Here is a 72089-nt window from a genome sequence, read left to right on the forward strand (position 1 = left end):
CCACTTCTTGCTCATGTAGAATCATTTGTTATATCAAATTTTTACTCTCAAAGGGTTCAGTTGAATTGTCCATGTAACTCTCTAATAAAATTATATCTGAAACAAAATTATTTACTGACCCCGTTAGGTCCTGAAGCGTCTTCCAGATGGTATTCAATGTAACCTCCACGGGAGCCAAAAACTCCAAGTTGATTTCTCATTGGTGTTTAGGAGTGGTTCCGCCGTAAACGTCCTCCATTTCAGCATATACCTCTAACTCACTCCTCCACTCCTTTGGACATGGTGGTTGAATAATTCGGGAGTGATGGAGTTGTTTTTTCCAGGTCCAAGAGCGTTGACGCTCCTTCACCGGCGCTAATCAAAGGACTCGCCAACCCTTTCATCTGTGGGCAGTTTGTCGCGCAGCGGTCCCGCACTTGCTGCTCAGGGGATAAAACGCTGGCCATCGGTGTCTGACCGCCAGTTGTCCCCTTCCTCTCAGTTAACGTAACTGCAATTGCAGAGAGGAAATTTACGTAAAGAAGACGAAACTTCAGAGGTCAGCTGGGCCGTTGGGTATACGAACTTCAGGTCACCATCTTACCACTCTCCCATTTTGGGATACTTTGTCTGGTTTCTCCTCAGAGGCCTGTCTGATATGGGTAACTCTTCAGCATAGCCCTCTAAGTCATTGAAACACACAAGCCCCTCCACCTCTACAAGGTGGTGTCCCTTCGGAGGGGAAGGACTATCTTCTATACCTAAAAACTCATTCATGCTCTTACTAAGACTACAAGGGATCCTCATAAGAGGTAGATTGAGGATCAGATGGTGAGGGATCTGCGGGGGGGGGGGGGGGGGCTTAATGATGGGAGTGCTTGGAAGGGTCTCTTCTGCCAGTAGGGGACATGTGGGTGCATGGATGCGGGGAAGGGAGTAAAGTGGAGGCTTCAAGTCAGGGGATCAGGGTGGAGTGATGCCTGGGGTGTCAAGGGCTGAGGGGGACAATGCTGTTGAAAGCGGTGGGGAAATTTAGTAGGTTTTTATTTCTCCCAGGTACAGCTTTTAAAGTTGCTGTTCACATGGGATGCAGAGAGACATCGTTGTGTTGTCTTGCACATTCTTATACGTTTTTTTTTATAAGAGTATCTGCATTTGCCTTTGTAAAATATAGGTGGAATTTTCCACATCCCAACATGGACCTCTTACTTCCTCTCTCTACATCCTAAAACTGACCTTGAAGTGTCTTTAAAATAGAGGCTACAAATTGTTGCCATTTTGCCTTCTCAGTCTAAGTAGCCTGTCCTAAAATTACCCTCCATGAGTTACAGTTGCAATAGGTGCGGGTTGTGGCATCTATTTAAGCTATTCTGTAAAGAAAAGTAGGCACCTGCTTTTCATTATAGCAGGCTAGCACAAAGTATTAGGAAACAATGATACAACATTGGAAATCTTAATATAGGAAAAACTGTAAAAGATATAGCTGACGACAGACTATAGAATATGTGACAAGAAATATGCTAATACTGGCTTCAAGAACTCTCGTCATGAATTAACTGGTTCATTCACTTAACCTGAACAAAAATATTTATATTATTTTCTTCTAGCATTTTCTTCAGGTCTTACTTGAACATTCAATAGAAGGGGCCAAGCTATATTTTAAATACAATGATTGACTGATTTCATCATGTTGCTTTCTGCCTCTTCATATTAGTTCAACACCTGAGCCGCCCCCTACTTTCATAGCCATTTATGGCGCACCGAAAAGCCAAGCAAATCACAGTGGAGAGTGGAATGCAGCGGGAGTTAGACAGAAATAAAGTTAATTTAAATTCTGACTGGGACTAGATCTGCAGGTGGTGTTGTGGAGTGACATTTCATGCGGTCTAGATTGGGATGGTGGGAATAAGTGTTAGACAAGCAATTAGGGGAAGCAAAGTCATTTTGAGAATACACAATTTATATTTTCAGTTCTGAGGCCATGGCTTCTCTTTCTATTTTCCAGACCTTGTGCACATTCCCCACTGTTTTCAATATAAATTCCAGTATCAAGCGGAAAGACCATCTCTTATGATAAATTGATTAATTTGCATATTTGTATTCTGCAGATGTTTGTATTTGCAGTGGCGTACCAAGGAGGGGGGCGATGGGGGCGGTCCGCCCCGGGTGCACGCCCCTGGGGGGGGGGTGCTGCGTGCCGGTCAGCTTCCTTCATTTCCATGCTCCCTCTGCCCCAGAACAGGACCTGTTCTGGGGCAAAGGGAGCTAAGGAAGCTGACCGGCGCGCGGCACCCCCCCCCCCCCCAGCAGCGTGCACCCGGGGGGGGGATTCTTTTGCCGGGGTGGGGGTGTCCTTTCGCCGGAGAGGGGGGTCGCGCTGCACCGGGGGGGTGTGCTACACTAGGGGGGGCGCTGCACCCGGGGGGCGGGGCACATCAGCGATCTGCCCTGGGTGTCAGCCCCCCTAGGAACGCCACTGTGTATTTGTTTGCAATTTATTATATTTTCCATCACCAGGCACTAAGAGGGATTTTACCAAGGCACGCTCACGCTTTTGGCATACGCTAAAATTGTGGGTGCACTAAATGTTAGAGATGCCAATGCATTCCTATGGGTATCTCTAACGTTTAGCGTGCGCTAAAAACATGAGCGCGCCTTAGTAAAAGACGCCCTAAGGCAGCTTACCAAATAGCATCAACTAGAACAAAATTACTATCTAAACAGAAAACAAATAAGGAAACATTAAAACACAAAAGAAAGAAAATAAATCACTTACAGCACCCCATCTCAACCACCTCTCCAGAGCTGACAGTTGCCATCAGCTTTAAGGCCCCTCAAAGTAAAAGCTTCAAAGCTGTAAACAATCTCTTTGGGACATATGGAGGGGCATAATCGAAAGGGGCACCCAAGTTTTCCTGAGGATGTCCTCGCCCTTCGTCCCGACGAAGGGGGCGGAGAAACCCGTATTATCGAAACAAAATGGGTGTCCATCTTTTTTTTCGATAATACGGTCGGGGAAGCCCAAATCGCAAAATTTAGGGCGACCTTAGAGATGGTCGTCCCCAATTTTCGGCGATAATGGAAACCGAGGATGCCCATCTCATAAACGACCAAATCCAAGCCATTTGGTCGTGGGAGGAGCCAGCATTCGTAGTGCACTGGTTCCCCTGACATGCCAAGACACCAACCGGGCACCCTAGGGGGCACTGCAGTGGACTTCAGAAATTGCTCCCAGTTGCATAGCTCCTTTACCTTGTGTGCTGAGCCCCCCAACCCCCCCAAAACCCACTCCCCACAAATGTACACCACTTCCATAGCCCTAAGGTGTGAAGGGGGGCACCTAGATGTGGGTACAGTGGGTTTGTGGTGGGTTTTGAAGGGCTCACATTTACCACCACAAGTGTAACAGGTGGGGGGATAGGCCTGGGTCCGCCTGCCTGAAGTGCACTGCACCCACTAAAACGTCTCCAGGGACCTGCATACTGCTGTCATGGAGCTGGGTATGACATTTGAGGCTGGCAAAAAATATTTTAAAAAGTTTTTTTGAGGATGGGAGGGGGTTAGTGACCATTGGGGGAGTAAGGGGAGATTCCCTCCGCTGGTCATCTGGTCAGTTCAGGCACCTTTTTGAGGCTTGGTTGTAACAAGAAAAGGACCAAGTAAAGTCGCCCAAGTGCTTGTCAGGGATGCCCTTCTTTTTTTCATTATGGGTCAAGGACGCTCATGTGTTAGGCACGCCCTAGTCCCACATTTGCTGTGCTTCCAACACGCCCCCGTGAACTTTGGTCGTCCCCGCAACGGAAAGAAGTTGAGGATGCCCAAAATCGGCTTTCAATTATGATGATTTGGGCGACCCTGGGAGAAGGACGCCTATCTCCCGATTTGTGTCAAAAGATGGGCGACCTTCTCTTTCGAAAACAAGCCTGATAGTGATAACATATTTGACAACTAAACACGAAGTACAGAGTGAAGCATTTTAAAAGTTACAAAAAACAACCTTAAAAATTTCGCATGATAAGCCACCGGGAACCAATGAGCCTTCATCAACAGCGGTGTCACATGGTCAAAACATCTTCTAGCTGAGACAGAATCTTAATCGCTGTATCACTTCTCAGCAAACTCAAGTACAACACATATATCCTTACACAAAAGCTTAAAATTCACTAAAGGTGAGAAACCACTAGTCAATATTCAGCCTATGCCGGTCAGCAATTTTTTAAATGCTGACCACTGTGGACAGAATTAGCCCCAGATATTCAGTGCTGAGCGATGCCCATGTACCGGCACTGAATATGTGGAGCAAATTGAAACTGCACTGGCTTCCCAAGCTTGTGTTTATGTTTATTTTTATTAAAATTCTTATATACCGCTACACTATAAATAAATGATTGTCTATAAAGTTGCATTATTCACCTTTAAAGTTTTACGGACTGGGATCCCTGATTATTTGTCTAGCCATACGATATCTTACTGTCCTAATAGAGTTTTAAGATTTCTTAATGACGACCATCTTGTAGTGACAAATCCAAAAGCAGCTTATTACGATTCCACCCAATGTACAGCCTCTTATTTCCTGAATCCTTTTACTTGGAGCAATCTACCACTTTCCCTATGTGCAAATTCATCAATTAAAGGTTTTAAGACTGACCTCAAAACCTGACTAAAGAAGCTTTTGGTGTTCCCTGGTTGACTTCTAGGACTGTCTGACACTGACCCGTTAGACCCATTTATCCTGTTCTGTCTCTTTATTAACTTTTGTACTATACCCTGATTTATTCCCATGGTAGTGTTTGTGTTTCTTTCCTTGACTAAATTGGTAATCAATGTAACCCCCAGAAAAACAAAGTGGGGTTCACAGTCTCCACAGCAATCGAACACAGCGGAAAGAAGGGGGGTGGAGAGGGCCCAATGTCAAGAGATCAGTCACCACACTCAAGGGTAAGATGCTCCAGAAAAACCTTTTTTAGGACCCAACACGGTCCGTGTTTCGGCTGTATCAGCCTTCTTCAGGGGTCAATCAATAGATGTTCTATAATATATCGATTGATGGAGCATTTACTGATCAATTAATAAGTCACATGAAACCTTGACAGGCGCCTCGTATATCGCACTGCTAAAAAATTTTTAAAAAATGAAAGCAGTGCGATATACGAGGCGCCTGTCAAGGTTGACCCCTGAAGAAGGCTGATACAGCCGAAACACTGACCGTGTTGGGTCCTAATAAAGGTTTTTCTGGAGCATCTTACCCTTGAGCGTGGTGACTGATCTCTTGACAATCAATGCAACCCCACCAACATGGGGGAGATTCTGTCTCAATGTGTTTTGCCCAACAATAACCTAACGGCAGTATTGTGGACCAGATGTGGTTGAATATCGGCTGGGATATGCATTAGTATGTTCAGCTGTCTCTGCCTCTCCAAAACCCACCCCTTCTCATCCTGATCCCTTCCCTCCCCCTGAAGGTGACTCAAGTCCTTTCTTAACACATGAATACAAAACTGGGAGTAAATTTAACAAACCGTACCACAAGTTACGACAATCAATTTTTTGGCATGGAGTAATTTATACATATACAAATGTATATAATAAATCAATATTAATATTTAACCATTTTAATTAAACGTTGAAGAGTGTACAGTCCACACATTGCAGTCACCTTACACCGTGACTGTACATGAGAACCATCATCACACCACTTACGTTCTTATGCATAATCACAAATCGATGCCAGATTTGTCACACATTACTACACCTCCATCAGTAGCCCCAGAAGCCAAACAATACCCCCATGTGTGTGTGTGTGTATATATATATATATATATATATATATATATATATATATATAATGAAATCCCATAAATAGAGTGATATATCCAAACAGTAGTCCTTCATGTGAATTGTTCACTGGGACTGATTTCACCTGACATTGGTGACCCTGTGATATATATAGAATTTGACACATATTAAGATAAGTACAGTATACTTGAGAGGATGGTTTTTGGAGATCTAATCTGGGACACCTTTCAGCCTATTTCTATTAAAAGGGGTCCATTCATTACCGAAGAGTTCTCGCTGCCAATTTATACTTGATAGTTGTAGTGTCTCATTATTCTCTTCAATGCCTCAGGTAGTTCTACAATGATTTACTTTAGGTATCAATAATTTATTACTCTCTGGCTCTTGACCTACTGATATGGGGCAAATTATTCTGACCTCAATACCTAAAGCAACAGGGTTACATCTAACAGTTCCTTCTAGTTACCATCTGATTGTCAGCATTCCTTTGATTACTAAATTGATTGAACCTTTTGTGTGCCAACCATTTTTGGCTTATTTAGATGTTTTCTTGTTTACATCATACCCAATTCAGGTTTAAACCTGCTCACAGCACTGAAATCATTTTACTTGATCTAACTTCATATCTAAAGGAGTAGTTAATTGTGGGTAAACAGTTATTGCTGCTTCAATTTGACATCTCTGAGACTTTTGATAGAAATTGGCATTTCCGGCAATGTTCTTAAGTGGTTTCAGAAGTTTCTTGTTAACCGTAGTTATTGTGTAAGGCAAAATAAAATTTTATTTATTTATTTAACACATTTATATCCCGCATTTTTCCACTTAGTTGCAGGCTCAATGTGGCTTACACAATACCGTAGAGGTAATACAAGTACATAGTACAGTAGTAAGCATGTAAGAAACATAAGTATAAGGCAACAAATAAATAATGAGGGGGTGGTGATAGAAGTCTAGTACGGTCCATATTTTGCTGTGTCGCAGGAAGTAGGAAGTTAATTTGGGTCAGGGGGGTAGGCCTTCTTAAACAAGTTGGTTTTCAGTAGTTTCCTGAAGTTGGTTATGGATAGATCTCACGGTTTTGGGCAAAGCGCTCCACAGTTGTGTACTTATGTAAGAAAAGCTGGATGCATAAGTTGATTTGTATCTAAGTCCATTGCAGTCTGGATAATGCAGATTTAAATAAGTTCGGGATAGGCTGGTACTGTTTCTGGGTGGTAGTTTTAATGAGGTCCAACATGTATCCAGGAACTTCACTTTTCAGCACTTGATATACTGCAAGTGATCCCTGAAAGGACTATGCAGTTTACAATTTCTATTAAAGGTACTTTGTACTCTTCCTAATATGCTCACAATCTAAGTTATATATTGTACCTGGGGCAGTGAAGTGACTTTCCCAGGGTCACACAGAGCTGCAGAGGGAATTGAATCTGGTTCCCCATGATCTCAACCTGTTGCGCTAACCATACACTCCTCCACTCTAAACCATTTAACATTTTAGATCTTGCAAGTTACGTTCTATCTGGAATTAACAGAATCCAGAATTGAGCTATATGCAATAAGTTAAACTGAATCCTAACAAAACAAAAGATACTCTGGTTTAAGAACTCTGGAGATGTTGTACCATCATCAATTGCCTTACCTGTTGATCGAGTTCTATCTGTTGAAACGGAGTCGTGTTGGGAGTGATCCTCAACTCATCACTGTTGCATGGTCCTCAGGTTGATCATTTATGGCAGAAACCTCTTTTTAGATTAAGGTAATTGTGACTTATAAGATCATTTTTGATAATGATGTATTTGTCTGTTTAGTCTAAATGTTGATTCTTCCTTACTTGGACTATTGTAATATTCTCTACTGGGGCTTGCCTCCTAAACATCTAAGCTACAACTTATTCAAAATACAGTGGCTCAGCTGCATAGAAGGCATGGAACCAAATAAACTTAGCAACACCAGCAATTGGGAAGCAAAGCCAATGCTGGACAGACTTCTATGGTCTGAGCCCTCAGCATGGCTGGACAGTTTCAGCTTCAGTAACTGGAGAACAAGGCCAGTGCCGGGCAGACTTCCGTGCTCTGTACCCTGAAAATGGCAAGGACAAATCAAATTTATTTATTTATTTATTTGTTGCATTTGTATCCCACATTTTCCCACCTATTTACAGGCTCAATGTGGCTTACATTGTTCCGTCATGGCGATCGCCATTTCCAGAGTGAGAGATACAAGTGGTATTGCATTAAGGATCATGACTGATAGTAGATTAAGCAATTAGGTATAAAGAGTTCAGATTCGGAATGAGGAATAAAGTGGTATTGCGTTAGAGTTCATTTGTGGTAGAGTAGATCTTGGTAGTCAAGTATACAGAGTTAGGCCTTGTCCAGTTCTGGCTTGAGTTTCGTTGTCTGGTATTAAGATGGATCATTTTGGTATGTCTTGTTGAATAGGTTGGTCTTCAATGATCTCTGAAAGTTAGTTAGGTCGCGCATTTGTTTCACGGCGAGTAGTAATGCATTCCATAGCTGCATGCTTATGTAGGAGAAGCTGGATGCATATATTAATTTATATTTCAGCCCTTTGCAACTGGGGTAGTGGAGGTTTAGGAATGTGTGTGCTGATGTATGTAGTATCACATCATACCTAGGAGTTTCTCTTGTTGGGCAGACTGGATGGACCGTACAGGTTTTTATCTGCCATTATCTACTATGTTACTATTTATGTTACTATGATTTTTCCATTATCGGCCCAGGGCGTCCATCTGTTACCCACACCCCAGTCCCACCTTCGCTACACCTCCGACACGCCCCCTTAAAATTTGGCTGCTCCTGCGACGGACTGCAGTTGAGAGGGCCCAAAATCGGCTTTCGATTATACCAATTTGGGCAGCTTCAGGAGAAGGGCGGCCATCTCCTGATTTGTGTCGGAAGATGGGCGCCCTTCCCTTTCGAAAATAAGCAGGATAGCGTTTTTCTTTTCAAATAAACATAGAGAACCAAAGCCAAAGAAAATGAAAACATTCTTCCATAAGGAACAATACATCCTTGGCAAATGACAAAATGGGGAACAGCGAACAGGGGAGACCTCCACGTCAAGCAAAACAGAACAGGAGTAGAGGCTGACCAACAGACAATGCCAACTTGGGAGATGGTGCTTGAAAAACGTTTTATTAATTGCTTGCACAAAGGACTAGATGCAGTCCGTGTTTCGGCATGATACATTTACTTGTGGAAAAGTGTATACTTGCAACGCAGTCTTTTTACTGCCCCTCGAGTCTATGCTCGGTGGGAAAGTTTGTTGGTTTTAACTTTATAGAGTGTATGCTTGATGGTAACACTGTTAGTTGATATACTCTATGAGTACCGTTTGTGACCCCTGAAGCAGGCGTTTTATCACGCCGAAACACGGACCGTGTTGGGTCCTTTGTGCAAGCAATTAATAAAACGTTTTTCAAATGACAAAATGGGACAGAAAACTGGACAAACTGGATGGGCCAATTTTTGCCATCTTCTACTATTTTACCATGTTATATTAAAACTACTTTGTTTAATCTAACCTTGAATAGTCATGATGAATGCATTGATGGAAGAATTGCTTATACCTGCTGAAATTTAATGTATAATTCAATTAAAGCTCTAAAACAGAATTTATTAAAACAGTTCCGCTGTGTTATTTGCCTTTATTTTAATAAAGCAGACCTTTTACATTGCATTCTGCAATTATTGATGCCACTGATAATTAAAATAACTAATTGATTTTCCTCAAACAATATCAATCACCCCACGTTAATATCCAAGAATAGCTAGTTCATCATACATCACACATACTCTTAATAAATTGGACCATTCGTCATGCATTTTTAGCACTGACATGTATATTTCTGGATCTAATTGCTCTTTATTCTTCACTGTATATGTTAGTTTACTATATAGCATATTGTTATTTTATTTTACGCCTATATTCTGTAGGTATTACAGGCACCATCCTCATCTTGTTCACTTCTTTTGTTAGTGACTGTTCTTTTCAGGGTATCCAGGTTGTCATCACTCTCTGCTGTCTACCTTCTGGAGTCCCTCAGGGCTCCATTATTTCCCCTTTACTCTTTAATCTCTTCCTTAGTCCCTTATCTACTTTAGTTCAAACCCATGGGATCAGTATTTTCTATTACACAGATGATATTCTCTTCCTCCACTACATTTCACTTTCACTTGACCTCCATTCAATGCAAGTATGCTTGAAAGATATCTCTGCTTGGTTACATAGCAATCACTTTGCACTTAACTTTAGCAAAACTACAGCCTGTTGGCTCACTGGTGATTCATCAGTATTGAACTGTCAATTTACACGTTTTGATTTACCTATAACCCCTGTTGAGTCACTTCAGTTCTTGGGGGTAATCTTGGATTCTAAACTCTCTTTTGTACAAAAGATTTCTCAAGTGGTACGACACAGCTTCTTTGAACTGCACCATCTAAGATCAATCTGCACTTACCTAGATGAAACCACATTACATACTCTCTTTCATAATTTCATTGCCTCTCATTATGATTACTTTAATATGGTATATGCAGGAGTTTCAAAATATGACTTAAATAACTACCGACACAACAAAACTTAGAAATCATATTACCCTCTTTTCCATGTAACCCTACCTTCTCTTTTCTATCTTTTAAACAATTCTTAATCCACAATAGGATATTGTCTCCTTTCCCCATGACTTTTTCATTTGACAAAGTACCTCATGAATGACTCCTGAGGAAATGAAAAAGTCATGGGATAGGAGACAAAAGATAGAAAAGAGGGTTACATGGTCAATATTCTTTACCATATATGTATCATATGGTGTATATATATATATATATATATATATATATATATATATATATATATATATCACAATTTATTCCATATACACCACGACCCATATATATTACCATGCATGTATACACCATGAATGTTACCATATATGTATGCTCCTTAATGCAATACCAATTGTAACTCTGTTAACCGGAAATGGCAACCGCCATTACGGCAAATGTTCCCCAGAGATCTGTGCCAAGACTGCTGCTTTTTAACATATTTATACATGACTAATTTGTGAGGTGATCAGATTGCTGATGACATTGAGTTATTAAAGTTAATAAAATACCAGCGGATTGTGAGAAATTGCAAGATTACCTCTCAAGACTAGGAGACTGGGCATCCAAACGATAGATGAAATTTAGTGTGAGCAAGTGCAAAGTGTTGTACATTGGGAAGAATAACTTATAGCTACACAATGCTAGGTTCCACATTATAAATCACCACCCAGGAAATGGATCTAGGAGTCATCACTGATAATACATTGAAATCCTCCACTCAGTGTACAACAGCAGCTAAGAAAGCAAATAGAATGTTAAGAATCATTATGAAAGGAATGAAGAATAAAACAGAGACTATTACCATGTCTTTGTATCGCTCCATGGTGCAACCACTCTTGAATATTGTGTGCAATTCTGGTCACCACATCTCAAAAAAGACAGAGCTGAATTAGAAAACATACAGTGAAGGGTAACTAAAATGATAAAGAGGATGAAAAGACTCTCCTATAAGGAAAGACTAAAGAAGTTAGGGTTCTTCAGCTTGGAGAATAGACAGCTGAGGAGAGATGAAAGAGGTCTATAAAATAATGAGCGGAGTGGAATGGGTAGACATGAATCACGTCTTTATTCTCTCAAAAATTTCAAGAATTAGGGGCATGCAATGAAATTACTAAGTAGTACATTTAGACAAATTTGGAGAAAATAGTTCTTCACTTAACATATGATTAAGCTTTAGAATTCATTGCCAGATAATATGGTAAAAGCAGTTATTACGATGGGTTGGGGAAGACTTGTTGCTTATTTCTCTGATAAGCAGCATAAGTGAAGTCATTAAGCTATGTCAACTGACTTTTACTCATGCAATGGTCATGTTATGTTACCCTTCTAAAATTAGCTAATAGTATGAAAATAGAGGTAATACTTCATATACCACTGGCCAAATCACTATCCAACCAAGACCTCAATCCACACATCTATGCAGACGATGTCACAATCTACATCCCGTTCAAACATGATCTAACAGAAATCACTAATGAAATCAAACATAGCCTCCAAATAATGAACTCATGGGCGGATGTATTCCAACTCAAGCTCAACGCAGAAAAAAACACAATGCCTTATCCTCTCATCACAATATAACACGAACAAACAAACCACTATTAACACCCCAGACTATACCCTTCCTGTCTCAGATAGCCTGAAACTTCTGGGTTACAATTGACTGAAATCTCACATTAGAAAGCCACGCGAAAAATATAACAAAGAAAATGTTCCATGCAATGTGGAAACTCAAAAGAGTTAAACCTTTCTTCCCAAGGGAAATATTCCGCAACCTGGTACAATCAATTGTGTTAAGCCACTTGGATTATTGTAATGCCATTTACGCCGGATGCAAGGAACAAATCATTAAGAAACTTCAAACTGCCCAAAACACTGCAGCCAGACTCGTATTTGGAAAAGTGAAATACGAAAGCGCGAAACCCCTAAGAGAAAAACTACACTGGCTCCCACTGAAAGAACGAATTGTGTTCAAAATCTGTACCCTGGTTCATAAAACCATTCATGGTGAGGCCCTGACATATATGTATGACCTCATAGACTTACCAACCAGGAACACAAAAAGATCAGCATGTACATTCCTGAACCTCCACTACCCCAGTAGCAAAGGACTTAAATATAAATTAATATATGCGTCTAGTTTCTCCTACACCAGCACGCAACTGTGGAATGCACTACCAAAGGCCTTAAAAACAATGCACGACCTAGCAGTCTTCCAAAAGTTACTAAAGACTAACCTGCTCAAGAAGACATACCATAATGAGCCATCATTAATGACCTAACATCAAAACTCTATCAGAACCAGATAAAATTGAATTCTTTACACCTGGTTGCTTCAATCAACTTATCACCGATGAACATTAACGCATTACCCCCTTATCTCTTATGCCTGAAATAAACTGTTTATCCAACTTACTTTATAATTTACTGTAACATTTATGAACTTTAATGTAATACTACTTTGTATTTCTCATGCTGGAAATGGCGATCGTCATCACGGCATAATGTAAGCCTCATTGAGCATGCAAAAAGGTGGGAAAATGTGGGATACAAATGCAACAAATAAATAAATATATCTATCATATAAATTTCTTCCAGTAGTTTTCTATATATTTGAACACATAATTTTATATGTAAGCTAAATCTTATCTAACTTTGGGGTCCTTTTGCTAAAAGGCAGTAGGGCTACAGCCACATTGGCGCATTGAAAATTGGCCCTACCACCGGGCTACTGAAGGAGCCCGGCAGTAGTCCCGGCCTCTGCTGCATGCCAACTCCAGTGTTAGAAAATACATTTTTATTTTCTAGTGCCGGGGACATAACTGGCGGTAATCAGGCAGGGCCACATGCTGCCCAGTTACCTCTGGGCTACCACTGGAGTCCTTACCGTCTCCTAAATAGGAGGCAGTAAGGGCTCTCTCAGTAAATGGCCATATGCCAATGCATTGGCTTAGCAAACGGCCATTTACTACTTAAAAAAAAGCCCTCAGGGTGGCGGTAAAAGGGGGCCTTGGTGCACGGCAAACCCGCTCACTGATGCCAACGCAGGGCCTACTTCGTAAAAGGGGTCCTTTATTATTCAAAATATTGACTTGGCTTTTTGGATGTACTGGTTTGAGTCACCTTTCTTTAATATCCTAATATAGTCTATTTCTTATATTTTCACTTTCCTGAAATAAAAGTTTCTCTTTCTAAGGTCAAATCCACAATCAAAATAAATATTTTTGTGAGTCAACACTTTAATTAACTGTATGCTCTTTTTCGCATAGGATATTGAGGTAGGAATGGGGATGGGTCAGTACATTCAGAATTCAAAATTCTGCAGGTATTTTATAAAAGGCTTTGCTGAATTTGAAGCATTTTGTAAAACTGGCCAGTGTGTACAACATAAGAACATAAGTGTTGCCACACTGGGACAGACCGAAGGCGCATCAAGCCCAGCATCCCGTTTCCAACAGTGGCCAATCCAGGTTACAAGTACCTGGCAAGATCCCAAAACAGTACAATACATTTTATGCTGCTTATCCTAGAAATAATCAAAAATATAACAAAAAATAGCACCCCTCCACCTCTTATATCTTGAAACATACACAACAAAACTACTGGTGGAGCAGCTCAAGCTAATTAGTTATTTGTGAAGGGGATGTCTCATACCGTCACATAGGCACTTCCTTTTTGTGCTTCTATGACTATTATAATCATCGACTACCCCCAACCACTGATAGTGCTGTCTACCACCTAAATATAAGTGTCCTATAATAAATGAATAAGTGCTTCAACAATGCTTGTACAGCAAAACGTTCTTCTTTAGTCTATATCAATTTTTATGAATTATTGTGCACTATCGTTTGTAGCTTATATTTAGAGCTTAAACTCGTGCGAAAACAATGTTTAAACTTATCTTCATCTGGCTGAAAACCACATGCTGCTTTATCATCTCTAGCTCAAGCTGTGGGTTCAGTCGTCCTGCATTGCTTGGATCTCGTTTGTCAGCATTCAATTTTCACACGAGTTTAAGCTCTAAATATAAGCTACAAACGATAGTGCACAATAATTCATAAAAATTGATATAGACTAAAGAAGAACGTTTTGCTGTACAAACACTGTTGAAACACTCATTAATTTATTATAGGACACTTATATTTAGGTGGTAGACAGCACTATCAGTGGTTGGGGGTAGTCGATGATTATAATAGTCATAGAAGCACAAAAAGGAAGTGCCTATGTGACGGTATGAGACATCCCCTTCACAAATAACTAATTAGTTTGAGCTGCTCCACCAGTAGTTTTGTTGTGTATCCTAGAAATAAGCAGTGGATTTTTCCCAAGTCCAACTTAATAATGGCTTTTGAACTTTTCCTTTAGGAAACTATCCAAACCTTTTTTAAATCCTGCTAAGTTAACTGCTTTTACTACATTTTCTGGCAAAGAATTCCAGAGTTTAATCATACATTGAGTGAAGGAATATTTTCTCTGATTTGTTTTAAATTTACTACTTTGTAGCTTCATTGCATGCTCCCCAGTCCTAGTATTTTTGAAAAGAGTAAACTAGCGATTCATGTCTACCCATTCCACTCCACTCATTATTTTATAGACCTCTATCATATCTCCCCTGAGCCGTCTTTTCTCCAAGCTGAAGAGTCCAAGCTGCTTTAGCCTTTCCTCTTAGGGAAGTCATCCCATCCCTTTATCATTTTCAATGCCCTTCTCTGTACCTTTTCCTCTTAGGGAAGTCATCCCATCCCCTTTATCATTTTCGATGCCCTTCTCTGTACCTTTCTAATTCCACTATATCTTTTTTGAGATGCGGTGACCAGAATTGCACACAGTATTTGAGGTACCATGGAGTGATACAAAGGCATTACAACATCCTCATTTTTGAATTCCATTCCTTTCCTAATTATGCCTAACATTCTATTTGCCTTCTTAGCCACCGCTGCACACTGAGCTGAGGGTTTCAATGTATCATCAACGATGACACCTAGATCCCTTTCCTGGTCGGTGGCTCCTAATGTGGAACCTTGCATCACGTAACTATAGTTCAGGTTCCTCTTTCCCACATGCATCACTTTGTACTTCCTCAAATTAAACATCATCTGCCATTTGGATTCCTAGTATCCCAGTCTTGTAAGGCACTCTTGTAAATTTTCACAATCCTCTTGTGAATTTGACAACTTTGAATAACTTTGTGTTGTCGGCAAATTTAATTACCTCACTAGTTACTCCCATCTCTAGATTATTTATAAATATGTTAAAAAGCAGCGGTCCTAGCACAAACCCCTGGATAACTCCACTATCTACCCTTCTCCATTGAGAATACTGATCATTTAACCCTACTCTCTGTTTTCTATCTTTTAACCAGTGTTTAATCCACAATAGTACACTACCTCCTGTCCCATGACTCTCCAATTTCCTCTGGAGTCTTTCATGAGGTACTTTGTCAAATACCTTTTGAAAATCCAGATACACAATCAACCAGCTCATCTTTATCCACGTGTTTGTTCACCCCTTCAAAGAAATGCAGTAGATTAGTAAGGCAAGATTTCCCTTCACCTAATCCATGTGGACTTTCGAGCTCATTTTCGAAAGCGATAGACGTCCAAAAAGTGACATGTCAGCATTTGGACGTTTATCTCACAGAAACGTCCAAATCAGTATTATCAAAACCTCTTTTAGGACATCTTTCTCTGAAGTCCATCAGAAAGATGTCCAAATCTCAAGGGGGCGTGCCAGGGGCGTGTTCGAGGCGAGACTTGGGCATTCCTAAGACTTGGACGTCTTTCAGCCATAATGGAACAAAGCAAAAATGTCCAGAACTAAAACTTAGACGTTTTAAGCTAGACCTGTTTTTTTATTACAAATAAGGCACAAAGAGGTGCCCCAAATGACCAGATGACTGGAGGGAATCGGGGATGACCTCCCCTGACTCTCCCAGTTGTCACTAACCCCCTCCCACCCCAAAAAAGTGTGATTAAGCACATTACTTTCCAGCCTCTGTGCCACCCTCAGATGTTATACTCAGGTCCATCAGAATAGCATGCAGGTCCCTGAAGTAGTCTAGTTGTGGGTGCAATGCACTGCAGACAGGTGGACCCAGCCCCCTACCTCTCCCTACCTGTTACAATTGTGGAGGAAACTGCGAGCCTTCCAAAACTCACCAGAAACCCACTGTACCCACATATAGGTGCCCCTTCACCCATAAGGGCTATGGTAGTGGTGTACAGTTGGGGGTAGTGGGTTTGGGGGGCTCAGTAGACAAAGAAAGGGAGCAATGGTCAGATGTGTATCTGAGAGCATTTTATGAAGTCCACTGCAGTGCCCCCTAGGGTGCCCTATTGCTGTCCTGGGATGTCAGGGGGACCAGTATACTAAAAATGCTGGCTCCTCCTACGTCCCAATGGCTTGATTTTGGATGTTTTACACTCAAACTTTTTTTTTTTTCAAAATGGCCGAAAAACAAAGACATCCAAATCACAAAACATCCAAATCACAAGATGTCCATAGTATTTTTAACGCAAAAGATAGACGTCCATCTTTTTTTAAAATGACCTTCTTTCCGGAATTTGGATGTCTTTGTAAAATGTCCAAATTCTGATTTAGACGTTTCTTTCGAAAATGCCCCTCTTTGTCTCAATAATCCATGCTTTTGAATACATTCTGTAATTTTGTTCTTTATAATAGTCTCTCTCTTCCATTTTGTCTGGCATCAACGTCAGGTGCACCAGTCTATAATTTCCCAGATCACCTCTGGAACTTTTTTTTAAAAATAGGCATTACATTGGCCACCCTCCAATCTTCCGGTACCATGCTTGATTTTAAAGATAAATTATATATTACTAACAGTAGTTCTGCAAGTTCATTTTTCAATTCTATCAGTATTCTGGGATGAATACCATCCAGTTCAGGCAATTTGCTACTCTTCAGTTTGTCAAATTGTGCCATTACATCTTTCAGGTTTATAAAGATTTAATTCAATTTCTCTGACTTGTCAACTTTGAATATCATTTCTGGCACTAGTCTCTCCCAAATCTTCCTTGGTAAATCTCTCCACTATAGCCTTGTCTTCACTGAGTGCCTCTTTTACCCAGGGCCGCTGAGAGGGGAGGGCAGGGGGGGTCAAAATTCCCCAGGCCCGGGCCTCTAAGGGGGGCCCAGCGCTGCCACCCCCTCCGTCCGCCACCGGGCCGGGCCCCCTGCATTGAAATCACAGCGCCTCTCACCTCCATGTGAAAGTGCTGCAGGCGGCAGCAGCAGATTGCCTCCCTTCGGGCCTCCTTCCCTCCCTGTGTTCCGCCCTTGTCTGACGTAACTTTCGAGATGGCGGGACACAGGGAGGGAAGAAGGCCCGAAGGGAGGCAATCTGCTGCTGCCTGCAGCGCTTTCACTCGGGGGTGAGAGGCGCTGTGATTTCAATGCAGGGGGCCCGGCCCGGTGGCGAACGGAGGGGGGCAGCGGCGCGGCGGCCTTGGGGGGTGAGCCCCGGGGGCGGCCTTGCCCCGAGCCTGGCCCAGTCTTTCGGCGGCCCTGCTTTTACCCCTCAGTCATCTAGCAGTCCAACTGATACTTTTGCCAGCTTCTGGATTCTAATATACCTAAAGACGTTTTTACTGTGTGTTATTGCCGACAACGTAACCTTTTTTTCAAAGTCCCTCTTTGCCTTCCTTATCAGCGCTTTGCATTTGACTTGCCATTCCTGATGCTGCTTCTTATTATTTTCAGCCAGGTCCTTCTTCTATATTTTGAAGGATTTTCTTTTGGCTCTAATAGCTTCCTTCACCTCACTTTTTACCATGCCGGCTGTCATTTAGCCTCCTTCCCTCCTTTTTTAATACATGGGATTATCAATTCCGAAACCTACACGTATGGCATCAACTGGAAGCTTCCATTTATAAGTGCCATCAATTACATATGGAAATGCTGATTTTTGCCACTTACATGTATAATTTTAACTGCCTACAATTATGGGGACAATTTTTATCAAGGCTTTTTCAGCATGTTTGTAACAGGAAAAAACTCATAAAATGGCACTTAAAAATTATGCTCTGTGTAGAAGTAAGTGGGATTACAAGAATGTTATGTACTCACAAGGGCAGTTCAGGATGGAAGTTATCAATGTGTGCTAAAAGATAGCCTTTTACAGCATCTTGATTTCCTGTGGAATTCAATAGAAATCAAACAAAATAAAACATGGAAAAGAAAATAAGATGATACCTTTTTTATTGGACATAACTTAATACATTTCTTGATTAGCTTTCTAAGGTTGCCCTTCTTTGTCAGATCGGAAATAAGCAAATGTGCTAGCTGACAGTGTATATAAGTGAAAACATTCAAGCATTACTATGACAGTAAAATAGATACCATTGGAGATTCTACATGGAATGTTGCTACTATTGGACATTCTACATGGAATGTTGCTATTCCACTAGCAACATTCCATGTAGAAGGCTGCGCAGGCTTCTGTTTCTGTGAGTCTGACGTCCTGCACGTACGTGCAGGACGTCAGACTCACAGAAGCAGAAGCCTGCGCGGCCACATTGGTGATCCGCAAGGGCCGACTTCTACATGGAATGTTGCTAGTGGAATAGCAACATTCCATGTAGAATCTATAGAAATCAAACAAAATAAAACATGGAAAAGAAAATAAGATGATACCTTTTTTATTGGACATAACTTAATACATTTCTTGATTAGCTTTCGAAGGTTGCCCTTCTTCCTCAGATCGGAAATAAGCAAATGTGCTAGCTGTGGTATCTCATTCCCGCAGGATGCTGAATGCTGTTTTAAAAGAATAACACTGCTTGCAATCTATATCCCAAGTGATATTTGCACCCTGCCAACCAAAGGTGACATCAAGGGCTCCTCTGGCCAGCCCTCCCTCTGATTAGGATTTCAAGGTAGATACTCCCATAGCCTCCTCCTCTTTTCACTCATGAGGTAGCCTTTTTGTTTTGACTCCTTTTCAATAGCACATACTAAGAAGCCAGCACTACCCCCATAGAAAAGAAGTTCATAAGGATGTTCTCTTTCTAATGCTTCCTGTTACTATTAGAGTCAAGCTTGAGGATTCCTTTTTTTATCAGGGTAAGTAGCCCTGGACTAGTCCTTCTTTCCCTTCTCCTCCAGGCATAAAATAGATCTGCTGTCTCTCAGTTCACATCATTCTGTTTTCTCTTGAGATGAAAAAAAAAACCCAGAAATAACCTTCATAAAAATTAGGAGAAGCTTTATGCAAATTAGTTCATGTTCCAACAGCTATCTCCACCCAAAATCAGTCCAGTTTCTCATCTCATGGTTCCACGCAGTCTTTTATCATTTAGGATAATCTCCTCTTGGCTTTTCTCATAAATAAGCTTGGCTCCCCCACCTTATGTCTTAAGAAGAAGATGTACCAGAAGTTCAAGCACTTAAAGCAAACACCAAAACAAAAATCCTTCCCAAATGGATGAGTTTGAGCCCTCTTTCAATAAGCCTAGGGCTCAAACTACTGGTAGACCCAAAACCATTCAATCACAATTAAGCAAGCTTAAGCTTCATTGTGTTACCCTCCCCATTTCTGCCAGAAAACAGAAGGAACAAAAAGGTATATCTCTTCACATTCTTACTCTCAAGAGTTCCTTTACTGAGGCATTACTTGTCAATGCCTTTATATGCTGCTACATATACTGGGCTTCCATCTCCTCATTCAAATCTGAGAGCACAGGTGCGACTTCCTTATAACTCAGGTTCTCCTCACTGCTCTGGGACATTCCTCCACATCACCCTCTTCTAGCTTAGCCTGAGGCTTTATATACAGTAGCTCTTCTCTTTCCTAGGAAGCCTCTCCCTCACTGGGCAGTACCACCAGGATCTTTTTGGACCTTTCTTCCTCAATCTGGATTCTCCAACCCTTGTCTTAACCAAGTCCCAGTGCCCTCTACTGGGGAAACCTTTAGTTGCATCCAATTTTCTCTGCTTATTTATTTTTTCTGATAAAATAAGAGGGAAAGGTGACGGAACTAGAGCTATTTCTCCTCTTACATATTATGCTGGCAGCCTGATGCTTCTGGGCCAGCAGAATAGGGTCCCCACTGGCTTCCGGGCTCCTCCCAGCTGAAACTCCCCCTGGGTCAAGCGCCATCCCCACCACAAAGTCCAAGCCATCTAATCCCACTTCTAAGGAAACCCTTACCCCTCTAAGGGGTGGTGGTCTAGGAGGGCTTCAAGCAAGAGCAATGCCTAGTCATTCCTGCCCAGTATGCTGCCAGCTGCAAAATAGTGCCCTTAGCAGTAGTCTCACAAGACTGTCACTAGGGATCATGTTTCCTTATGCGGAAATATGGCCCCTTGTGATAGCTGTGTGAGACTACCACTAGGGGTGCCATTTTGCAGCCAGCAACATACAGGCAGGAGTGATTAGGCAACACTCCTTCCTGAAGAGCTCTCTTAGACTATCACTGTTCCAATGGTAAACCTTAGAGTGGGTGAGGGCTACCTTAGGAGTGGGGACTATGGGCTTGGACTTTGTGGGGCTAGGTTGGGTTGGGATTGTCCCAGGAGGAAGCTTCAGCTGTTAGGGGACCCGGAAGCTGATGTGAACCCTGCTCAGTCAGCTCAGAAGCATTGGGTCGCCACTTTGTGGCCCGATGTCCTGGGCAAAAAGCTGGGGTTATTTTACCATCATTTTTTGGCCCTAGTATAACTAAGAAGGATAATACATCACATCACAAAACATATTGTGGTAATTTAAGTCAGGCAGTGTTATGACCCTTTAAGTCACATTAAAGAGGGAAATAACACAATTTAAAGCCCTATTGCTGCTTGATAACTTCCTTCCTCAAGGCAGTATGCTGCCTGAGGCAAGAGATGAAATGGCAATTTACCCCTAACCCCCCACCCCACCCCCAAGCCAGCCAAAAGTAAGGGACTTCTCAGAGCAGGGAAGGTTCCCTTACTCAGAACACTGGTCAGATAGTTGCCAGAATAAAAAGCTAATGTAACTTATTCCCAGGCTATTTATTAAAAAAAATGTAAACTTAGCAAAATAATGGTTATAGTTAGCAGAAATTGTTGCTATTAAATTATGTAGCCTAAAACTTTAATATAAAAATACTGGTCCCTGAATCTGCACACTGGATCAATATGGAGTTAATTATAAATATATATTCTCTATCCACAGAAGTCCCCTCACCTAACATTAGGTGCACAGCAGAATTAGGCCATTTTTTCAAAGTCACTATTTAAAAAAAAAAAAAAAAAAAAAACCTGATTCTGCTTTGATTTCAGTAACAGCAACATGAGCTCTCTCCAGTACCAGCCATATTGTAAAGTTATACAAAACCCTACAAAAAGCACTCAGGGAAGAACAAATCTACCATTCTAAACCAGCGCCCAAAAAAAGAGGATGATGAACAGAAGGAAGTCCAGCTGAAGAGATTTGGTAAGTCATCCTGAGGGGACAAGGGACTGGCAAAAAGGATACTGCAGTTGACCCCGAGGCAAACTCCTTCACTATTACTCTGCAAGACTGCTGGCTGGAACCCTTGCTTAATTTGGTGGCAGTGGTCACTGTTGGCCAAAGAGCCTCATCACAAGATACTCAAAGCCTCAGGGCCAGATGCACTAAACTTTATGAGGCAATAACGAGCCATTAACGAGCAAGTAGTAAACCCTGGCATGCACTAAATACTTTTTTCCGACGATGGTAGCAGCTAACGCAAACGGAATGCAGATGAGCAAATTATGTAGAACCCCTTTTGAAATGAGATGCACTAAGCTTTTCTGCTTGCCCTAACGCTGGAAAACACCGGGTAAGTTAACGAGGTCTGTACCTCTCGTTGGGGCTGTGTGGGCTTCGAAAACTTATAAAATGTAAAAAAAAATCGGGAGGGGGCAAAAACGCTCGTCAGGAGCATCCTTTATGGACGTTCTTCACTGTAGGTATTATAGGTATTATTAAAAAAATCGCAGGCATCCGCTGCACCTATGGTTAGCCACTTCCCCCTGCATTGAAAGCAGAACTTTTATGCAGCCCCGGCCCCCCTCCCTCCCTCCATTCCTCCTCAGACGAGAGCGGGCCAGGAGCAAAGGAGGGAAGTCTGAAGAGGCGATCAGCTGTTGTTGCCGGTGCAGCGCCTTCACACGGAGGTGAGAGGCGCTGCGAGGGCCCGGTGGCAGACGGAGGGGGGCGGGTGGTGGGGGAGCGGTGGCGGTGACGACCTCAGGGGGGCAGCGGGGGCAGGGCCACAGTGGGTGGAGGATGGCGGGGAAGCTGTCGTTTCAAAGAAGGAAGGGAGGGAGGGAGGGGGCCATGGCTGCGTAAAAGTTCTGATTTCAATGCAGGGGGGAGCGGGGAGCGGTGGCGACCTCGGGCGGGGGGGCAAGGCTGTCAGTAAAGGACGTCCATAAAGGACATCTTTGATTTTTTTTGTTTTTTGTTTTTTACGTCTTTGGCATGCGCAGAGCAGCCAGCATAATGCTCGGCTGCTCTGCGCATGCTCTACCGGCCGATTATCCGACGGTTTTACGAAGGGTTAGAGAATGCAAGTGAGCTGCAACGAGCAGCTCATTTGCATTCCCTTTCCTTCATGCATAACCGTTCCCTACCGATTCGCTATGGAATTCGGTAGGGAAAGGCTCTAACGACGACTTTAGTGCATCCCCCCCCCCCCCCCCTCAGTGACACCCTTTAAATGTACAATGTGCTTGTTTTTATCTCACAGTGAAGTTTTGCCCAAGAATTTTGGATGTATTGCATTTGGATGAGTACAGCCTACCATGCTTGTGTCATCTAGTACATGGCCAAAGGTTGTAATTTAAATCTAAGAATCTGTACTGAATAGAAAGCAGAGTCTTGGTGCTTTGAGTGGTAACCTATCTTGGCAAATAAATATATGTACTTTTCAAATTTGTGAAGGTCTCTTTCATTACTTAAGTGCATCTTCTGTTAACGAACTGCAGAGAGCAGGATTTAATTACAGCTAAGTAGTTGAATATGAAAAGGCTATTTAACATCATAGGTACTGCCAACTTTGCCATTAACCATTTTCTACTGCTTTTTAATGTTAGTTCTTTTTTCCCTAATGCTCTCTTGAGTAATGGTTCATTGTACTAACAGCTAATTAATTACATTTTCATGCAAAAGAAAATGAAAGCAATTTTTGGATTATTGGCAAGAGAGTGAAAGAATATGGAACTTTTTTTTTGACTCGCAGAAAGATTTTTGTTGGCCCTTAAGACTTTGTAGTATAATACAACTGTCAGAAACAATTGTCCTACTTCTGCTAATTGATCTCCTGTGAATTTTATGTACCTGAACACATCCTGCCTTAACCATTAGACTCTTAAATAGCGTTGAATCACAGGGGGATAACCACTATGCTACCTGAGCTTGTCATCTAAATCTGAATAGAAAACAGTTTATTTATAACCGCACACTAGAATTCTTTTCTAGGCTCTGTGGATCTGTTGGCTCGCAACTTTTTTCTTTAAAAAAAAAATCCTTCTTGTTTGTTTTCCCAATTCTTTAACCTCAAGTAAAATCATGTCTACCCTTACTTGTGTACAGCTCTCTCCTTTACTATATAGGTCCTTCTCCAATTTGTGGAACAGGGAGGAGGGCAAATGAGTAGCGGTGTAGCACCGGATATGATGCGTGTTAGGGGTGGGAAGTACCGCCGGGCTGCTGCAGTAGCCTGGAGGTACTTCCTGTTTGGCGAGCGGTAAGTACCACCACTTAGTAAAAGGGGCCCTAAATTGTTGATCTTACTAAGAGGCATAGATATTCCAGTTAGTCCACACTGAGAATCTTGTTGTTGCGATGGTAATAATATCTTTTAAGACTCTTCTTGTGTAGCAACTTGAGTCATTCTGACCTTTCTTTTGAACTTATTATAAGCTCTATATTTGGAAATATAAATAAACCCTCCTGTATGCTTAATTAAACACAGAAAAGAAACTGCGATGACTGAAATTAGTATATGATTTCTCTTAAAATATTTCTTGGCAATGGTTAGGTTTGAACTGGGATGGGATATGGACTACTATTTGCTGTTCCAGATCCATTTTTCTTTTTTTTTTAAATCATTTTACTTAATTACATTCACATTTATCACATAAATGTAAGGAAAAACAGAAATTAATATAAAGGAAAAAGAAAACATTTTCTCTCATCAATATATCTCTCTATATAAAAGGCAACACCAACGTTCTATGAAGCCTCCAGCCGGAAGTGTGAAGGGGGAGAGATATCCGGTTTCCCCATGAGTGTCTGCCCCGCCCTCTCTGTAACACAAACAAAGCACGAAATCAAATCCCTCTCTCTGTAACAGTGAAGGACTCAGAGGGGGGAGGGGAGAGAGGCCAGAAGGCAGGGACACACACACTCCCACATGCACACAGAAGAAAACATTGCTAGCCCCCGTTTCATTTGCATCAGAAACGGGGCTTTTTTACTAGTATTATATAATTGTCCACAATTGGGGGATCCAAGATCAGGAAAACAATCTCAAAGAAAATAAGAAAAACACGGAATGGTTAATCTTACAATTCATATTTTCTGAGGGAGGAAGGTTAATCGGTAATTGCAGCCGGTACAGTGGTAACTAAAGGAAGTTGCTGCAGAGGGTTCTTCATCTGTTCTTTCAACTCCACAAACTCTTGTAATTTCTTGGGTTCAACAAATAAGTAATAAGGAAATAAAACACTTACAAGGGAATCGCTCTAGGAAGGTCCCACCTAGGGCAATGATTCCTGGCTTAAAAGCCAAGAGTTCACGCCTCCTAGTCTGCGATTCCCTTGATATGTCAGGAAATACATTCATCTTTGAACCCAAAAAAACTATCAGCCATGTGTTGGAAATACAATTTCAAAACATTATTCCTATCTAAATCAAAGGCGAAAGTCACTAATAATATAACTCTATCTGTCATTTCTGAATTTTCCAAAATGTCAGTTAAGTTCACATCTCTTTTCTCTGATAAAGAAAATTTTTAAGGGAAATATAAATCACTTTACACACCAGAGGGTAGCTATCAGAAGGTATTTGCAAAATATCAGAGAAATATTTCTTCAACAGTTCAGTAGCTGTTATATAGGATGTTATAGGAAAATTTATCATTCTCAAGTTATTTTTCCTTAATTGGTTCTCCAGAAATTCCAATTTTTACAAGAAACATGGCTGTCTTTCATTACCAAATTAACTGATTTTTGTAGAGAAACCATTTCCGTAGTCAAAGTCTCTATTTTTATATCTTGGACTTCCACTTTGTTAGATAAGTATTAATATAAATTCTTTAACTCATGTTTATTCCTGAAAAAGTTTAAACATCTGAAAAAGAGAGTTATTCACACTCTGCAGCACTTCCCATAGTACGTCCATTGTGACATTATTGGCTTCACCAGATCCAATTTCTCCACAGAAACCGCTCCAGATATCTTTGGGGAGAAGAGCTCACTCTCCAATCCTCCAGTTGGTTTATTATCCAAAGTCGATGCTGCGCCAGGACCTCCTCGGGTCGCGTGAAAATCCTAACCCACTTCGGGCGTTTCCACTGTCAACCTCCATAGCGAAGCATTACTGTTTCCGGGTCTTAGAGGGGTCGTGCCAGCAGGGGGACTCAAAGTCACTCCCTCTCCACTGAGATTCAGCGATAAAGCCTTGCTGTTCCCCGAAGCAGGAACCGATATCCCTGACGTTATGACCCCGAATCTCTCCAAAGTAGGCTGAGAAGTGGTGGGAACCCCAGCCGTGTTCGAGGAGGACAACACCACGGCTTTGCCTTTTCTCTTCCCCATTCTCTGGGGAGCGCGCCTACTTCTTCAGGTATTCTGGTATAAAACGGGAACTCAACTAACGTACGTCCTCCCTCGATGCCATCTTGGATCCTCCAGTTTAGGACACTCTCCTGCTTATAATCGAACGAGAATAACGCCCAAGTTCCGACCTAAATCGGGAGATGGGCGTTCTTCTCACAAAAACAAATAAAGCGGCATAATCGAAAGCCGAACTTTGGACGCTTTCAACTGCACTCCGTCGCGGATGCGGACAAAGTTGACGGGGGAGTGTCGGAGGCGTGGTGAAGGCGGAACTGGGGCGTGGTTATCACCCGAACAGAGATGGGCGCCCTTCGCCGATAATGGATGCGTTTGTAGCTAGAATTTAGGGCACTTTTCCTGGACCCTGTTTTTTGACGAATAAGGCCCCAAAAAGTGCCCTAAATGACCAGATGACCCCCAGAGGGAGTCGGGGATGACCTCCCCTGACTCCCCCAGTGGTCACTAACCCCCTCCCACCACAACAAATGATGTTTCACAACTTTTTACTTTCACCCTCAAATGTCATACCCTCCTCCCAAGCAGCAGTATGCAGGTCCCTGGAACAGTTGTTAGGGGGTGCAGTGGACGTCAGGCAGGTGGACCCAGGCCCATCCCCCCCCTACCTGTTACAATTGTGCTGCTTAATGCTACTAGTCGTCCAACCCCCCCCCAAACCCCCTGTACCCACATGTAGGTGCCCCCCTTCACCGCTTAGGGCTATAGTACTGGTGTAGACTTGTGGGCAGTGGGTTTTGAGGGGGATTTGGGGGGCTCAACACCCAAGGGAAGGGTGCTATGCACCTGGGAGCTCTTTTACCTTTTTTTTTGTTTTGTAAAAGTGCCCCCTAGGGTGCCCGGTTGGTGTCCTGGCATGTGAGGGGGACCAGTGCACTATGAATCCTGGCCCCTCCCACGAACAAATGCCTTGCATTTATTCGTTTTTGAGCTGGGCGATTTCATTTTCCATTATCGGTGAAAAGCAAAAACGCCCAGCTCACACCTTGGCGAATAAAGCATGGGCGTCTATTTTTTTTAATAAATACGGTTCACTCCGCCCCTTCACGGACCCGTTCTCGGAGATTAACGCCCATGGAGATAGGCGTTTCTGGTCGATTATGCCCCTCTCTGTCTGGTTTCTCCTCAGAGGCCTGTCTGATATGGGTAACCCTTCAGCATAGCCCTCTGAGTCATTGAAACACGGAAGCCCCTCCACACCTACAAGGTGGTGTCCCTTCGGAGGGGCCAGATCCATTTTTCTATATTCTTTTTTTGTACGGAGATATTTTTTTAAATGCTGCTGCTACTTATTAAGCCATAATTGCTCAGTAGATTACAACTACTTGATATTGGCAAAGCCTCTGCATTAATTATTGCTGTATCCCTAGTGTTTTCCCAAACAGTTAACACAGATGCATTTTTCCTTACCACACGTTAAATTACTCCATTGCAGAAACCCCCAAATTCTATAAATGGCACTCAAAATTGTATGCATGATTTAATTGTGCACTATCAATTATTGATGCTAATTGGATTTAGGTATAGAATAGTGCTGTTCTATAAAGTTGTGTGTGTACATTTTTGAGTGTGGAACTGAAAAAGGGGGCATGGCCATAGGAGGAACATTGGTGGGTCAGGGACATTCACTAAAGATGTGCAAATTATTATAGAATCTGGGGAATCTGCACTTAATGTATGGGCAGGATTTACACCAGGTTTCAGTTGGTGTAAATCCTTGCACCCGAAGTTGCGAACAGATCCCAGTGCTACATACTATTCTATAAACGGCACACAAATGTGATGCAGCTAGATACATCAGTTTAGGTAGCTTAACTGTGCTATTTTTATTTATTTATTGGGGTTAACCACCTATAGGAAGAGATTCACCCATGTTATGTTATCTCCCACGTAAAAAAAACATAGGGCCCTGTTTACTAAAGGGAAAAAGAATGGGACTTGATATATCACCTTTCTATGGTTTTTGCAGTTATATTCAAAGTGGTTTACACAGCATATCAAGGTACTTATTTATACCTGGAGTAATGGAGGATTAAGTGACTTTGACCAGAGTCATAAAGGAGCTATAGGGGGAATCAAACCCAGATCTCCCAGATCAAAGTCCACTGCACTAACCACTAGGCTACTCCTCCACTTGCACCAGTTCATCTAGAATTTCAAGTAGTAGCAACATTCCATCCAGAATCTCAACTAGAGAAAGGGAAATGGGATTTGATATACTGCCTTTCTAGTATATACAAGTACTTATTTGTTCCTGGGGCAATGAGGATTAAGTGACTTACTGGAAGTCAGGAGGAGCTGCAGTGGGATGAGATTTTGATGGCAGAGGTAGGGGTTTCCAGGATGGAGGTAGAATTTGTATGTTGAAGGGGGCTGGGTTGTTGGGGGAAGGACTTGATGTTTTGATTGGAGGAAGCAGAGTGGTCTTTATGCACTGATCAGAGGTGCTGGGTAGGAATCGAGTGCTGTTAGTGGGTTAGCATGTATGTCTGGGGGAAGGGATGCCGAAGGGGGAAGACCGCTGCTGTACCAGAACTATTTAAGTATTTAATTATAGCTGGCTCCGCACCATGTTACATGCAGGATCAGGTACTATGGCTGCTCACATGCTATCTGCAACTGCATATGACACAGTGCCTTGCAATTTGGGAGCATCTTCCCTGTGCGGTAAATGCAGGGCAGATACTAAACACACACGCTGTTTTTATTTTTTTTATTTTTTTATTTGTAGCATTTGTATCCCACATTTTCCCACCTATTTGCAGGCTCAATGTGGCTTACATTGTTCTGTAACGGTGATCACCAATACGGAAAAGAGAAATACATAATAGAATGGAGGTAACAGAGTAGGTTAGGTAGTCAAATAAAGAAAGTTCATTTTCAGAATAAGTAATAAAAGGTATGGATTAAACTTCAGTCGTAATAGATTAACTTAAACCATCAGGAAAATTAAAGTTCAATCGTGATAGATTAGCTTGAACAATCAGGAATAAAGATTTATGATTTGTGTAATTGTAGTGTGAATTTTGTTACTGGTAGTTAGGATGGATCCAGTGGCGTTCCTAGGGGGGCTGACACCCGGGGCAGATCGCCGATGCGCCCCGCCCCCTGGGTGCAGCTCGACCCCCCCGGTGAAAGGACACCCCCTGCGAAAGAACCCCCCAGCCCGGGTGCACGCCTCCGGGGGGGGGGTGCCGCGCGCGCCTGTCCGTCCGTCGTTCGTTCCATGCTCCCTCTGCCCCGGAACAGGACCTGTTCCGGGGCAGAGGGAGCATGGAACGAATAACGGACAGGCGTGCGCGGCACCCCCCCAGCGGCGTGCACCCGGGGTGGACCGCACCCACCGCCCCCCCCTAGGAACGCCACTGGATGGATCTTTGTGGTGTGCCTTATTGAACAGGTTGGGTTTCAGTAATTTTCAGAAATTATTTATGTTGTGTGTTGTTTTTATGGATTTTGGTAATTCGTTCCATATTTGCGTGCCTATATAGGAGAAACTGGATGCATATGTTGATTTATATTTTAGTCCCTTGTAACTAGGGTAGTGGAGATTCATGAACGTACGTGATAATCTAGTAGAATTCCTGGTTGGTAGGTCCACAAAGGCTTTGCAGTAACTACATGTTAATTTTTGTATTAACCCCCGGATTCTATATAGCGCGCCTAACGTTCTGCACCAAAATCCAAGCGTGTTCTATAACAATGCAAGTAACTTAATTGGCTTAACAAGCCAATCAGCATTGTTAATAGCACTTAACAAGCAATAATGAGCACTAATTGGCAATAATTAAAATTTAAGCACACAACTCCCAAAAAGTGCCCTAAATGACCAGATTACCCCCAGAGGGAATCGGGGATGACCTCCCCTGACTCCCCCAGTGGTCACTAACCCCCTCCCACCACAAAAAAATGATGTTTCACAACTTTTTATTTTCACCCTCAAATGTCATACCCACCTCCCTGGCAGCAGTATGCAGGTCCCTGGAGCAGTTGTTAGGGGGTGCAGTGGACTTCAGGCAGGTGGACCCAGCCCCATCCCCCCCCTACCTGTTACAATTGTGCTGCTTAATGCTTATTAGTCGTCCAACCCCCCCAAACCCACTGTACCCACATGTGCCCCCCTTCACCCCTTAAGGCTATAATAATGGTGTAGACTTGTGGGCAGTGGGTTTTGAGGGGGATTTGGGGGGCTCAACACACAAGGGAAGGGTGCTATGCACCTGGGAGCTCTTTTACCTTTTTTTTTGTTTTTGTAAAAGTGCCCCCTAGGGTGCCCGGTTGGTGTCCTGGCATGTGAGGGGGACCAGTGCACTACGAATCCTGGCCCCTCCCACGAACAAATGCCTTGGATTTATTCATTTTTGAGCTGGGCGCTTTCATTTTCCATTATCACTGAAAAACAAAAACGCCCAGCTCACAAATTGTCGAATAAAACATGGACGTCTATTTTTTTCGAAAATACGGTTCGGTCCGCCCCTTCACGGACCCGTTCTCGGAGATAAACGCCCGTGGAGATAGACGTTTTCGTTCAATTATGCCCCTCCACATCTTCCAGCACACTAAAGAGGTGATTTTAAATGGTTTGCATACATAATAAATAGTATTTGCATGATATTATTTGAATACACATATAAGTTGCAGTATTGGAAGAGATGTTATGTTATCAAGTGCCTACAGATTTGAAGGAGGCATAGTTTGGGCGGACTTTAAAATTGCATGTGTATTTCCCACTTAACAATGGAAATACAATATACCGGAAAAAATGCCCCTTCAGCATTTACACCTACTCTGAAGTATGAATAATTGTCAGCTAACTCCTCATTTGGTTATCAGGTTTGAAAGAATGATTGAGCTCTCTGGTGTTCAAAAGTATTTCAAACAGGATAGCTGGCATGAGCTCTGTCTTCCCTGAAACAATATTTTCAACTTTCTCATCACCATTTATCAAAATGAAAGAAATTTTTGCAATCTACTTTCTCTCATACATCAAGTAGTCACTGGTATTGGATCTGTGTGTCACCATCAGTGTTGGATGACTCATATGGGCTGTTGTAGAGTGATCTTTGATTCCTGCAGATTAAGGTAGGCCCCATGCATAACATGGAGGACACTGACATCTCCAGACTGCTTATTTGCCACAGAGGTGGCGGCCTATCACCAATGGATTTGTACTGAGTAGGAAGCTGCAGGGTTATCTCTTGGTTGATTGATGGATTGAGACCTGAAATACTGGTGAATGATCGAGCTGACATCAGAGATAATACACCTGTGATCCACATGGGGCATGGAGCTCCCAACTGAGTATAGCATGGGGACAGTTTATCCATAGAGAAACTAATCATGCTAGGGTGCCATTTTACATGATAGTTGCCTACGAATTAGAAAATTGATCACTATATTGCTTGGGCGATTAACAAAGAACTAAGGGGTCCTTTTACTAAGGTGCATCGAAAAATGGCCTGCGCTGGTGTAGACGCATGTATTGGACGCGCGCAGGTCCATTTTTCAGCGCAACTCCAAAAAAGGCCTTTTTTTTGCTGAAAATATAAGTGTACTCAAATAAAAATTGGCGCGTGTCCATTTTGGACCTGAGACCTTACACCACCCATTGACCTACCGGTAAGGTCTCACATGTTAACCGGGTGGTAATGGTCTACACGTGTACAATGGCAATTACCACCCGGTTAGCATCGTGCGCCAGAAAATTTCCAGGTCGCTTAGTGGACGTGCGTAAAAAATGAAATTATCACCCAGGACACGCGGTAGCCAGGGGGTAGTTCAAAATTGATGCACATAGGATGCGTGAACGCACCTATGCGGCTTAGTAAAAGGGCCCCTAAATTATAAATAGAGTGTTTCTACTCTGGAAGGGTTCCAGACAGACCCAATGTATCTTGGTATGATGAGAGCACATAATAGTTTGGATCCTTTCAAACTGAGTCATTGCTCTTCCATTATCATTTGCTTTCTAGGTTATGTGCCGAGCCTTGTTTTAGGGAGAGATAAGAAAAACTGGGATACCATTAATACTGGTTCACTTCAGTTCTCTCTTTTTTTGTTTTTTGATTAACATGTGATTAGATGTGATCTCCTCTCAGTCACGAGTGGTTTACTAGAGCTGTATTCATTTCGGCTCCATGAAAGTCAACATGGCTCCTACCTCGATGCTAGCTATATTTGTTACAGAGGACAAGCTAGATACTGCAGAGATGGGGAAAATAACACATGTGCTTGAACTTATATAGGGAAAAATGGCTACCACTTGTCTCTTATTTTGATATGGTATAGAGATAAGTACTAAATTTGATGTATTTTATGGCATATGCATGCTTTATACTTTGATTTGTATCCTCCAGCCCCCCCCCCTCCCTTTCCCTCTTCTTTTCCTCTTTCCTCCCTCTCGCTTGTTTTCACTTAATTTGATTCTAGATATAGATTGCTACTTCTTAAATGTGAGCTCCAGTGTTGCCATACTTTGTAAAATATTGCTTGTTGTTATGTTGTAAGCTCTTGCTTATGTTTGTATTGAAAACCAATAAAAGAAATATTTCAAGAAAAAATGAAAATAAAAAATATTTACAATTTACATCAGGAAAAAAAAAAAAATATATATATATATATATATGGTGCAGTCACGTGATGCACGGCTAGAGGGTGGCTGTCGTCGTGCTGAGCTCCCCCCCTGCCTGAGATAGAACAGCGATAAAACGCATCGGCGAAATTGGTGATTCACCTGAAATTCAAGCGAAGTCCTGAGCTAATATCAGTGCAAATAAAACGCGACTCAGAAAAAGCGGATGGCAGCGAAATCGGGGAAAAAAGAGGGGACGAGAAGCCGGATCGTTGAATCCAAGATGGCGGACGCAAGGAGCGGGAGTCCTCCGACGGTGAGCTCCGCGTGGGCTGCAGAGGTAGCGGCAGAAGTATCTTTAATGCTGGAGGCCTCTGTAGATTTAAAACTGCAAAGAATCACAGAACAACTACAGGGAATAGACGACAAGTTGGGTGGAATTCAGACGGAGTTTGCCCAGTACAAACAGAGACTATCAGATGTGGAAGATTATGTGCAGAGACAGGAACAAGCAGATAAGACCCTGAAACAAAAAGTGGAACGCTTGGAGGCTAAATTAGAGGACCTCGAAAACAGGGCACGGAGGAGCAATATTAGAATGATAGGTTTGCCAGAAAATATCAAAGAAGCAGACCTGAGATCTGTATTGGAATCCTGGCTTCCTGCTGCACTTAATTTAACATTGGTAACAGGCCCGCTACGCGTGGAACGCGCCCACAGGCTAGGCCCTCTGCGAAGAGAGGATCAGAGACCCAGAGTGGTGATCTTTAAAGTGCTCAATTTTGCGCATAAGCAGGAGATATTTCGAGCGCTCAGGAAAGTAGAGCAGCTGAAATACGAAAATTGTGTGGTGCGCTGTTTCCAGGATTATTCCATGGCGGTTTCTCAGCAGAGGAGGGCATATCGAGACGTGTGCCAACTTTTGTTCACGAAAAAGATTCAATTTGCTTTACTTTATCCTGCCAGGCTGAAGGTTTGGTACAGAGGATCCCAACAGTTTTTCAACACGGTGGAGGAGGCGCTGAAATTTGCGCAGCAGGCTGTGAGAGCAGAGGGACCGGCATGAGTGATCCAGCCTGGTAGACCAGAACTTTCGAAACTTAACGAGAGTGCAAGATCTTGCTGCCTGATAACTATCTAAAGCTCGATATTCCTAAGAGAGCATTTGAAGAGTCCCATAACATATAATGTGATTTAATACAATGTTATTTAGATTATCTTTTGGGGCCTTCAAGATAAGAGTTAGATAAATGATTGTTTTGTTCATATGAATACCTGAGCTACACTTGAGTGGGAAGATAGTAGGGACATGAACAGTGTGATTGCTAAGGGAGCATATATAGGTGGGAGGGGGAACTCGCGTGACTGGGCTTCTCTTTAGGAGCCATGAAGGGTCTGACAGGGGATAGACAAGGGGGGGGGGGAGAGGGAGGGAGGGGTTGAAGAGATATCCGGGAAGAATAAGGGGGGAAAATGTCTGGAATGGATGGTCGAGAGGAGGAGGCCTAAGGGCTGGGAGGTCTCCTCTTTTGATATTTGGGGAAACTAACCTTGCAATTCAAATGTATGACTACTGGATCTATGAGTTCACTTAAAATAGTCTCGTGGAATGTGGGGGGGGTTTCCTCCCCTATTAAACGAACTAAAGTGCTGCAGGAGTTACAGAGACAGAGGGCTGATGTGGCTTTGCTTCAGGAGACACATCTCTCCTCTGGAGAACATGCTAAATTTAAGAGGGGATGGGTGGGATCCTTGGTGGAGGCCCCGGCAGTGGGTCGGAAGGCAGGGGTGCTGATTCTCTTTCGAAAAGGCATTCCGCTTCGGATCGGCTCCGTCTGGGCTGACCCGGAGGGCAGGTGGGTATTGACTAAAGTAGAAATTAATGGCTGCCCGTTGGTCTTCTGCAATGTTTATGCCCCTAATGTGTTTAATGAAAAATTTTTGCAGGATTTGATTAAGAGGCTGTTTCCGCATGCAGAAGGAGGACTGATAGTGGGGGGGGGACTTCAATTTGGTATGTGACCCTCTCATGGATCGCTCCACCCTAACTTGCCAGGGTCCGGGAGGGAGTCGTAAAGCGCTGTCCTCCTTATGTAAAGCCCTAGCATTAGTAGATGTCTGGAGGGTATTACATTCATCTGAAAGGGACTACACCCATCTTTCCAGGGCACATGGTTCTCAGTCCCGCCTAGACTATTTGTTTGTCTCACACTCCTTGTTTTCTCAGGTGCACAAGGCAGAGATTGGTCCCTATGCAGTCTCGGATCACGCTCTGATATGGTTAAAATTGACGAATCACTTGAAGGGTCGGGGCAATTGGATGTGGAGATACCCCCTGGAGTTGGTGAGAGATTTGAGATTTCATAAACACCTATTAAATAGATGGGAGGATTATACTTATCACAATGGAGCCCATGTAAATCAGCCGGCTTTGTTCTGGGAAACAGCAAAGGCGGTGTTAAGGGGAGATATCATTTCCTACTCAACGCATAAAAAGAGAATGCGAGATAGGGAAATTGTTAGACTGGGAGGTTTGGTTCAGAGGTTGCGGAGAATATATGGGCACTCCCCCACGGTTTCAAATAGAATGGCGTTATTGGAGGCGCAGAAAGAACTCAATGAGTTATTACATCAACGGGCGACCAAGACCCAGTTGTATTATAAATATCGCCTGTTCCAATATGGTAATAAGGCAGGAAGTATGTTAGCTAGAATGGTTCGTAGGAAGGAAGGGATCAACCGGGTCTCACAGTTGAAAACAGGAGGTGGGAAGATGGTGAGAGAAGCTAGAGATATTGCGGACACTTTTGGTAAGTTTTATGAGGCGCTATATGCATCGGACCGAGACGTAGTGTTAGACAGCACTCTGTATTTGGACAATTTAGATTTACCTAGCCTCTCTGAGCGGCAGAGAGAAGACTTGAATGCACCAATTATAGAGGGAGAGCTGATGTTGGCATTACAACAAAGTGCCTCTCATAAGGCTCCTGGACCTGATGGTTACAGAGTGGAATTTTATAAACAGTTTTACGATCAGATCCAGGGGCCTTTATTGAATTTGTTTAACTCAATGGTGTCTAGGCAGACGCTCCCTGCTACATTTCGAGAAGCTCAAATTGTTGTGATACCTAAAGAGGGGAAAAATGTGATAGATCCGGGATCTTATAGACCCATTTCTTTGATCAATGCAGACGCAAAATTATATGCTAAGATTCTAGCCAATCGATTAGCACTGGTTTTACCATCCCTGGTTGAGGAGTCCCAGGTGGGTTTTGTGCGGGGAAGGACGGCAGTGAAAAATGTTCGATCTTTATTGACATCTTTAGAAGTTGTAGCCAAAAGCCGCCTTCCGTCGCTCTTAGTGAGTTTTGATGCGGAAAAGGCGTTTGACCGGGTCAGTTGGTCACATTTATTTGCGGTACTACGTGCTTATGGTTTTGAGGGTTTTTTCCTGGAAGCGGTCAAGGTCCTATATTCGGAGCCGAGTGCTTATGTATGGGTAAATGAGGAGCGCTCGAGATCCTTCCGGATCTATAGAGGAACGAGACAGGGATGTCCCCTGTCTCCTCTTTTGTTTGTTTTATCCTTGGATCCTCTTCTCCGAGAAATACTACAACACCCGGAGATTAGAGGTGTACAGATAGGGAATTCTGAGTTCTTGCTTTCTGCCTTTGCAGATGACTTACTAGTACATCTCACAGAGCCGCACTCTTCTTTACCAGCTCTCCTGGAATTATTTACGGAGTTTGGAGATTTTGCAGGGTTCCGTCTTAATTACAGTAAATCACTGGCACTGCCCTCGGTGGAAGGTCTAAAGAAAACATGGGGAGAGAGATTTCCTCTTCGATGGGCACCGGGATCTTTCAAATATCTTGGTCTACATATCTCGATGAAAGTCTCAGAGCTGTATAGTTTGAATGTTTCTAGACTGTTGGGGAACACGACGGAGAGATTACGTGCTTGGCGGTCGTTGCCTCTGTCTCTCAGTGGACGGATTCAATTATTCAGAATGGTAGAGTTTCCTAGGTGGCTGTATTTATTGCATATGTTGCCCCTCTATTTGAAAACAAAAGATGTGAATTTGCTGACCAAAGTGATCAGATGCTTCTGCTGGGGAGGTAGAAAAGCAAAATTGCCAATACATATATTGCAGGGGACTTGGAGGGAGGGAGGCCTAGGGCTCCCGGATCTAAGGAGGTATAATTGGGCCTGTCTTTTGCGTCATCTTGGAGATTGGTTTTTGGCGCGAGATGATTATACTTGGAGAAGGTTGGAAAGCCAATATTATGCACCGTGTCACTTTCATTTTCTTTTGCAGGCTCCTAGTAAATCGCTTCCTCCTGATCTACGTTCTAGTATACTTGTGTTCCCTTTACGGATGCTTTGGAGAGATATGATGCGGATGTATGGCCTGAATAGGTGTGTATCAGATTTGCTCCCTATTCAGGGTAATCTGTTGTTTCGGCCGGGCTTGGAGAACGCGGTTTTTCGGACCTGGTCGAGACATGGGATAAATCGGTTGGAGCATGTATTAAATCGACAAGGCCGCATGTTAAACCTAGGAGCACTGGGGCTGGGATATGATATGGGCGGTACTTTTGCCTATGCCCAGTTAAAACACTATGTGGATTCATTGGAGATGGAAGCCTTGAGCGCTGGACACTGTCGCTTATTGAGACAGTTTTTCCATTCGGTACAAAGTGAACGACTATCTATTTCTGGGTTACATAAGGTTTTGGGGACACTTTTGGCGCCCAGGGATCGGGAGAACATTCGTCAGAGATGGGCAGGAGACTTGGAAAGACCACATCTTTCTTTAGATTTCAATGTTTTGACGGCCAGGATACGGAGCTTAACGGGGAATGCAGGGCTTAGAGAGTGCCAATATCGCATTCTTCATAGGGCCTATCTAACGAAGGCTCAGGTATTCAAGATGGGAGGAGTTTCTACACCTCTATGTGGGAAGTGTGGGAGGGCTCCGGGATCTTTCTTTCACTATTTATGGAGCTGCTATAAAGTGAGACACTTTTGGGATTCTATTGCCCAATACCTGGCGGATCTTTTGGACTTGAGAATCATGTGCTCTCCGATGGGAATCTTGTTAGATAAATATGAAGCTTTTCTGTTGCAGAGGGGGTCAGCCCGTCAAATGGTTCGGAAGGCCTTTTTGATTGGTAAAAGACTAATAATGAGTCAGTGGATGGCGGAGACCCCCCCGGACTTCTGGCACTGGCGCAACAAGTTACACGAATTTGTATTGTTTGAGAGAAGAGGGGTGGGGAGCTCCCCTGGGAGGTTGAAGCGGTTTTGGATGTTTGGGGACCATATATTAATACTCTGTCTCCTAAAGGACGCAGTTTAATGGTGAACTCACTTTAGATGTATCTTGAAATTGGATCATCCTTCGTGGTAATAAGTTAAAATCTGGAAATCTCTCAACAAGGGGTGGGAAGTAGAGGGAGGGGGGAGGAAGGGATCTTTGTAGTTGTTTCACTATATCACAACACTTTTTGGTAATAACATGCTCCTCATAACGTTTAAAAAGTGGTGGAGATTGGTGTGAGATGGGGGAACATATGAGTTTTGAACATATTATTTTGGAATGTGGATATGGGAGAAGGGAAGGCTGTGCTAACACATCAATGAAAGTTATTATTTGTATATTGGCCATGGTGAACACTGTTGATAAAGCATGGCTAGGGGGGAGGGAGGGGGATGGGGAAAAAGTTGGAAAAAACGTGATGACTGTAAGTAGTGGGGTAGCTCCCCTGTTTTGTTATGATTTTAAAATTGTAATGTTATAACACCGTTAAGGTATTGAGTCGGATTTGTATTTCTTCAAGTCATCAATAAAAACCGTTGAAACATATATATGGTGCAAGTCTATAACTGGGTGCCACAATTTAGGTGCCCACTTAACGCAGGTTGTGAGCCTGTTCTATAAGAGCACTTATGAGTGTAAAAGTTCTTATAGAATACTAGAGTAAGTCTTACACCAGGTTTTATAGCTGCTGTAAATTACAGTATTCTATTAGTTAACTGCAGAAATGTTAGACCCGCCCAAGCCCCTCCCATTTCTACACCCCCTTTTTTGACTCACTGGTAAAATTTACGCACGTATCCCATGCCTAAATTTACGCACACACATTTCAATTAAATCTACTTAGTGCCAATAATTGCTTGTTAAAAAGCCAATTATCAGCAGTTAAAAAGCCAATTATCAGCACTAATAAGCTCATTATTTATTTATTTGTTAGGATTTATTTACCGCCTTTTTGACGGAGTTCACTCAAGGTGGTGTACAATAAGAATAAATCAAACATGAGCAATAGACAATTACAGCAGTAAAAATATTCAAATAACAATACAAAGTATGGCGTGAGTATACTACTTTCAATGTCAACACAATACGTAATAGAACATTTTAATTGACAGTGTAGGGTATAAGCAAAGATGGAACCTACAGATAAGTAAGAGAGTAAGAAGAGTTAGAAAGTAAGGTGACTAATTTAAAAAAAAGTTGAACATGAGGTCAGAGAGATGGTTAACATGTATAGGTAAGAGAGTAAGAGGAGTTAGAAAATAAGGTGACTAATGTAAAGAAAGGTGCACATGAGGTCAGAGAGATGATTAAATATTATCTCAGCTAGGGTAGGAATGGATTAACATGTCCTGCTGCAGTATGTGCAGCCTGAGTCAATCCTTGTGTGCGTGAGTCAGACTAACAAGTTAGTTACTTCTTCCATTAAAGGCCTGGTTGAAGAGCCAAGCTTTCACCTTCTTCCTGAAGTAGACATAGAGGGGCATAATCGAATGCGAACGCCCATCTCCATGGGCGTTTATGTCCGAGAACGGGTACGTGAAGGGGCGGGACAGACCGTATTTTTGAAAAAAAATGGCCGCCCATTTTTTTTTTTCGATAATACGGTTTGTGCCCAGCAAATGCATCGGATATGTGCGGATTTGAGCTGGGTGGTTTCGTTTTTCAGCGATAATGGAAACCAAAGGCGCCCAGCTCAAAAACGAACAAATCCAAGGCATTGGGTCGTGGGAGAAGCCAGGATTCGTAGTGCACTGGTCTCCCTGACATGGCAGGACACCAACCGGGCACCCTAGGGGTCACTTGTAACAAGTAAAAAAAAAATAATAAAATACCTCCCCAGTCCATAGCTCCCTTCCCTTGGGTGCTGAGCCCCCCAAATCCCCCCAAAACCCACTGCCCACAACTCTACACCATTACCATAGCACTTATGGCTGAAGGGGGACACCTAGATGTGGGTACTGTGGGTTTTGGGGGGTTTTGGAGGGCTCAACATTAACCACCACAAGTGTAACAGGTAGGAGGGGGGGATGGGCCTGGGTCCACCTGCCTGAAGTCCACTGCACCCACTAACAACTGCTCCAGGGACCTGCATACTGCTGTGATGGAGCTGGGTATGGCATTTGAGGCTGGCATAGAGGCTGGGAAAAAAGTTGTTAAAGTTGTTTTTTAATTGGTGGGAGGGGGTTAGTGACCACTGGGGGAGTCAGGGGTGGTCATCTCCGATTCCCTCCAGTGGTCATCTGGTCATTTAGGGCACTTTTTTGTGACTTGTTTGTGAAAAGAAAGGGTCCAAAAAAAGTGACCTAAAATCGCGCTAAAAATGGCCATTTTTTTTCGATTATTGTCCGAAGGCGCCCATCTCTGCTTGGCCGATAAACACGCCCCAGTCCCGCCTTCACCACGCCTCCGACATGCCCCCATCAACTTTGTTCGTTCCCACGACGGAGTGCAGTTGCAGGCGCCTAAAATCGGCTTTCGATTATACAGATTTGGGTGCCTCTGCGAGATGGGCGCCCATCTCCCGATTTGGGTTGAAATCTGGAAGCCCATCACTTTCGAAAATAAGGCTGATAGTCTTGTGTTAAGCAGAGCCTTTCAGGCAGTGCATTCCAGAATATGGGGGCTACTCCGGAGAAGGCTCGCTTGCAGGTATGACATCATGTAATGGAGAGGGTGTGATAGTCCTCGGGAGGACATTATTCAATTTAATTGTGCACACAAATTGGGCACAGGCCCAAATTTGAGCGTGTAATTTTTAGTGACTTTTATAGACTTAGGAGGTTAGTGCTTACTCATCTGTACCTTTGGTCACCCTTTTTATTTTCACCAGATGCACATGATCACTGGTTTTATTGTGTTATAGCAAAGAAATAAACCATGGTTCAATATTCAGTTGTTTTTGTCTATGGCCATAGTTTCCTTTTGTCTTGCACACTTTGGGGGTCTTTTACTAAAGCTTAGCTCAAGTTATCTGCAGCAGGGCCCATTTTATTCCTATGTTTAGGTCTTATAGAGGAACTCACTAATCAAAGAGGAGTAGATCAACCACAATGGTTTCTAAAAAACTAGAATAGAGGGTATCTACCACAAAAATGTTGGAAAGACTTGACTGGAAGATGGCATTCCTTTAGGGAAGATATAAAAGGAGATAATGTGGAATCTTTAACCTGATCTCTAAGATGGACTTTAATGTGTCATGACATTTCCTTGCGTATTGTCCATTCTACCTTACTGCAGCTACTATGGCTTGAACTCTTTCACTGAGACTATATTAAGATACTAGAATCTAGGACTCTTAGCTTGTTGCTGATGCTTTGACTTTGCATACCAGAAAACAGAAGTGTGCATTCCTTGTTCTACCTTTGGCACCCCCAGGGATGTACACTTGGTAGCATCCAGGTTGGGGAGTCATGGTACATTTTAACTGCTTGGTGTTTGGCATACAGTTAGAATTAGGCTATTTTGGGTGGGGCAGGGGTGAGGGAGGGGTGGGGAATTTGAGGGATGAACCTTTCTGTGAAGTGGTTGTCTGTAACATTTGGAACGATGCAGTATCTTTAAGGTACAATATTTGTTAGTTCACCAAACTCAAACTGTAATTGGCTGCAATTAAAGGAGCTTACAAGACTACAGAGCATTCATACCCCACTCCCACAGAGAATAAAATAACCCAAGAACAGATGGACTACAGTAGGCTCAGGTACATTATGACCTATGACACAGAGGCTTCCAGTCTCCCAAATGTTGCCCCCACAGAATACTTTTACTGCATTGTTGCATCCTGAAGCTCCAGAAATAAAAACCGAGGTGGAGCTGGAGACAAAGAGAGTAAGTCAGTGCAAAAGACATCACCAAAGCACTGACAAAATAGCTCAGGTTTTGGCTGCTAAGGGCTCAGTTATTAAAAGCATTAACTTGGGAACCCAGTCCAGAGTCCCAACAAAGTGAAATGTCTTCCAGGATGATCATCTAAAAGCCAAATAGTAAGCGTGATAAAGAAGAGAGTAAGAATTACAATGTTGATGTTATAATCCACCTGGGGACAAATGACTTGGCCAAAGATATCACATTGGTAGCACAGATAACTTTCCAGAAGCTGGAGAAGAGGTTAAGGTCTTTGTTGTGGAATGTAGCTTTTTCTAAGGTACTACTAACTTATGGGAAGGGAGAAGAAAAGCTACATATTACAGAGAAGTTCAATAAGTGGCTCAAAACCTGGTGTCAGAAAGATTTTAGATACATAGGAGGATGGGCCAATATATGGAAAAATATAAAGCTATATTGTAACGATGAGCTACATCTTTCTGTGGCAGGAAAGGGGATCCTTGGTGATAAATTTAGACAACATATTTCCAGGCACTTAAACTAGAGGGTGAGGGTGGCAAATGGAAAACAGGTGAGCTCAGGAAGTCACCCAAGGCCAACGTATGGCAGTAGAGAGGAAAATAACAAAATAAACAATCTTAGCAACTCAGTTATGAGCAAGAAACTAGAAGAGGAAACCAGGCAAAAAGCTATGCCGAAGAAAAGAGAGTTAATGAAATATAGATAGAATGCAATGAGCACATATGCTCACTGTCCAAGCAACCAAGTTCAGGATTTGCAAGCCCAAATGTTAGAGGCAGACTTATAGTTTATTAAAAACGTTTTATAGTGCATATACTGACAGGCAGATATAAGTATAAAATTAATACAATGAAAAGAACACCAAAATTAAGATAGGAAAGATGACAAGAAAACAAGATCAAATATAACCCTGGTTAACAAAGTACCCGGTCACCCAGACAAATTCAGCTTGGAAAGGTTGGTCCTACGATAATGCCACTATATCCTGTGACTTGGAATTAAAAGCAAGATCGAAAAAAGTCTTAAGTAAAGTCGTAAATTTAGAGAATAATTGCTCATTACCAATAAGAGGAGGAAGATTGTTCCATAGTTTAGGAGAAATGAAAAATAATTCTGAATGTCTGGTAGTTTCACTGTGTACCATTTTGGGATTGGGTAAGACTAGATGAATGGAAAGCACATGTAGGAGTACAGGGAATGGTCAAAGATGACAGATAAGGGGGTTTTCCCAAATAATAACCTTCATGAGTCAAAACGAGAATCTTAAATAAAGTTCCGAATCTGATAGGAAGCCAATGGAGACAGGTGAAAAGAGGTGTGATATGATCAAACTTCTTGAATATACAAAGTAGACTAACAACTGTATTTTGGAGAGTTTGGAGATGTTTAATTTAAGAATTGGATAAACCTACATAAACCAAATTACAATAATCTGAGAAGTCAATAAAGTGTGACAGGCTGTTTCTAAAGATGGAACATCTAAGAAATCACATACATAGTGATGTGCGTGTAATGCTGAAAAAACAGATTTTACAACTTCAGAAATGTGGTTTTTTTGAATGGTAGTTGAGAATCTAACCAAATTCTCAAATACTTGAATCTAATAACTGAAGTGCTGGGAATCCCAAAAAGAACTGGTGTAAGATTTGGTTGAGATAATGTACCTGTTACCCAACAGGTTATTGTCTTGTCTGGATTTAGAACTAGCTTATGAGGCGCAAGCCAAAATGCAAGAGAAAAGAGACAGTTCTGAAGGGGATGGAGGTCCGTATTAAGTGGTGTGGTAGAAAAGATAAGCAAAATGTCATCTGCATACAGAAACACCTTGAATAAGATTAGCAAGAGGGCTAACAAAAATATTGAAAAGCAGAGGGGAAAGGATGGAACCCTGTGGAATGCTACAGGTGAGAGGATAGCAAGCAGAAGAACCTGCCGTCAAATGAACTGAGAAGGAACAATTCTGGAGAAAAGATGTAAACCAATGAAGCACAATGTCAGAAAGTCCAATACTGCTAAGTCAAGTTACTAGCAATGGATGGTCCACTACTACTACTACTACTACTACTACTACTACTGCTGCCCGTCTCATCTTCCGCCAGGGTCGCTTTACTCATACTACCCCTCTCCTCAAGACCCTTCACTGGCTCCCTATCCGTTTTCGCATCCTGTTCAAACTTCTTCTACTAACCTATAAATGTACTCACTCTGCTGCTCCCCAGTATCTCTCCACACTCGTCCTTCCCTACACCCCTTCCCGTGCACTCCGCTCCATGGATAAATCCTTCTTATCTGTTCCCTTCTCCTCTACTGCCAACTCCAGACTTCGCGCCTTCTGTCTCGCTGCACCCTACGCCTGGAATAAACTTCCTGAGGCCCTACGTCTTGCCCCATCCTTGGCCACCTTTAAATCTAGACTGAAAGCCCACCTCTTTAACATTGCTTTTGACTCGTAACCACTTGTAACCACTCGCCTCCACCTATCCTCCTCTCTTCCTTTCCGTTCACATTAATTGATTTGATTTGCTTACTTTATTTATTTTTTGTCTATTAGATTGTAAGCTCTTTGAGCAGGGACTGTCTTTCTTCTATGTTTGTGCAGCGCTGCGTATGCCTTGTAGCGCTATAGAAATGCTAAATAGTAGTAGTAGTAGTAGTAGTAATAGCATTTCTATAGCGCTACCAGACGCATGCAGCACTGAACACCTGACACAGAGAGACAGTCCCTGCTCAAAGAGCTTACAATCTAGATAAAACAAGCAGACAAGACGTTACGGGCAAGGGAAACACAGGGTAAAGAGGAACTGGGGAGGAGGAGGGCAAAGTAGCGGTTTGGAGCCAAAGGCAGTAGTGAAAAGGTGAGTTTTCATCATAGATTTAAAAACAGGTAAAGAAGGAGCTAGACGTATGGGTTCGGGAAGACGGTTCCAGGCATAAGGTGCCGCAAGATAAAAGGAACGAAGTCTGGAGTTAGCGGTGGAGGAGAAGGGGGACAACAAGAGAGATTTGTTCAGAGAGCAGAGTTCATGGGGAGGAGTGTAGGGCGAGATGAGAGAGGAGAGATAATGAGGGGTCATAGAGTGGATGCATTTAAAGGTCAGTAAGAGGAGTTTGAACTGTATACGGAAGCGGACAGGGAGCCAGTGAAGAGGAGTAGGCTAGTGTGGGCATAACGATTCTGGCGGAAAATAAGTCGAGTTGCAGAATTCTGGACAGATTGGAGAGGAGAAAGATGATGGAGCGGAAGACCAGTGAGAAGTAAATTGCAATAGTCCAAGCGAGAAGTAACAAGGGTGTGAATAAGGGTTTTGGTCCACTAAATCAAAAAAAATGGATGGTCCACTAAATCAAAAGCCACAGTAAGGTCCAAAAAGACAACCGGTGTGATATCACCTCTATCAAGTATTGAATGAAGATCACTGAATAAAGATGTGATAATTGTCTTTGTACTATGATAATGACAGAAACCAGCCTGATGCAGATCAAGTAACATAGGGACCATTTTACTAAGGTGTCCTTAAAATGTCCTGTGCTGGTGTAGGCATGTGTTTTGGACACGCGTAGGTATATTTCCTCAGCGCACCTGGAAAAAAAGGCATTTTTTTGTGCTGGAAAATGAACGTGCGACAAAATTAAAACCAGCATGTGCCCATTTTCAGGCTGAGACTTTACCGCCACCCATTGACTTAGCAGTAAGGTCTCACGCTCTAACCGGGCGGTAAGTGGCCAGTGCGTGTAAAGTGCGATTACTGACAGGTAAGCACCACGCGGTAGAAATAGAAAATATTTTCTACCATGTGTTTTGGGCGCGCATCAAAAATGGAATAACCTCCTGAGGCATGCGGTAGTGCCAACGTTATATGTGTTAGACGCATGTAGGTGCCTTCATGCCTTAGTAAAAGGGCCCCGTGTAGTCTGTTCCATCTAAGAAAAGAGTTATTATACTACTTTTTCTCAGATTTTAGAAGAAAAGCAAAGATTAGAAACCGGACAGTAATTAGCAGGGTTTGCTGAATCAAGGGATGATTTCTTGAGAATAGGCTGAACCATATCTTTCTTCCATAATGTAGGGACAGACCCTGTTAAGAACTACACTTTTAGTGCTAAAGGAAGAAGACTGAGAATTGGATTTCACCCGTAAGTGGCTCTAAAAGACAGAAAGTTAATCTCATGGAAGAGTGAAGTAATAAGCAAAGACGGGGCTGGTAGAGAGAAAGAAGACCAAGTTGACGATAAGGACTTTGGCAGTGCGGATTACAATCATACATACACAATAATACATATATTATTATATAACATATATCATATCTCAATAAAAATACATTTGTAAAGGAATTATCCAAAACCTTTGAGGACTCTTCAACAATACGTCTATCAAATTTACTAATCTCCTCCCCCCCTCCCCTTTTTACAAAGCTGCGCTAGCAGCTGCAGGTGCGATAATGCAGACAAAGACCATTCAAAGTGAAATGGGCTGTGTGGGCAGCCGCTAGCATGTCTTTGTAAAAGAAGGGGATAAATGAGTATGCACAGATTAAGATCAAAGCTCTTGGGAATGCAATCCAGCTTTCACCCCTCTTCCTCCTACTTAAAAAAAAAAAGTTACCCTGATATTTGGTTTATTTATATACGATGGTGGTACATCTGAACTAGATTAGAGCTTGTGTAGATGCTTTTTTCATGCTTCAGACACTCAGGTTGCCTCGTGTTTTTATAAATATCCAAGGAGCATGCATATTTTAGCACTCAGTCCAGACTTTTACACTTTCCATACGCTTTGCACTTGGATGAGCATTTGCTAAGTGGCCTGGAAATGAGATTTTAGTACCAGCATCTCAACTGTAAGAGAACAGGACAGGAAATAAAAATCCCGTGAAAAATCAGTCTCTCTCCTTCCCTGTATCCTCTGAAGCATCGACCAGAAGAAAATTTTAATGCAAGCAGTGCTTCTTGAATTTATAAAGTTTTAATATTTATAGCACCTTTTCTAACTACTGTAAACTGCTTTCAAAGAGCAAATAAAGCTATACTTACCATGATAATGTTTCTCTCTCTCTTTCTCTATCTTTTCAGACGATTGACTTTTTTCCCTTTTCCATTATAAATTCCATCTCATTATTTTTAAGCAAAAGCTTCCCAATCTGAAAATGAGAAAATTAGATGTTATGTCAGCATATTGAATAAAGCTGAACTTTAAAAGTAATTTAAACAATGTGTGCAAGGGAAATAAAATATGGCTAACCTGGTCAACATAAGCTTTGCTCGTGTGTAAAAAAATAATAATTTGGAGTAAATATCTAAGGGGCCTACGTGCACCCAACTCACACCAATTCTGAGTTACTGCCCAGCTACTGCGTTTGCCGGGCGGTAATTTCATTTTTGGTGCGAGTCCCCTACACACGTCAGAAAATAATTTTTATTTTCTGGCGTGTGGCGTTACCGGGAGGTAAAAGGCATTTGACGTGCGTAGACCCTTACCTCCCGGTTAACGTGTGAGACCTTACCGCTAAGTCAATTGTTGGAGGTAAGGTCTCAGACCCAAAATGGACACACGTCAATTTTCATTTTGCCACACATCCATTTTCAGTCAAAATTTTAAAATGGCATTTTTACAGGTATGCCTATAACACGCGCCTAGACTACCATAGGCCATTTTTCAATGCACCTTAGTAAAAGGAGCCCTTAAAAAGGCTGAAACTGCATTGTAACCCCTATAGCATTGGGTGCAAATTTATAACATAGGTGCCAACATTTATGCATGTGTTCCGGGAGTAAATGTTTAGAAAAATACTAGCTTACATGCATGTATGTATGCACTTGTGCATGTATGTGCTAGTGTTCTGCCTAAGCGCTATTCTGCAAAAACCTGCATATCTTGGATCATGCATATTTGCAAACCCCCAAATTCGATGTATGGCGCCTTAAGTTGTGCATGCATGGGCACAACTTAATTGATTCACAAACCAATCAGCATCAATAACTATTATTTAACCAATTATTTATTTAGATGTTGCTCACACATTTTTCAGTAGTGGCTCAGGGTGAGTGACATTCAGGTACTCTGGATATTTCTTTGTCCCAGGAGGGCTCAAAATCTAAGTTTGTACCTGAGGCAATGGAGGGTTAAGTGACGTGTCCAAGATCACAAGGAGCAGCAGTGGAATTTGAATTGGCCACCTCTGGATTGCAAGACTGGTGCTCCAACCACTAGGCCACTCCTCAGTGCTAATTGGCTTTAATTAGAACTTATATGCACAGCTCTCTAGACGTATTCTATAACACGATGTACGTCAATTCTCATGCAAGCAGTTGAAAAGGGGGTGCAGCCATGGATGCCCACTTCCCCGCTCCCCCCATTTTCTATTTCTGTTGATGGCTCTCTCATTCTCCCTGTCTCCTCAGCTGGAAACCTTGGGGTCATCTTTGACTCTTCTCTCTCCTTCTCTGCTCATATCCAGCAGACTGCCAAGACCTGTCGTTTCTTTCTTTACAACATCCGTAAAATCCGCCCCTTTCTTTCCGAGCACTCTACCAAAACCCTCATCCACACCCTTGTCACCTCTCGTTTAGACTACTGCAATCTGCTTCTTGCTGGCCTCCCACTTAGTCACCTCTCCCCTCTCCAGTCGGTTCAAAACTCTGCTGCCCGTCTCATCTTCCGCCAGGGTCGCTTTACTCGTACTACCCCTCTCCTCAAGACCCTTCACTGGCTCCCTATCCGTTTTCGCATCCTGTTCAAACTTCTTCTACTAACCTATAAATGTATTCACTCTGCTGCTCCCCAGTATCTTTCCACACTCGTCCTTCCCTACGCCCCTTCCCGTGCACTCCGCTCCATGGATAAATCCTTCTTATCTGTTCCCTTCTCCACTACTGCCAACTCCAGACTTCGCGCCTTCTGTCTCGCTGCACCCTACACCTGGAATAAACTTCCTGAGCCCCTACGTCTTGCCCCATCCTTGGCCACCTTTAAATCTAGACTGAAAGCCCACCTCTTTAACATTGCTTTTGACTCGTAACCACTTGTAACCACTCGCCTCCACCTACCCTCCTCTCTTCCTTCCCATTCACATTAATTGATTTGATTTGCTTACTTTATTTATTTTTTGTCTATTAGATTGTAAGCTCTTTGAGCAGGGACTGTCTTTCTTCTATGTTTGTGCAGCGCTGCGTATGCCTTGTAGCGCTATAGAAATGCTAAATAGTAGTAGTAGTAGCATTTCAAAAAAACTATGCGCTCCATTACGGGAATACACCTGCACAGGTATTCAGGCCTGGTTTTAGGTGGCCTAACTGGGTGTGCCTATATTTTATTTGCAAGAATGGCGCATGAGCATATTCTATACACTGCGTGTAACTTTAGGTGGTTTTTTTGCCACCAATTTTAAGGCGCCATTTATAGAATTTGGCCCAAAGGGGACAAACGCAGGAATGGGACTCCCATTTTACCTAAGTGATGTATAGAATAGTAGAACTTACGCATGTACCTCCAGCACTTAGGGGACCTTTTACTAAATGGTGGTAAAAAGTGGCCTTAGCATACCTTTATGCTGGTCTTTCCTATGCACTAAGACCATTTTACTGCTGGGGTAAAATGGCGGAATTTTCTGTTTTCTTAATTTCATGGCTACATACCAATTTTGAAGTAAAAAAAAAAAAGAAGCAAATCACCAAGAACTATCATTGAAAAAAGTTTCAATTTATTCACCACCAAATGCTTTAAATGAATAAATAAAAGGCCACATTTCACCCTCTTAAAGGGCTGTGTCAGGGGCTTGAAATCACACCCTAGTGGTGTAGTCTAATCAATTCAACCTACTTGACAATTCCTTGATTCCAAATTGACTGAACAGGCTGAACATGAACCACATTTGAAATGTCCAGGTGGAATGGTTTAGATTGCACCACTGGGTTGTGATTTCAAGCCCCTGACGCAGTCCTTTAAGATGGCAAAACGCGGACTGATTGGGTTTCATATTATTTATTCATTGAGGGGTCCTTTTACTAAGCTGCGGGAAAAGGGGGCCTGGGGTAGTGGCAGGGGCCATTTTTCCCACAGCGGGGTAAAAAGCCCCCAAAAATGACTATGCAGTAAGATAACTCTTACTGCGTGGCGATGCGGCGAGGACCACTTACCACCTCCCATTGAGATGGTGGTAAGGGATCCCTGCTGTAACCTGGCAGTAATAGGACAGCACGCGGTGATGCCTTATTACTGCCGAGTCAGAGCCACACTAGAAAAAAATTTCTGGAGCGCCGGAAATGGCACAAGTTCATCCAGAACTACCGCTGGCGGTCGTGTTGGGCTCACCGCCGCTTTGTAAAAGGGCCCCTTAAAGCTTTTAGTGGTAAATAAATTGAACTTTTTTTATGAAAGCTCTTGGCGATTTGCTTCTTTTTTCTACACCATGCTGGATTTTGTATATCACCTGACTGCTTGTATTCCTGGACCCAAAATACAAGACAGGAAAAATCCTCTATGACGACGAACCGTGGAAGGCAAAAGTAGAGGCTGACCAAAGACGAATCACCACTGGAGATAAGAATCAACCAGTCTTTATTGTTATACTTAAAAGAAGGACCCGATACGGGCCGTGTTTCGACGCATGCAAGCGTCTACATCAGGGATCATACAATGAACTCAAGATCGAAGCACAGGACCGCAGCCCTGCTCGTGTCTAAAGCTGTAGAGCTTACCCAAATACTTGTGTAGTCAAAGCAACAGACAAGCTTCTTGTAACAACTGTAGGAGCCAAACTCGTAAAAGTATAACAATAGAGACTGCTGGATTCTTATCTCCAGTGGTGATTCGTCTTTGGTCAGCCTTTACTTTTGCCTTCCGCGTGTATTCCTGGACCTACATGCCAATTTTGCCATTAGCATGTGGTTCATTAACACATGAACCCCTACTGCAGTAAGGGCTCGGCGATAATGGAAACCAAGAACGCCCATCTCAAAAATGACCAAATGCAAGCACTTTGGTCATGGGAGGAGCCAGCATTCGTGGTGCACTGGTCCCCCTGACATGCCAGGACACCAACCGGGCACCCTAGGGGCACTACAGTGGAATTCATAAATTGCTCCCAGGTACATAGCTCCCTTACCTTGTGTGCTGAGCCCCCAAAACCCACTACCCACAACTGTACACCACTCCCATAGCCCTTACATTTGAAAGGGGGCACCTAGATATGGGTACAGTGGGTTTGTGGTAGGTTTTGGAGGGCTCACATTTACCACCACAAGTGTAACAGGTGGGGGGGATGGGCCTGGGTCCGCCTGCCTGAAGTGCACTGCACCCACTAAAACTGCTCCAGGGACCTACATACTGCTGTGATGGACCTGAGTATGACATTTGAGGCTGGCAAAAAATATTTTTAAAGATTTTTTTTGAGGGTGGGAGATTTAGCTGGGCTCCAAATGATGGAACTCAGTACCAAAAACCATAAAAACTATCTACAGTTCAGAAATGAACTAAAAACCTACCTCTTCAAAAAATTCTACAGCTAACCATCTTAGCTATCGATAATCTCTCCCTAGGCAACAAATGTGAAACATTAATCTAATTTCACCTAAATGTAATCTGTAAACCACTTTGAACTGAAACCTGTTTTCAGATAGAAGTGGGATACAAGAATGCATAAATAAATAAAAATAAATAAATTCTGTTCTTAACTACTGGTGAAACTTCAGATGGACTGACTTGCACCTCTGAATTCCTACTTCTGTGTCCTGTCTTAAATGGGGCTGCCCATTTGACAACTGGCATATGAGTTCACAGTGTCATAAAACCTGCTGTCTCAGGTTAAATACCCTATGCAGTTTATATTGAAAAAGCTTATTTCCTTCTATTTTTTAATGCAAACTCTTTATTCTGAGTTCTCAATCAGATTTCTATTGTAAACTCTTTGGAAACAGCATGGATTGTTATGCCTTGTTTTGAATTTTTTTGGAATAGATAATCAAATGACCTGTGTTTCAGCAGCTTCCCCACCCCCACCCCTTTCATTACTTTTCCCTGGATTATTGTTCTGTTCACCTGTTTTTCTGTGTGGGTATTTTTGCAAGCAAAAAATAGGCTTGTAGATTAGATATTTTAAAAAGTGCATTTAGTTATTTCCCCCTGAACTAAACTCCTCCAGGGAACACCGCCTAAATCCTTCTAGATGGAAGCTCTCTTTTTGGCATAATTTAAGTACTTCAGTGAGCATCTGCAGTAAATTTGAGAGACTGAGATCATATTTCACATAGGAGTGAGGTTCATTACTGTCATGGTATGAGCAAAAATAACTCATTTGGAGACATTGTCCCAAGTAAAAATTCCCATATTGATCAATTCTGCAAGTATGTTTTCCCACAGAGCCACTGGACAATAACCACCAAGTCCATTTCTTTCATTACAAGAGCATTTTACCTTTCAGGAACTGATAATTGTTTTAAATAAGAAACACTTTTTTTATTGCTATTGAAAACTAAATGACTTTACTGGAGTGAAGGAGAAATCTATGTAACTTCTTGCTACTGACAGCTTGAAATATTCAATTATGCATAGCTATTAAAATCTATTACATATATTCTCACTGAGAACTGAAGTGCATGAGAAAAGTAAAATATTTAATAACCTGGTGCCAGTCACTCTAAGTGACTGACAATCTACCAAAGTCCGTCAAAAATGCTGTGTTGAAATCACTAATACTGATTCTGCATTGCCAGGTCAACCCAGTTGCCAATTGCTCGAAGCCAGATTTAAGAAGCGTTTTGTTTGCATATACAATGCAACATACACATAGGCAATCCCAGGGATGGATGTTGGGCAGAGCTGGAGCTAAGGCAGAACTTACGCATAGGAAGGAGAACTTTGAATAGATCGTGCAAGTGAGGCAATGGATGTTTAAGTCCATTAAATTAAAGCCACATCAATATTTTATAAAAGGCTCAGTGAGTGCTAAGTCTTCTAAAAATACGTACAGCACTATTTGTATGTATATGTGGTATGGTACACAAGACATAGGGTCATTTTATCTACCTATATGAACACAAAGAAGGTCATTCTATAAACAGGGTGGAGTGACCTAGTGGTTAGAGCAGCTGTCTTGGTCTCCAGCGGCAGCCAGTTCAAATCCCAATGCTGCTCCTTGTGATTTGGGGCAAATCATTTAACCCTCCATTTCCTCAGGTACAAACTTAGATTGTGAGCCCTCCAGGGACAGGAAATACCTAGTGTATCTGAATGTAACTCACCTTGAGCTACTACTGAAAAGGTGTGAGCAAAATCCAAATAAAATGATTTTTTTTAAAGTTTTCTACAAAATTAATATACTGAAAAAAATATGATTAAAAAAAATCAAAAATACAGAAAAAAAATATGGAGTGCTGATATAAAGAGTTCTTGTTGGTTTATAAAATGAATTAATGACCGATGAAGAAGCAAGCAAGACAAGAACTGCATAGCTCTTGTGTAACGAGTCGCTACTAAGGTCTTACCAACAAGTTGCAGTAGTTTGATTATGCATGTTGATTGTTGTATTGAGATGTGCAAAAAAGGACAATTAGCACTGGGTGGGTTTAGTGTATTGATGTAGGACTCCCCGCTACTTAAATTTCTTCTGTGGACACAAGAGGACTGTTCTGGAAAGAGCATTGGAACCTATAACTTTGTTTATTTTTGAGATAAGCCTTTGGTAGAGAACATTTTATCTATTGGAGAGACTGGGACAGCTGTGCAGAATATCGGGGAAACAGGACTACATTGAAGGTATCTGGACCCTAAATCTCAGCGTTAAGAACGAACCCTGTGTCAGCTGTGAGGTTGGACTTTAACACATTCAGCTGCCGGCGGGCAGCGCTTTTCTTGTCCTCCGCCGGCATTAAACCTGGATATTCAAAACCAGGCCACTTCTGGCAACTGGCATTGACTATCCGGTTTCAATTTTGAGTGTGGCTACTTAACCGGTTAACCAGGTCAACAAAGAGGCGCTAAGTGTCTTGCAGCAGTAGACAGGAAAAAACCAAAGCAGACACTGATAATCCTAAAAAAAGTCTTTTATTCACGCAATCCCGACATGGCCAAGTTTCGCCAAATAGGCTGCACAGACATATGAAGCTGCTTCTCAACTATCTGTGAGTGAGAAACTGCTGAAGTCATCTTGGATACTCAGTTTTGCTACCAGGGTTAAATCTTATGTTTCCCTGGTTAGTTGTTTGGGTTTTTTTTTACCCCGATGCAGCCTATTTGGCGAAACGTGGCCACGTCGGGATTGTGTGAATAAAAGATTTTTGGGGGGATTATCAATGTCTGCTTTGTTTTTTTTCCTACTTAACCGGTTAAGCCAATATTCAGTACTAACCAGTTAAGTGCTTAGTGCTAGATTCTATATATAGAGTCTGAACATTCCATTTGGAAAAACAATTCACCTAGGTGTATTCTAAAGTATGCCTAAATTTTATACAATACGCCTAATATTCCATTTATTAAATACGGTGAGCACCTATCCACCTAACTAAATTTAGTAGCGAGCAGTTTCGTCAAGTAAAACTTGGTGTAAATGCCGATGCCTAAATTAGGCACGGAGCGGGTGTGTTCTATAACAAGACGCATAGATTGTAGAAATGCCCACAACCCGCCCATGCCACACCCATGGCCACACTCCCTTTTCAACTGTGTGACTTAGAATTTACGCGTAGCACATAATAGAATACTAGTAAAATAGGCCCGTTTCTGTCACAAATGAAACGGGCACTAGCAAGGTTTTTCTCGGAGTGTGTATGTTTGAGAGAGTGTATATGAGAGTGACTGTGTGTGAGAGAGAGAGTGAATGTGCGAGTGTGTGTGTGAGAGAGAGAGAGTGAGTCTGGGTGCGAGTGTGTCTGTGAGAGAGATAGAGTGTGTGTGTGAGAATGAGAGTGTGTGCAAGTGCATATGTGAGACACAGTGAGAGAGAGAGAGAGAGAGTGTGTGAGAGTGTGTGTGAGACACAGACTCTCTGTGAGACTGAGTGTATGAGACCAAGAGAGTGTGTGAGTGACTGTGTGTCACATAGAGAGTGAATGTGACACAGTGTGAGACATAGAGTGTGTGAGAGTGAGAGAGAAAAAGACATTGACTGTGAGAGAGAGAGTGTGTGTGTGACAGAGATACCTCCCCCCCTCTCTGGTGTCAGCCCCCCCCCCCCCCTCTCTCTCTCTGGTGTCTGAGCGTTACTGTGCAGGACGCTGAGCTCTGGCTGTGCTTCAAGGAACTGACCAATCCTATTTAATAGAATGCACCTCCAGCATTCTGAAGCCATGAAACCTCGTGTGGTTGGTCACTTCTGCTTGTGATGAACCCGGAAGTACGTGATGTCAATTCAGGAGATGGATACAGAGAGCAGAAATGCCTCAGCCATGCAGTCAGCTTCAGAATGTTGGATGTGCGTTTTATTATATAGGATGCTTAGACAGTTGTGCACGCAAATTCTAATTAATGCCAATGAATGTCAATAATTGCTTGTTAACTGGCAATGACCAGCTCTGATTGGCTTGTTAGGTAATTAAGTTGCGTGCACAAATCCAGAACATGACTGGATGTGTGCACACAACTTAAGTCGCGCTCTATAGAATCCAGGGGTTTGCGGTTAAAGATAATCCTGCTATTTATATGGCTTATTTTAACCCACTAAATTTAGGCCAGATTGATGCTGAATATCCACGCCTAACCAGGAGTTACGCTTATGTTCTTATGTTTTATTTGTCTGTACACCGCTTCGCTCTACTGTTTGCATCTGGAGTGGTCTAGCAAGTTTGAAAAAAAAAACCATAACCACCTGAGCCTCACTGGAGGTGATCTGGACCAGAGCAGTGGGAGGGGGACATTGGAAGAGTCGATTTTTAGCTGTGAACTGCATAACTGTTTTACGAGGCCCCCAGCTGGGATCCACGTATTTATTTATTATTACATTTGTACCCCGCGCTTTCCCACTTAAAAGCAGGTTCAATGCGGCGTACATAGTAATAGGGATTACAAAGTATTGAATAGAGAAAATACAGGTAAGTATAGCAGAATAATAAAAGAGATAGGTAGGTAGAAATGGGCAAGGGTGAAAGGAGTAGGAGAGGTATGAGCAAGGGTAGGTGAGCATTGGAGGAGGGGTAGAGGAGGCGGGAGGGAGATGGGACACGGGATAAGCAAATGGAAATTTGGTGGGAGGTGTAGTCTAGGTCATTTGTAGTTGTTTCCTGGATATGTGTTGGGTAGATGGGTACTTAGGATTAGCCTGGGTCATTTGGGTAGGCTTGTTTGAACAGATGGGTTTTTAGTGATTTCCGGAAGGGTAGATATTTATTATTAGATTTGTACCCCGCGCTTTCCCACTCAAAGCAGGTTCAATGCGGCTTACATAGTAATAGGGATTACAAAGTATTGAATAGAGAAAATACAGGTAAGTATAGCAGAATAATAAAAGGGATAGGTAGGTAGAAATGGGCAAGGGTGAAGGGAGTAGGAGAGGTATGAGCAAGGGTAGGTGAGCATTGGAGGAGGGGTAGAGGAGGCGGGAGGGGGATGGGACACGGGATAAGCAAATGGAAATTTGGTGGGAGGTGTAGTCTAGGTCATTTGTCGTTGTTTCCTGGACATGTGTTGGGTAGATGGGTACATATACTCCAGTGAGTACTGCCTGCTTGATTATTTATTTATTTATTTATTTATTTATTTATTTATTTATTGTATTTGTACCCCACATTTTCCCACCTTTTTGCAGGCTCAATGTGGCTTACAGAGTATGGAAATGAGAACGTCATTACATGATTTAAGAAAACAGTCGATCATAAGCTGAGGTTAAAGAGGAATTTAGGTAGAAGGTGTTAGGTAAGGTCGTGTGAGAGGTGTTTTGGTGTATTTGGGTGGTTTAAGGAATGATATGTTTCATTGAGGGTGACTTTTGTAGGCTCTGTTGAAGAGATGTGTTTTCAAAGATTAGCTACAGATATAACTATCCAGGGTTATATCTGCCCACGGCAGTCAGCGTTGATTTAAAAAATCCACTAATTTCTATGGGCTGACTGTCTACAGGATGGTGTTTTTAACCGCATGGGGGGGGGGGGGAGGCATCTACTTCTTTTTTCAGCTTATAATAAAATAAGATCTCCAATGCCAATTGCAATGTTCTTTACTTTGATCTTTTTTTTTAAGATGACTGAATAAAAGGTGAATGTATTTCCATCTTATTTTTGCATACAGTAAGCAAAAAAGATTGCTATCTCACTGGAAATAGTTGAATCTCATTATCAAATGTGTTCACAAAGCTCTTATTTTCTACACTGAACAAGCATTAAAACACATTTCTACTTCAAGAACTACCTTATCAACACCTTGCAATACTTTCCATAGTTGAGAGCAAGTGAGATGACCTTTCATGTAAACCCAATTAACTTTTTTTTCTCTACCTAGAGTTAAAGCATAATGAAAATGCAAGGTTAAATGTCAATACTTCATTTGCAAACATAATACGTGCTACAAACCTTTGTTTATTAGGTCTGCTAAGGCATATGAAGTAGTTTACATATGCTCATTATTTCAGAAATGACACTTGAAAATATCTTCAGTCACATGAATTTAGTCACTGTTCAAAATCTCTTCTTTGCCTGTCATACAACATCACACAGCATGTGTAAAAGAAGTACATAGGGACCCTTTTGCTAAGCAGTGTACGCGTCTATGCTCGCCTAATATGCGCCAAAATGAACTTACCGCCCGACTACCGCATGTCTCTTGTGGTAATTTCATTTTGATGTGCGTCCGCTACACGCATCTGAAAAATATTTTTTTATTTTCTGCTGCGCGTAACGGACGCACGCCAAGTGGCATCTGACATGCGTAGGTTGTTACCACGCAGATTCCTTACCACTAGGTCTATGGCTGCCAGTAAGATCAGACACCCAAAATGGACGTGCGGCAATTTTGATTTTGCCACATGTCCATTTTCGGGGGGGGTGGGGGGAAGACATTTTTGATATGTGCGCTGAAAAATATTTCAGCATGCACCCAAAACCCGTGCCTACACTACCGCAAGCTACTTTTTACTGCGGCTTTGTAAAAGGACCCCTTAACTTTTAATTTGAGCTTTCATGCATCACACTCCCAACAGGGGACCCATTTCACCTAAACAGGCTTCCTCAGGGGATACTGTTTGCTTGACACTGTGTGAAAAAGATAGTGTTAAAGGCAGATAAATTCAGATGAAATCACATTTTAACCAACTTAAGGCACTGTTCACTAAGGCGCGTTGGCGTTTTTAACGCGCCTATAATTAATGTGTGCGTTAACCATGTAGGCACCTATAGGGATATTGTAGGTGCCTACACGGTTAACGTATGTACATGTTTAACGCATGTTAAATATGCTAACGGACCTATAACACGTCTTAGTAAACAGGGCCCTATCTGTGATATACACTCACTATAACTCATACCAGCTAATTTTCGAAAGACCGCTGGCCATCTTCCGACACAAATCAGAATAAAGCCGGCGATCTCCTGAAACTGGCCAAATCGGTATAATCAATAGCCGATTTTGTCCAGCTTCAACTGCTTTCCGTCGCGGAGCCAGCAAAATTTCAAGGGGGCGTGTCGGTAGGGTAGTGAAGGCGGGACGGGGGCAGGACGGAGGCGTGCTCACGAGATGGCCGGCTTCGCCTGATAATGGAAAAAAAAAAGCCAGGCTTGACGAGCATTTCGCTGGTTTTACTTGGTTCCTTTTTTTTTACGACCAAACTTCAAAAAGGAGCCCCAACTAACCAAATGACCACCGGAGGGAATCGGGGATGACCTCCCCTTACTCCTCCAGTGGTCACCAATCCCCTCCCACCCAATAAAAAAAATCCAAGTGCTTGTCAGGGACATCCTAAATCAAAAGTATTTTTGCTTGGCTTTTTCACTAGTACCAGTGGGATTTGAACCGGCCACTACTGAAGACCGGTGCTCTAACCACTTGGCCACAGGTCCACTTACTTGGATGTCCCTCCCTTTTGATTATGCCCCTTCAGGTCTCTCTCAGCCACTCACAGACAGGGGTCTCTCTCAGCCAATCACAGTGCATTTAGCTGTCTGTGAGTGGCTGAAAGAGACCCCTGTCTGTGATTGGCTGAGAGAGACCTGAAGGGGCATAATCAAAAGGGAGGGACACCCAAGTAAGTGGAGCTGTGGCCAAGTGGTTAGAGCACCGGTCTTGTAATCCAGACGTGGCTGTCCAAAAAATTGCATCTCAGGGAGGGAGGTCCTTTCACTCAAAAAAAAAAAAAAAAAAGGATGTCCCTGATGAGCACTTGGATTTTTTCCACTTTTTTTGAAGCAGGCCATCTGTAAACCCGGCGATCTCAACATTTGACCTAAATGTTGAGATTTAGCCAGCCCCAACCGTATTATGGAAAGAAAAGATGGCCGGCCATCTTTTTTGATAATATGGATGGCTCCGCCCCTTTGCGGAGCAGGCCCCGAAGAGGGCCAGCCATATAGATGGCCAGCGCTGTTCGATTATGCCCCTCAATGTCATTCATCCAACATGCTGACCGGCAGATTGCTATCTTCAAAAATGGCGCCTGCATTTCAACTGAATGCCAACATCTACGTCAGTGATGACATTCAATTTGTTTATCATAGCTTTATTGATCCCTACAGAATCAGACAACTTATGACTACGCTTTTATGTAGACTGTAATGGAAAAAAGCAACAGTACTGAAACAGCAGTTTAGAAACATGCAGTCTACTGTATGCTTAGGCTTTTGAAAAAACATGTGGGTTGTGCCCAGCCGATGGCAATTACCTTTGACTATTGGGGCTTTTTTATACTTTTTTTATGAAAATTTGAAAAAATATTTGAAAAACACCATTAAAAACTCCTTTTTTTGTTTGAAGAATAGTACTAATTGTCACTGGATTCAGTAATTGTTTTGAGAGTGTGTGGTTTCCACCATTTTTGATGTAACAGGCAATGTATGTTTTCCCTATTCAGTTTCAGTTTGAAGGCTGATGCAGTGGCGTACCAAGGGGGGGGGCGGACCGCCACGGATGCACACCGCTGGGGGGGTGCTGCGCGCCTGTTGGCTCCGAGTCTGCTCGTTCCCTCCCTGCTGCTCCCTCTGCGCGGAACAGGTTACCTCCTGTTCCGGGGCAGAGGGAGCAGCAGCCAGGGAACGAGCGGACTCGGAGCCAACAGACGCACGGCACCCCCCCCCCCCCCCAGCAGGTAAAAATGCACCCGGGGGGGGGTGTAATTTCACCGGGGTGGTCGCGCTGCACCCGGGGGGGGGGGCGCATTGGCGATCCGCCACGGGTGTCAGCCAGCCTAGGAATGCCACTAGGCTGATGCCCAGGATTCAATGATATTTATGCTATCCGTGATCTTAGCTAAGATTGTGGATAGATCTTTTTTGAAAGGGATAAAGATTGATATGTCGTTGGTGTATATGAAGGGGTTAATCCCTTGTCTGTATAGTGAAATATAAATTAAATATGCGTATGTGTTTTAGTTTATAAGTTAGATCACTTCAAAATAAAAAGTAGTGTATAGAGCCCTTCTTGGTAATGCTGTAAGACATAAGAACCATGGCATAAAAATATCTCAAAATCACTTACCCCCCTCCATCATGAAATGCCTAGCCACCCACCTGGGGTTACCCTGTGGCTACTTAGAGGGTCTATCCCCAGCAGAGCTCAGGTCCACCTGCACCCGCTGCTTGTGCTCCACACTAGCACCCTCCTCCCACCGACTGGGTCACAATCACCACTGGACAATTCTCCCGCTCTCAAATTATCCCCATTGATTTCTAGGTTACTGGGGCCACACTCCCAGTGGTCCCACGGTTCCCAGAAAGCGCTCACAGACCCAACACACAAACCACCAGGATTCTTTATCAGTCTAGACAAGCAGAGTGAACAATTGTGTTTATTCTCATAAAAATTGAACACTGAACATGTGGACAAAGGGGAACCGGTTGATATTGTGTATCTGGATTTCCAAAAGGCGTTTGACAAGGTACCTCATGAAAGGCTACAGAGGAAATTGGAGGGTCATGGGATAGGAGGAAATGTCCTATTGTGGATTAAAAACTGGTTGAAGGATAGGAAACGGAGAGTGGGGTTAAATGGGCAGTATTCACAATGGAGAAGGGTAGTTAGTGGGGTTCCTCAGGGGTCTGTGCTAGGACCGCTGCTTTTTAATATATTTATAAATGATTTAGAGATGGGAGTAACTAGCGAGGTAATTAAATTTGCTGATGACACAAAGTTATTCAAAGTTGTTAAATCACGACAGGATTGTGAAAAATTACAAGAGGACCTACGAGACTGGGAGACTGGGCGGCTAAATGGCAGATGATGTTTAATGTGAGCAAGTGCAAGGTGATGCATGTGGGAAAAAAGAACCCGAATTATAGCTTCGTCATGCAAGGTTCCACATTAGGAGTTACGGACCAAGAAAGGGATCTGGGTGTTGTCATCGATAAGACACTGAAACCTTCTGCTCAGTGAGCTGCTGTGGCTAGGAAAGCGAATAGAATGTTAGGTATTATTAGGAAAGGTATGGAAAACAGGTGTGAGGATGTTATAATGCCGTTGTATCGCTCCATGGTGCGACCGCACCTTGAGTATTGTGTTCAATTCTGGTCGCCGCATCTCAAGAAAGATATAGTAGAATTTGAAAAGGTGCAGAGAAGGGCGACTAAAATGATAGCGGGGATGGGACGACTTCCCTATGAAGAAAGACTAAGGAGGCTAGGGCTATTCAGCTTGGAGAAGAGATGGCTGAGGGGAGACATGATAATGTGGATAGTCATTCATCCAACATGCTGACCGGCAGATTGCTATCTTCAAAATGGCGCCAGTATTTCCACTGAATGCCAACATCTACGTCAGTGATGACATTCAATTTGTTTATCAAAGCCAGTATGGGGCCACGGGGGCCTGAGCCCCCATAGATTTGCCCATGGACCCCCTGCCAATGACCCGATGACCCCCCTCCCACCGCCGACTTCCTTTGCTGGCGGGGGACCCCAACCCCCGACAGCCGGGCTGAGGTCCTCTTCTTCCCAATCCCACGCAAGGCTTCGTTCTAGTCTGACGTGGATAAATCTCTCTTGTCTGTCCCCTTCTCCTCTACTGCTAATTCCAGACTCCGTTCCTTTTATCTCGCTGCACCTCACGCCTGGAATAGACTTCCCGAGCCTGTACGACTAGCCCCGTCTTTGGCCGTTTTCAAATCCAGGCTAAAAGTCCACCTCTTTAACGCTGCTTTTGCCTCCTAACCAATACTCACTTGCCCTGTACCCTTTTTTCCCCTCTTTAATTCCCTTACCTCTTAGTTGTTCTGTTTGCCTGTCCTATTTAGATTGTGAGCTCTTTGAGCAGGGACTGTCTTTTCATGTATGGTGTACAGTGCTGCGTATGCCTTGTAGCGCTATAGAAGTGATAAGTAGTAGAGGTATTAGTAGTAGCATGCAGTTTGCACGCACACATTCAAAAATGACTGCAGGACGCCACAGTGTGCCCTGTGGTGCGCCATTTTAAGCTGTGCTAAGCATGCATTAGTGCTTACCGCAGCATAGTAAAAGGACCCCATAATGTTTTCCCTGAGAATGATACCAATCATTTTTACACCAGAGTTCTAAATCAAGATAGACAGAATGCTTTTGAGGTTTATTTGGAGAGACAAACCACCAAGGATTGCATTAGCAAAATTGTGCCTGCCTAAGGTACAAATTGGAATCAACTTCCCTAATTTTTATGAATACCACTGGGTATATATTATGCACCAAGGAATGTACTGAATACAAAATGTCAATGATCAGGTGGAACCTAGTTGGAAGAGATTGGAGAGAGACTTGTCAGCACCGCTCAGACTGTAGAATGTTATAGGTATGAAAAAAAAACAAAACCCTTGCGGAGAAATTCAGTGTTGCAATCGATCATACATGTACTGGAAGCAATGGATCATACCCTGCCTATAAAAATGATTGACTCACTTAAGTGGCCACTTCAGTGTAACCCTCTGGCAATCATCAATAACATGAGTCTATCATGGGACACATGGATACAAAAAGGAATACATATACTATAGAATGTGATGCTTAATTGAAGATTTATGACTTTTCAGGAAATGAGAAGGAAGCATTTGATCCCTTTCTCACACTGCTTTAAATGACTCCAACTTCAGCACATGCTGGGTAGCTGGAACATGTGGCCAAGGCTGCTAGTGAATGCACAGAGTATACTTGCCATCTATAAACAAGTGGCTAACTTAGGGCATGAAGTCTCCCTCTGGTACAAGGTTATCAGACTAAAGATGGCTACTGGGATGCAGTGGCATAGCCAAGGGTGGGCCTGGATGGGCCCAGGCCCATCCACTTTGGGCTCAGGTCCACCCAGTAGCAGCACACCTATGATGTGACTGTCAGGGATCCTTAAGCCCCACCAGCCAAAAACTCCCAACAACTGTCCCTCCTGCATACCTTGTAAATAGCAGATCTTCGCCTGCAGCGAGCAGCGACTGATACATACTATTCGCACCAGCCCCACAGCCTTCTCGCTGATGTATTCCCACCTATGCGGAAACAGGAAGTTGCATCAGAGGGAAGGCTGTGGGACCAACATGAGCAGTGTGTATTAGTTGCTGCATGCGAGGGAGGGAGGGAGGATGTTTGAGAGATCAAATGGGCATGCAGGCGAGACAGGGAGAGACCAAATCACTTGTGGGACAGGGCAAAGTTATTCTGCCCACCCATCTTGGGTTCAGGCCCACCCAAAATTGGGTGTCTGGCTACGCCCCTGCTGGGATGACTGGTTTAATTATAAGGTGAAATCACAGAATAACAATGGAAAATGTTCTGGGCATATCTGTCTTTCAATTGCCATTCTTCATGGCGTGTAGAATATTATGGACTCTAGTCAAGATAAATAAGATTGATAAATCTTCACCAACTCTCTGCTGGACATGTAAACTGGAGAACTCTGGATCATCAACTATTCCATTGCATAGTGACGCATAAATTTTGGAAGCAGGTATGGTGCACAGTTCAGGATATCACAAAGTTGCAGCTTCCTCTAATGTACAGAGGTGCGATCCTTAATTGCTTTCACAGTTCCTGAGATTTAACAGTTGATCAACAGGAACGTATAGCTATAATGACTGTGGTGGCACTGCAAGCAATCCTGAGCTAGTGGAAGAATGCAAAGTAGTTAAACACGCACTTCTGACTGGTGGAACATACTTGTAGGTTTGTAAGTATGAGGAAAATATAGCGTTGAATTGGGGTTCTTTTTCCATTCATATTTGGAACTCCATGGACTAGTAACTATAGGCTCATGGGGAAATGCATCAGACTTACCGAGCCAGCAATGTGCTTTCTAGACCAGTACCAGCCGGCTTAGCGAGCATGCTATTCAGCGGGAGATGCACAAAAGGGCTCTGTGGGCTTTTCAATTTGTGGGGCAGCAGACAACAGGAATCCTATGCTAATCTAATTAAATGAGGTATTAAGCATTCACATATGCATTCCAAGCAATGCACTGCCGTTTTCTGAGTGATGCACAGAAGCAGTCTCTACCTTTACTATGGAAATTTTAATGGGAGGTCTGGAGCTGTCGGTCCTAGCAGTTCTTCAGGTACTCCACAACTGTTCAGGGTCCTCTGCTGCTCCTTTCTGCTTCACCCTTCTCCCTCACAATTGAGATTCCATCTGGAGGGCTGGGGGGGCAGCTTTTGAAGTGTACAGGGGGATATTGGGGATGGTGAGAACTGAGGCAGCAATAAAAAAAAAGCTACACATACGACAGAGCAGAAGTTTTGAAAAAAATACACACAGCTTTCATACACAGAGCATGTATGTGTGTATGAAAGCTGTGGGAATGCTGTGGAGGGCTGTTCTGGGCATGTGCAGGGCAGCCATGCTTAAAGACTGACTGCCCTGCATGTGCTCTGGCTTGAGCATCATGGTAAAAGTCTATGCATCTCATTTGCCTGCGATTTGTTTTGAGCATCCCTCATGATTTCCACCTCAGTAATTTTTTTCCAAGTTAGAAATAGCGAGTGGATGTTACTGGGGATTTTAATGCATCTCCACCTCAATATGTTTGTATATTATAGGTAATCCCCCTTTATAACGAGGATTACTAAACTAATGAGAGACCCCTTTCTGGAATCACTGGGGGGAGGGAACTGGATGGAAAGGGAGAGTAAGAAGCCCAACCCCAAGGGGAGTGTTCATGGGAAAGTGCTGAGGGAAATGTTCCTGCTTGTTGAATGACAGTAGGGGATGAGTTTGGAGTTAATAAATATTGTTGTTGTTGAGGAGAGTGTGTGGTTTTTGATTGCCTCTATCCCCACCAGGGCCCATGTTCAATAAACTAAGAATAAACTAGGGGGAGGTTTCTGCCACTGAAAGACATTAACTATGAAGTGGAAAAGTGATCCATGTGGGAAGTAGGGGAACCCAACTTGGAAGCAGGAGCAGAGAAGGAGTTTGTTTGGAGCCAAAGGTAGTAGCCTTGAGAAGTACACCTTTGGGAGAGTATGGACAGACAGGGAGGTCTGGTCCATAGTGAAAATCGCCTGCTATACCAGTGCTGCAGGCACAGCCTTAGACTGTTCACCCAAAAAGGATGGGTAATGGACTGGAGGAGTTACAAATGGACTATTGAATTTACACTTAACCTCATTTTGAATAAGTAATCTAATTGGATAAAAATTGGTTTGTTTAATACCTGAAAAAATTGATTGCCTCCACAATACCCGAAATCTGGATGAACTGCCTGTTGCAGAGTTCATGTTTGCATGAGAGTGGAGTTATTTACTCTTAGACTAACAAAAAAAGTAAAGGTAAAGAATAATAGCCCGGCTTAACTCCCTACAGTCTACTGGATTTTATCTGGCCCAAGCCTGTGCTCATCTCAGTGAGTAAAAAGCTAAGAAACATTTGTTTTTGTGACCCTGGTCTTGGGTGCTAACCCAGAAACAGCTAGCTGGTGCCCAAACAGTATGGTGAGACCAGGGTTACACAAATGCCACCCAATGTGGGGTGATAGGCTTTAAGCTAGAGAGACCGTTTAACCATGAACTGTGACTTTACTAAATTTTCCCAGTACCAGAGGAGTGCACACCTGGTGGAAACAACTGCCGGGAAAGATCCGCAAAGAGTACCTGGGAAGCGGTGGGAAGAAATCTATGAAGCAAAGATGGCCGCTGTTCCTGTGCTGGTGGCAGGGGGATGCAGGAAAGCATGCCAAATTGCTGACTGTTGCATGAAATATTGGGAGTGCGTTCCTGTTGGGGAGTTGACTCGTGACATCTGCCATGTTGTTGTGGGGCAAAGATTGAGCACGAGGGCCCAGGGTGGCGCACATGGAGATAAAAGCTGGAGAGAAGTACATGGATCATGTAGAGGAGTGTTTGCAGGGCGAGAGCTGGAATTGTGAACACGAAATGGCACATCGATTGAGTGCAGTGATTAAACTATTGGTGGAGGATGGAGTGACCATGGGGTGAGTCATCAAGGACAGATCAAGATCAGGTATACATATGAAGTATCACATCATACCTTATGTAATGAGTTTATCTTGTTGGGCAGACTGGAAGGACAGTACAGGTCTTAATCTGCTTTCATGTACTATATTATGCACATATTGGGCTGCGCCGGTCCCAGTGAATCTATGTTGTCAGGCTTGTGGCATAGGTTTGTACCAGGGAAAGGAGCGTGTGCTGACCCCCCCTTGGTTCCTAAAAAGACCGAGGAGGAGTTACATCTGGACTTGGATCTGGGAACGGATGAAGGCTGAGTCCTTGGTGGCAAGTTCCTCAGGGAAAGGCCCTGAGAGAATGGAAGTGGCTGGACCAGAACAGCTGGAGACAGCAAGCCTGAGGGTAAGTCAGGGACCCTGGGAGTCGGGACATCAGAGAACAGGGGAGTAGAGGAGACAGGAATCAGGTGTCAGCACCCCATTGACCCCCCACCCCCCCAAATCCAGTAGCATCCTGGACAGATTGGTGGAGTGGAGAGGATATGGGTGAAATTGGAGGAGGATAGTGGAACAGAAATTGAGACCCTGGTAGAGGGGATACTGATCAGAGGCCTTGTCCCAGTGCCTTTACCAGAGAAGCTGAGAGTGAACCTAGAGAGATCAAGGTTTGAGTCACCACTTATCTATCGAGGGAACCGAGGCTTATTGCGGCGGATTCCGAAAGATATGGCCACAAGGCTACCAAGCCCTACAATAATATAGGAATATCTTTGCTCGGCAGCAGAGGTAGTGGACACTGAGACCCCCATTAGGTTGACCATGGAGTGGGCAGTGAAGAGTGTCAAGGTGGACCACCTGCTCTGGGCCACTGCAATGGACCTGGAGGAATCGAGGAGTTTCGGGGGAGAACTGGATGCTCTCTTGCTGGCTAACTATCTCTAGGAGCCCTGGATTGATCCTGGGAGAAGCTCCCAAAACTCAGCTGAGCATACCATCACCTACAATGGGTGGTCTTGGACAAGTGGTGTCTCAGATACCTATGCATGCCTCTGGCAGTTCTGAGCATTGTGGAGGCACAGTGGGAGGCATGGATCATGGATGCCATTTTTAATCGAATGCATCCTGACCCCACCTATCCAATCCATGGGCCAGAAGATCCCATGGTCCAGCATCACATTGGATTGCAGAACAGAGACTGGCAGATTGGAAGGTCCATCCACAAACATTATCTGAGGTGATGGATTCCTATCACCTCAGCAAGTATTACAGTGTCACCAGTACATTGCCTGTGGGAGCACTGGTACACAAATTGGGCCCCAAATGGTATAGCTGAGAGACAGAGTAACTGGACAGACCCAGGGTCTGAGTTAAATTAAAGTGGACCCACACAAAAATGGCTGTGCATTCAGTTGGTTAAATATTTGATCAACCAATTGCTGTAATGAAGAAAGATGGTGATGATTATGATACGTTGAAACCTTCTGCTCAGTGTGCTGTGGCGGCTAAGAAAGCAAATAGAAGGTTAGGTATTATTAGGAAAGGAATGGGAAACAAAAATAATGAGGTTATAATGCCTTTGTATCGCTCCATGATGCGACCGCACCTCGAATATTGTGTTCAATTCTGGTCACCGCATCTCAAAAAAGACATGGGAATTAGAAAAGGTGCAGAGAAGAGCAACAAAATGATAAAGGGGATGGAATGACTTCCCTATGAGGAAAGGCTAAAGCGACTGGGGCTCTTCAGCTTGGAGAAAAGACAGCTGAGGAGAGATATGATAGAGGTCTATAAAATAATGAGTGGAGTGGAAAGGGTAGACGTGAAGCGTCTGTTTACTCTTTGTAAAATGGTCCCTATGTTAATTGCTGGATTGCATTTTTGTATATGTTTTATGTGAAATTCGTAAACTGTGACCTTAAAAAGGAAAAAGAAAGAGATGCCATTTCAACTTAACTCAGATGAGATGAGGAAGACACCAAGATGGGCAGGCAATTTCCAGATAAGTGTTTCTGTTCTGTTTAAAATGCATGCAAACTCCATACCGTTTGTCACTTATTAGTGTAAACTGAATTTCCCCAAGGCAGGCTGTTTGCTGAAACATCTGGCCGATGTTGGGACTTTTTGAGACAACAGCGTTAGTAATGTTTGAACAAATGTTCCCTTTTTTCCACTGATGTTGTGACTTGTAAAAGGGAACTTTTTTTATCCTTGTGGGAGATGGTTTTAGTCATACTCCATTGTATTAACTTTTTGCCTGCTGATTCACAATCCCTTCATCAGGAACTTGGCTGAGAGCCATCTCCCATGCAAGGAAAATCGCCAGCCATGACATGGTTTCTAAAACTTTGCCAAAGCAGTACCATAATGTGGGGTAAATGATTTATTTTGTACCATCTCAGTGTGGCATCTGATCTTTCAGCATGCATATGCTTGTAATGTTTCCTTTCCTTTGAGATTTTTAGTGGAGCTATGTGTTGCATTAAATTAAAATTTGTGATTTTTATTTAAATTATTGGTCAAAATATCTTTATGGACCTCCTTGATTTGTTTCAATTTTTTTTAGAAGCCCTTTTACAAAGTTGCGGTAAGCACGAATGTGTGCTTAATATAGCATAAAATGTGGGGAGTGCTAAGGCGTCCCGCAGTAATTTCAGAGATAGTCTAACAGGATGGGGGTGGATCCACCTATCCACCCCCATCCTGTTAGGCTATCTCTGAAATGCTTTGATGTTCCCATGCATACCTCCTACCCACCCCCATTAGACTGTCAATGAAATGCTTGGATATTTTACTTATATATACTATCATCTACCACATTTGCTTATTTCCGATCTGACAAAGAAGGGCAACCTTCGAAAGCTAATCAAGAAATGTATTAAGTTATGTCCAATAAAAAAGGTATCATCTTATTTTCTTTTCCATGTTTTATTTTGTTTGATTTCTATTGATCATCATTTAAAATAAAACTGTAAGGTAGGTTGAAGATTTTTGGCATTCTTAGTAAGTTTATTGGGCTCTATTAACCTTAAATGGTTCATAAATTGTGAAAAGTAGATTCGTGTAGATAAGGTTGAAGTGTCCACAGCAGCTTTGTGGGTGAGTAGATAGAGCAGAAGGTTTCAACCCAATCCTGGGTGTGCCCTGAGAACTGGGTTGAAAACATCTGAGCTAGAGGAATGGAGAATTTGGACTATGTAACTAGGCCAGCTGGATAAAGCTGTCCTCACTTGGATTTTGAACTCCGTTCTGTCTTGGTTTTCTTCTTATATCTTTCATTTCACTTCTAGTGCATGATCTGGTAGATCCTCCTCCATGCTATCCACTTCTGTGTACCTCAGGGAGCTGTCTTGTGACCTCTTCTCTTCTCTCTCCATTCTTGTCCTCTTGGTGCTCTGATCTCCTCTCATGGATTTTAGTACCATGTTTAAGTTGATAACTCCCAGATCTGCATCTCTACATCAGAAATGTCATCAGGAATCCACGCCCACTTCTCAGACTGCTCGTCTGATATTGCTAACTGGATATTCTACCACCATATGAAAATGAACATGGTCAAGACAGTGTATCTTATCTTTCCCCCTAAACCCACCTCCCCTTCACCCTTTCTCTGTTTCTGAGTACTATCATCCTCCCTGTCTCAACTTGCAACCTCGGGATCATCTATGAACCTTCTCTTTCTCCACAATAGACTTCTAAAACCTGTCATTTCTTACTCATTTATCATTTCGACAAAACCCATGCCTTCCTTTGTGAACACACTACCAAAATCTTTATTCACACACTCGTTACATCCAACTTGGACTACCGCATTCTGCTCCTCACCGATCATCCACTGAACAATCTCTGTCCTTCAATGTACTCAAACTTCTGCTGCATGACTCACCTTCCACCAGTGTCATTACACTCACATAACCCTTCCTTTGAGCCACTTTTTTGACTCTCCATCTATTACCATATAAAGGTCAAATTTCTCTTACCAACTTTCAAATGTATTCATTCAGCAGCTCCTCGGCATCTCTCTTCTCTTATCTCTCCCTATACCCCTCCTTGGGAGTTCTGCTTTTCAGGTAAGTTACTACTGCTACTATTACTTATTTCTATAGCGCTACTAGATGTACACAACGCCTGTATACTAAACATGTATGAGACAGTCCCTGCTCGACAGAGCTTACAATCTAATCAAGACAGGAAAATGTTACTCTTATCTGTACCCTTCTCTTCCACCTCAGACTCCAGACTCCATTCCTTCTGTCTTGCTGTGCCATATGCCTGGTATAAACTTCCTAAGTAAGCATGCACACTCAATCTCTGGCCTTATTCACATTCAGGCTGAAAGCTCAGACCTCATTGTTTATCTATTCAGTACTCACGCTGTTTTAATCATTCCCATAATAAATAAAAATTCCTAATCTCTTATTTGACCTATTTAGCTATGTGTAATAGATTTTAAGTTTTGTCAGCAGGAATTGTCTCTTACACGTGTGTGTATATAGCACTGTGTACATATAATAGGGATGTGCATTCATTTGAAATGACTTGAGAAATGTAAACAAATGTAATATTGTTTCTAACCCCAAAAAACAGGACCCCCCCCCCCCTTCAATTGTCTTTAAAAGATTGAGTTTTCACCTTCTATTGTTAATAGCTGAGGGGCAGGTGCCAATTTTGAACAACTGACCCTTGAAGTAACTGTCTTCCAAAAGAAGCTATTCTGCTTCCCGGGGAGTTGATTGAAAGCAGCTCATTCCTACCTATATCTTATATTTCTGGTACTCAAATTTGAGGCACATTTTCAAAGCACTTAGACTTACAAAGTTCCATGGAGGGGCATAATCGAACGAAAACGTCTATCTCCATGGGCGTTTATCTCCGAGAACGGGTCCGTGAAGGGGCGGACCGAACCGTATTTTCGAAAAAAAAATAGACGTCCATGTTTTATTCGACAATTTGTGAGCTGGGCGTTTTTGTTTTTCAGCGATAATGGAAAATGAAAGCGCCCAGCTCAAAAACGAATAAATCCAAGGCATTTGTTCGTGGGAGGGGCCAGGATTCGTAGTGCACTGGTCCCCCTCACATGCCAGGACACCAACCGGGCACCCTAGGGGCACTTTTACAAAAACAAAAAAAAGGTAAAAGAGCTCCCAGGTGCATAGCACCCTTCCTTTGTGTGTTGAGCCCCCCAAATCCCCCTCAAAACCCACTGCCCACAAGTCTACACCATTACTATAGCCCTAAGGGGTGAAGGGGGGCACCTACATGTGGGTACAGTGGGTTTGGGGGGGTTGGACGACTAAGCATTAAGCAGCACAATTGTAACAGGTAGGGGGGGGATGGGCCTGGGTCCACCTGCCTGACGTCCACTGCACCCCCTAACAACTCCTCCAGTGACCTGCATACTGCTGCCAGGGAGGTGGGTATGACATTTGAGGGTGAAAATAAAAAGTTGTGAAATATCATTTTTTGTGGTGGGAGGGGGTTAGTGACCACTGGGGGAGTCAGGGGAGGTCATCCCCGATTCCCTCCAGTGGTCATCTCGTCATTTAGGGCACTTTTTGGGGCCTTATTCGTGGAAAAACAGGGTCCAGGAAAAGTGCCCTAAATTCTCGCTAAAAACACATATTTTTCTTCCATTATCGGCGAAAGGCGCCCATCTCTGAT

Source organism: Microcaecilia unicolor, chromosome 4 (assembly GCF_901765095.1).
Source record: "Microcaecilia unicolor chromosome 4, aMicUni1.1, whole genome shotgun sequence".
Classification (NCBI taxonomy): domain Eukaryota; kingdom Metazoa; phylum Chordata; class Amphibia; order Gymnophiona; family Siphonopidae; genus Microcaecilia; species Microcaecilia unicolor.